This window comes from Leptodactylus fuscus, chromosome 5, assembly GCF_031893055.1.
Source record: "Leptodactylus fuscus isolate aLepFus1 chromosome 5, aLepFus1.hap2, whole genome shotgun sequence".
In the NCBI taxonomy this organism is placed as follows: Eukaryota; Metazoa; Chordata; class Amphibia; order Anura; family Leptodactylidae; genus Leptodactylus; species Leptodactylus fuscus.
The window spans coordinates 213,937,987-214,010,075 of NC_134269.1; the positions used below are offsets into that span (position 1 = coordinate 213,937,987).

Genomic DNA, 72,089 nt, shown 5'->3' on the forward strand with positions numbered 1-72,089 from the left:
CCATAATCTGTGCTAAAATCTGCATCAAAACTGTTATTTTTTTACTTTGGAAAAAATTATTTAGTAGGGGGTCCCTAAACCTGAAAACGTTGGGAAACACTGGGCTAGAGGCGGCGACCGGACATAATACTCTGCTGCCTGAGGCCATTGTGATAAATTATACAATTCTGTCTGTGGCCACCACTAGGGGGAGCTGCGGAGTATGCTGTATACTCATTGAGTTCAATAATAACACAATATACAGTAAGCTCCTGTGCGCCCCCTACTGGTGACTGCAGAGCAATGTTATCTGGTAACCTTATGTCTACTTAGGAGATTTGCAGCCCTGTATTATTATTAAACATGGAGCATTTACTAAAAAAAAACAAAAAACTACAGAATTATCGACCTATTCACCATGGAGGGGGGCGCTGTAGCAAATCTTCCTAATCCCATACCAGTGTAAGAATGTAGTGATACATGAGTGTGTATGATGTCATCTGGTGTATAGTGATGATGTCAGTGACATAGACTGGAGCAGCGCCCTCCTGAGGATAAAACTGCATATAACAGGCCTTATACAGGCTTTTATACTAAGTAACAAAAATCTCATTTTCTTCTCTAACTCTCGGCCAAGTGACTTCATATAAGAATAAGGAAAGAAGATGATTATTTTACATATCTTATTGCTTACAGAATCCATGTATATACGATGTGTATCATCTCCCAATGTATAAACCATATTATGTCACATTGTGAACTCCTGAACTTTATTAATAAACTTCATCATGAAAATCTATTGTTTGTATCCTGTATAATAATCGTCTCCATCCTGCTGTGAAACTACAACTCCCAGCATGCACAATTGTAGTTCTACAACAACCAACGAGGAACAAATTTATAGTCATATCAGAAAGGAAGAAAAGAAACACCAAAGCCAATGCCTGCATTCTCCTAAAGTGCCACAGGAGGGAGACAGAGTACAGTCTACATAAGGGCTGTAGATAGTGATGGCCGCTGATCAGAATACCGGGGGCAGCGAGATGAGATTATGTGAGGACTGGAGTAAATCTACAGCTCATGTCCTACATTCTGTGCTGGGTAAACTCCATTTACCAATACACAGCTCCACATCCCCGGCATAGAGATATAGATACATTCTGCCTACAGCCACCACTAGGGGGAGCTCATCTGTATAACTCCATGCAAGAAGCTCCTGAGCTCCCCCTAGAGGTGACTGTAGGTAAAAGAATTTTATCATATACCTCTATTTTGCACAATATCACGCTAACACGGGGTCATAAAAACTGATGTGACAAAGTGATCCCCTCTTCACTTTTGGGACCCCCCACTGATCACAAGAGCAGGATTCCCTCGTACCCTGCCATGTACTGCAGCTGTAGTCACTTTTATGGGACTGTTGGAGGTCGGTGAGTCCAGCGCTCAGCTATATCCAGGAGCCCCATAGAAATGAATGGAGCGGCCACTCATCGATATGATGATATAAAGACTGCAAGTGCACAGGGCAATAGGGTAATGGGAGGAGATGAAAGTAGACAAGTGGGAGGGGACAGAATTACTCTAAGAGCTGAGTCTAGCAGCAGCACAGAGGATTACAGCAGATAAGTGTGCTGATTTTGTTGGGGGCAGTGACTTCTCTCAGTGATGATGGCGAGGACAAGGCTGTATAACAATGTCATCATGATGTTTGAAGGTGTGACGTCATTGATAAGAGCACAGAGTATTTCAGGAGAGGATTGGCTACCTTATTGGTGGTCATCAGGTCACTCGTGTACAGGGTCCATGTCCTAAAATCTTACATATCAGTTATCTAAAGGAATATTTTCTATATGGGCGGAGTGACGCTATATGGCGGCTTATCAGTTCTCCTGTATGGACATACCGCAGCAATAAACTACACTGCACCTTGACCCCATTATATCCTAGCTGAGGGTAAATAACCCTTAATAGCACCACAGTGCACTGATTTTCATAATTTACTTTATTAACCCCTTGCCACACCATGCCATACCTATATGTCGCTACGATAAGTGCACAAGTGCGATCAGCACCGGCTGAGATCAGAGAAATCTTCTTATAATACTTTAGATGCCATGGTCAATAATTCACCATACAATATATATATACTGTATGTATATATATAAATGTCCCTGGTACCACCGTCATCGTAAAGACTCGCAGAATAACGCTAACATCAGGGGAAACAGAAGAAAAGGAAAAACACAAATATTATATATGGCAGTAGTAACATGGCCCTGTAAGCTGCTAATAAGTGGGCTACATGTGACAGTATTCATTTGACACTATATGGCCGGGTTCACACGGAGTATTTTGGCTTGTGATTTGGTACGTAGACGCCGCGGGAGCTTTTGCGGGCCGTATACGTGAACCAGGCCTATAGTAGATTTATGCTGGCACTGTATAGTAGTACTGTGTGACATTATATTACAGTATTATTACATGGTGGTGTTATTTGGTCTATATGTGATAGTACTAAGACACCCCCGGAGACATCAGCAGTTTCCTCTTTGTGCAGTAGTTGTGTATATTTATACAGACTGGTTCAGTTTTAGGAGTATATATCTGTGTATATTCCGCTTTAGGAGTATATGGTGCCTAGTGTATTACTGTAGGGGGAGGAGTTAGAAATAGATGTCACTTCCTGTCTCCTCCATCTTCATCCTCTTTCTCATCACAAGACCTGGAGGGAACATGTCTGCTGTATGAGGGAGTATAAGACTGGGGTCTATCACCTCACACAGCACTGGTGTCACCACATTACACAGCACTACTAGAGTAGTATCACCAACTATACTGTATATACTGCTGTATTACCTCAGGATATATACAGTCACAGGGTACTCTCATGTATTTACCTCACAAATGGTTGATATATCATATATACATCAGTATTACCTCAGGATATATACAGTCACATAGTCCCCTCATGTATTTACCACAGACATGGCTGATATATCATATATACTGCAGTATTACCTCAGGATATATACAGTCACAGAGTCCTTTCATGTATTTACCTCACACATGGCTGATATATATACTGCAGTGTTACCTCAGGATATATACAGTCACATAGTCCCCTCATGTATTTACCACAGACATGCCTGATATATCATATATACTGCAGTATTACCTCAGGATATATACAGTCACATAGTCCCCTCATGTATTTACCACAGACATGGCTGATATATCATATATACTGCAGTATTACCTCAGGATATATACAGTCACATAGTCCCCTCATGTATTTACCACAGACATGCCTGATATATCATATATACTGCAGTATTACCTCAGGATATATACAGTCACAGAGTCCCCTCATGTATTTACCACAGACATGGCTGATATATCATATATACTGCAGTATTACCTCAGGATATATACAGTCACATAGTCCCCTCATGTATTTACCACAGACATGGCTGATATATCATATATACTGCAGTATTACCTCAGGATATATACAGTCACATAGTCCCCTCATGTATTTACCACAGACATGGCTGATATATCATATATACTGCAGTATTACCTCAGGATATATACAGTCACATAGTCCCCTCATGTATTTACCACAGACAGGGCTGATATATCATATATACTGCAGTATTACCTCAGGATATATACAGTCACAGAGTCCCCTCATGTATTTACCACAGACATTACAGACATAATGCAGGTTGTTCCTGGGGACTGAGGGTCTCTATGGTGGAGCTGGGAGGTGACATGTAATGGAGACTCTGTGGTGAGAGGCACAGCCTGGTATCAAATATACAGTGTGGTGATGGTAATGGCGGCCTTACTGATAATCCCTGTATATGTCTCCAGCTCTGATAACACTGATGATACTGGGGATAAGTTAAAGTTGATAAGTCAATATTTCCTGTAGTTTGGGTGGATTTAGGAAGGAGTGAGGGACATCCCATATCCAAAAGTCATGCTGTCACTATATGTTGGAATTATGTGACAGTATAGGACAGTATTATTTTGGCACTATATGGTGATATTATTTGAGCTGAATACTTGTATATATCTATTCACATAGGCAGCGCTTTTTATTCTCTGCACAGTTTGCACTGTAGTTTATTAGTGTTGTCTTAATATATATACAGTGGCGTAACTAGAAATGGCGGGGCCCCCTGGCAGACTTTTGACATGACCCCCCCCCCCCTTCCTGACCGACACCAAAGACCTTGATCAACCGACCCCTCGCCACATTCCTTCATGCTTTATTATGCCCCATAGTGGCCCCTGCACACAGTATTATGCCCCATATTGGCCCCTGCACACAGTATTATGCCCCATAGTGGCCCCTGCACACAGTATTATGCCCGACGGATGATGTGTTCAGGGGGAATGTGGTTGATCCCTGGGGACACAAGCTGGGACACCGACCCGGGGACACCCCCCCCCCCCAACCCGCTGCACTGACCTGTTATGTGGTGTGTCGGGTGCAACAGCCTCCTCTTTAGCCGTCCGCAAAGTGAGTGTGTCGGCGGTGTGGAATAGCGGCACCGGGATCTTGTGGGCTGCTGCCATCTTCCTCACTGTGTCCCTGCTCAATCAGCACGCCCACATGCATCCCCCAGCGTATGGTGCCGCAGCCCTGGCTCCATAGCTCACCCAGCCATGCACCAATAGGAGGTGCGTGGACAGACCAGCGCTGGCGGAATGCCAGCTGCTACAGCCAAGCCGGAGGGTTCTTTGGAGGGTGACGGTGGCGATTTGGGGTGAGTGACCCACATTTAAAGTAGCCTAATACCTTTTCCTGGGCAATATGTGTGTGTGTGTGTGTGTGTGTGAAATTTCAACAAAATCCATTCAGCCATTTGAATGTGATTGAGGAACAAACATCCAAACACACAAACCCACAAACATCCAAATTCACAAACTTTCACCTTTATAATATTAATAGGATTAATAGGATATGAAATTTGGTTTAAAGGTTATGTCCACCATTAAACCCAATAAATTTAAAATATATATAAGAACATACCTTATATACAATGTGATAGCAGCCTCAGAATAATCTGCATAGACGGTGCAGTCACTGTGTACATACATTACATTACTTATCCTGTATTATACTCCAGAGCTGCGCTCACTATTCTGCTGGTGCAGTCACTGTGTACATACATTACATTACTTATCCTGTATTATACTCCAGAGCTGCGCTCACTATTCTGCTGGTGCAGTCACTGTGTACATACATTACATTACTTATCCTGTATTATATTCCAGAGCTGCGCTCACTATTCTGCTGGTACAGTCACTGTGTACATACATTACATTACTTATCCTGTATTATATTCCAGAGCTGCGCTCACTATTCTGCCGGTGCAGTCACTGTGTACATACATTACATTACTTATCCTGTATTATACTCCAGAGCTGCGCTCACTATTCTGCTGGTACAGTCACTGTCTACATACATTACATTACTTATCCTGTATTATACTCCAGAGCTGCGCTCACTATTCTGCTGGTACAGTCACTGTCTACATACATTACTTATCCTGTATTATATTCCAGAGCTGCGCTCACTATTCTGCCGGTGCAGTCACTGTCTACATACATTACATTACTTATCCTGTATTATACTCCAGAGCTGCGCTCACTATTCTGCTGTACAGTCACTGTCTACATACATTACATTACTTATCCTGTATTATACTCCAGAGCTGCGCTCACTATTCTGCCGGTGCAGTCACTGTGTACATACATTACATTACTTATCCTGTATTATACTCCAGAGCTGCGCTCACTATTCTGCCGGTGCAGTCACTGTGTACATACATTACATTACTTATCCTGTATTATACTCCAGAGCTGCGCTCACTATTCTGCCGGTGCAGTCACTGTGTACATACATTACATTACTTATCCTGTATTATACTCCAGAGCTGCGCTCACTATTCTGCCGGTGCAGTCACTGTGTACATACATTACATTACTTATCCTGTATTATACTCCAGAGCTGCGCTCACTATTCTGCTGGTGCAGTCATTGTGTACATACATTATATTACTTATCCTGTATTATACTCAGGGCCGCCGATAGGCCAGTATTACTGCTACTGGCATCAGGGGCCCGGCTAAATTGAAAAATTGGGGGGGGCCCGGTTTTGGCCCGCCACCATGTGCCAGCCCCCTGGCGCCCACAGCAGTCCAAGGGCTGGATCGGGATGTGGTTAGGGCTGGGGACTGATCGGGGCCCTGACATTTCAATCGGGCCCCTGCTGCCCAGGTCAGAGGAGGTTTAGGTGGCTTGGCTACGTAGCGCTACATAAAAATGGCCGGCTGCCGGCGTAGCACAGCGGCGGGAGAATGTCCCTGCTATTTGGGCCCGCCCCCTGTAGCCTAGCAACGGATTGGCCAATCCAGTTGCAGCTCTTTTCCTCATGCGTCATTGATGCCCTGACGCTGAGCGCGGCGGCTGGATTCTAGCAGCGGAGGCCAGACCTGCAGACAGTGAGAAGGTAAGTACCAATTTTACAATACAAACACAAAAAAACTGCTTTGTTGTCCCCTATTTTGCCCCCAAATCTTTCAATTAATACAACTCCCAGCAGCTGCAGATGTAGTCCACTCACCCCATAGATAATGCCCCACTCTATTGTTATGCTGGTGCCCTTTTCTAGAGCTCCAGCATAACAATATCCAAGTTGCAGAAACCACTGAGGACTTATCTGCCTTTCACTTTGAAAATGGCTGACACCTGGCGGACTTCATTATGCTGGGGATTGGGGTGGTCGCAGGCTGGTATTATAAGGCTGGGAAGGGCCAAAAACCATGGCCCTTACCACCCTTGTAATGTCAGGCTGCTGCTGCTTGTTATATCTGCCTGGTAATAAAAAATTGGGGGGACCCTATGTAATTTTTTTTCTAATTATGAAGCAACATAGGTTCCCCCCAATATTTCTGAGCCAGACAGATATAACAAGCAGTATCCTGACACTACAAGGGTGGAAATGGCATGGTTTTTGGCCCTTCTCAGCCTTATAATACCAGCCTGTTGTTTTCAGTCTTTTCCAGCCTAAGGGTCCGATGTTTTTGAGGTGGAGGTGACATGAACGTGCGAGTGATTCAATATGAGGGGTGAAGGAAAGGTCTGCGTCAAACATGACCCCGAGGCAGCGGGCCTGCTGCCTAGGAGTTAAAGTAAGGCCTGAGACTGCAATGGATATATCAGGGACAGATCTATTAGATGGTGGAAACAGTAGCAGTTCAGTCTTAGATTTAGTTTCAGATAGAGCGAGGACGTTATATTAGAGACAGCAGAGAGACAGTCACTGGTGTTCTGTATGAGTGCAGGGGTGATGTCCCAGGAAGATGTGTATAATTGGGTGTCATCAGCATAAAGATGGTACCTGAAGCCAAATCTGGCGATGGGTTGTCTAATGGGGGCTGTGTAGAGAGAAAAGAGCAGGGGGACTAGGACCGAGCCCTGAGGAACCCCAACAGCAAGGGAAAGAGGGGAGGAAACAGAGCCCGCAAATGATACACTGAAAGTGCGGTCTGAGAGATAAGAGGAGAACCAGGAGAGCGCAGTGTCATTGAGGCCGACTGAGCGGAGCATAGTGAGGAGAAGTTGATGGTCAACAGTGTCAAAATTGCAGAGAGGTCCAGAAGAATAAGAAGAGAGAAGTCACCATTGGATTTAGCTATTAGATCATTCGAGACTTTTGTGAGAGCCGTTTCAGTAGAGTGCAGAGTGCGGAAACCAGATTGTAAGGGGTCAAGAAGAAAGTTAGCAGAGAAATAGTGGATTAAACGAGAATAGACCAGGCGTTCCAAAAGTTTTGAGATGAAGGGGAGGTTAGAGACTGGTTGATAGTTAGCAGCACAGGACGGATCCAGGGAGGGTTTTTTCAATAGCGGAGATATAACAGCATGCTTGAAGGAGGATGGGAAGATTCCAGAAGAGAGAGAGAGAGGTTAAATATTTTAGTAAGGTAAGTCGTGACAGCAGGCGACAGAGACTGGAGAAGGTGTGAGGGGAAGGGGTCACTACTGCAGGTTGTAGGGAGAGATGAAGAAAGTAGCTGAGAGACTTCCTCTTCTGTAACAGGTTCAAAAGATGAGAATAGACAGTCTGAAGTGCGGTTGGTGAGGGGATCATTGCTATGGTATGTGATGGGATCAATGCCACCTGCGGCTTGGGCAGTTATTTCCTGACGGATCTTATCAATTTTATCATGGAAATAAGTGGCCAGGTCATCAGCACTAAGGTCTGTGAATGGCGTCTGCACCTTGGGTGTGAGTAAGGAGTGAAAAGTTTTAGGTTTGCTGGAGAGAGAAGAGATGAGGGCGGTGAAGTAGTCTTGTTTGGCGAGGTGAAGGGCAGAACTATATGTTTTAAGCATAAATTTGAAGTGGAGGAAATCTGCAGGTGAACGTGATTTTCTCCATAGATGTTCAGCACACCTAGAGCACCGCTGAAGAAATCGTGTCTGTGGCGTGTGCCAGGGTTGCTGCCTCTTATGTGGGACTTTATGAGTGGAGGGGGGAGCCACCTCATCCAATGCATTTTTAAGGGTTTCATTATAGTGATTGGTGGCCAGATAGGGACAGGAGATCGAAGAGATGGGGGGCAGAGAGGACTGCAGAGTATCTGAGAGGTGCTGGGTGTCGATAGCACGCAAGTTCCTATATGTGTGTTGGGTAGGTGTATCTTGTGAAGTGGAGAGGGCACTGATGGTGAGAGACAAAAGTATTATATGGTGATATAAAAGCTTCAAGTGCAAGGGGCAGTGACCTAATATAATATAAGAATAGTGTAAAGTGGGATGTAACAGCAGCACAGAGGATTAGAGAAGTTGAATGTGCTGATTTTGTTGGGACCAGTTGCCTGTTCACTTATCCTACTAATATTATAAATGTGAGAGTTTGTGAAAGATTTTCAACTACTCAACTCAGTGGCCAAAAGTCACAGAAAGTCGTGTCCCAGTGCCGGTTGTGTTGGATATGACGCTCAGTGTGACGTGAGACGGCCTACGGCGCTAGTGTAGCCAGGATATTTGAGCAGTCTGATGCAGACAGGTGTCTCGTGAACATGGCAGCACGTTGTGAGTTAAGTGACTTTGAACGTGGGAAGATAATCGGTGCAAGATGTATGTGACACAGCATTTTGGAGATTACCCGGGAATTTGGGTCTCCCAGGTCAACAGTGTCTCAGGTGGACCTGCAATATTGCAAAGACAACGTTCACAACCGCGTAAACTGGCACACTGGTTGACCACGAGTGTTCGATGAACAGACGTCACGTCACTTCCGCAGAGTCATACGGGGCTCTTGATGGTCTACTGTACGGTCAAATCGCAACTCATTTCAATGTGGGGCGCCAGGACCCCATTTCCACCAGGACTGTATGACAAGAACTGCATCGCATAGGCTTCAACAGTCGATGCCCAACCCATGTCCCTTTGTTGACGCCGCAATACAGAGCTCGAAGACTGGCACGGGCCCGCAACCATAGTCATTGGACCATGGAACAGTGGCTGTGTGTGGCATGGTCTGATGAATCGCAGTTCCAATTGTACAGAGCCGATGGGTGTGTGAGAGTGTTGTGTATGCCCCATGAAGTCATGGATCCTGCATCAACAGGGAGGTGTCCAGATGAGAGGTGGCTCCGTCATGGTCTGGTCGCAATTGGGCCCCATTATTCGGGTGCAGGGATCAATGACCAGTGCTTGATACGTGCAACTTATGGCAGACCATCTGCACTTCTCTCTGGTGTTGGAATTCCCAAATGGGAATGCTGTGTATCAACAGGACAATGCAACATGTCATCGCTCGTTGGTGGCACGGGACTGGTTAATGAACACATCAGTGACCTCATGACCCTCGATTGTCCTGCCCGCTCGCCCGACCTCAACCCCATAGAGAATTTATAGAATGCTGTGGATACCAGTGTCCTCTCCATGGACCCGGCGCCAACTACACAGGACCAATTGTGGGCTGCAGTGCAGACTGCGTGGATCGGTATCCCTCCAGAAGTCTTCCAACACTTTGTGCAGTCCAGGCCTCATCGTCTTGCAGCAGTTATCAGGGCTCGTAGAGGGGTGACCCGCTATTAACGGCGCAACCGGTACCGTAACATGACTTTTGGCCACTCAGATGCTGCAGATGCAGAAGGATATGAGGCCTCTTGGAGTCGTTGTTGTGCAGACAGATGACATAGTTCATAGTTTATACTTCTCTTATACTTGTCTTTTTATGGATCCCCCATAGATTACAGTGTTTGGAGGGATCCATGAAAATAGACAAAAATAGGACATTACCTATGTTTTGATGATCCAATACAACAGTCATGTGACTAGTCCCTGTCTGTGATGTCTGTCATATGACTATAGCTTTACTCTATATTCAGCCTCCTAGGTGAGACATTTTGATAAATTTGGTGCAATCTAAAACTATCTCACACCAGTGAATAGACGTCCATGGAGAATTACACCATTGTACAAGAGTAGTGACGCTCATCTAGTCATCTCTATATGGAGAAAATACAGATAAATACACACATTTATATATTACAATATTGCACAATGAGGAGAGCGGGAGGCTGAGAGAGATATGGCCCTGATCACAGGAGCTGACACTCTAATGGTGGCCAAGTATAAACATAAACCTCAGTGTACACATTAAACTTACCTTCTCCTCGCTCCCCCACCGCTCTCTCCGCGCCTCTCTCTCGCTCTCACACAGTTGCATGCACGATGTGACGTCATTACATCACGTCTACACAGCGACTAGCCGGAATGCAGTGGCAAAGCAAGGAGCTGAACTGTGACAGCTCCTTGCTTTAGTCACTTCTGTATTCAACTCAGATTTGCGTCCTCCAGACGCAGATCTGAGTTGTGTGCGTGGGCATTAATTCTGGCTGAGCATTAATTTTGGCTGGGCATTAATTCTGGCATTAATTCAGCCTGCAAAAGAAATGATGATTTTTTTGCAATGCATTGCAATGCATTAGCATTGTAATGCATTGCATTAGTAATCAGACCCCTAGGGGGTCTAATATATGCAAAAAAAAAATTAAAAAAAAATATTAAAAAATATAAAAAGTATTAAAATTTCAAATCACCCCCTTTCCCTAAAACACATATAAAAGTAGTTAAATACTGTGAAACACATACATGTTAGGTATCCCCATGTCCGAAATCGCCCACTCTACAAAATCTATAAAATATTTTTCCTGTACGGTAAATGCCGTAGCGAGAAAAATAGTCAAAAGTGCCAAACCGACGTTTTTTCACTGTTTTGATTCTGATAAAATTTTAATAAAAAGTGATCAAAGCAATAACATTTCCCGAAAATGGTAGAACTAAAAAGTACGCCCGGCCCCGCAAAAAAAGACGCCCTATGCATCCCCGTACACGGATGTATAAAAAAAGTTACGGCTGTCAGAATATGGCGACTTTTAGAAAAAAAAAAATTGGGAAAACCTGATGCGGCCCAGCCTCACCCAGACTCTACCTCCAGCAGCCCCCGGGTAAATTGAGTTTGAGACCCCTGGTCTATGGAGTCCATGTGTTTCAGTGCTCACCGCTTGTCGATGTGTTCAGTATTCCGTTTGGGGGGTTCCCATGCGGACTCTCCAAACGGAATACCGAACGCAGATGTGAACCCGGCCTTACTCTATAATCTGCTAGATGGGATCAGAGGTCATGTCTCTGTCACTTGTTGGTTTAATAGTCCCAGGGCAGGTTGTGTAATGTCATATGTGCTGGAAAACGCCCTGTAAGATACACCTTAGTTTCATTTCTTGTAAATCCGGAAGCCATGGCGTCTGCTGATGTTAGAGACGAGCTGCTCTGCTCCAACTGTCTGACCATTTATACCGATCCTGTAACCCTGAGATGTGGACACAACTTCTGCCGGGTCTGTATTGATCAGGTCTTGAATACACAGGACGAGTCTGGAGTTTATTCCTGTCTTGAATGTAGAGCAAGGTTTAGGAACCGGCCTGTACTGCAGAGGAACATAACTCTACGTAATGTAGTAGAACGTGTCCTGTCTACTGAGCCCCATCAGGAGAAGATCACCGGGATCTGCTGCACTTACTGTATTCACTCTCCTGTACCTGCTGTGAAGTCCTGTCTGATGTGTGAAGCTTCTCTGTGTGATAACCATCTGAGAGTCCACAGCAAGTCACCAGAACACGTCCTAACTGATCCCAGCACCAACCTGGAGAAGAGGAAATGTTCTGTCCATAAGAAGGTCCTGGAATATTACTGTACTGAGGACGCTGCTTGTATCTGTGTGTCCTGTAGTTTGGCCGGAGAACATCGGGGACACCAGGTGGAGATACTGGATGAGGCCTCTGAGAAGAAGAAGAAGAAACTGAAAAATGTTCTCCAGAAACTCACCACAAAGAGGAAGAAGACTGAGAAAAGAGTCCGGAGTCTGGAGGAGCGGAGGAGAAAAGCTCAAGGGAAAGCATCTGGTGAAACCGAGAGAGTCACTGCCCTGTTTATAGCCATCAGGAGACGACTGGACAACCTGGAGAAGAAGGTCCTGAGTGAGATCTCCAGGCAGGAGGAGCAGCGGTCACTGTCACTATCTGATGTGATCCAGAAGCTGGAAATAAAGAAGGCCGAGCTGTCCATGAAGATGCGGCACATTGAGGAGCTGTGTAACATGACTGATCCACTGACTGTCTTACAGGATCCAGACACAGGTGACTTGTGTGATCCTGAGGAGGGGGGAGGTGATGAGGACACAGGGGGACATGATAAGACACATGATGTAGATGTGGATGGAATTACAGGGATGTTACATGCAGGTCTCTCTGATATAATGACATATCTACAGACCATCTCACCCCCAAAACCAGAAGAAATGAGGCCACAACCCCCCAGCGCCCAATCTATCTATGGGCAGGGTCCTGCAGACATATTACTGGATGTAAACACGGCTGCTTATAATATCCAAATATCAGACAACCTGAAAACTGCAACATGGACAGGAATACCACAGGATCATCCAGAAACAGCCGAGAGATTCCAGGATTGATCTCAGGTGATAAGTATCAGGAGATTTACCTCAGGGCGACATTACTGGGATTTGGAGATCAGGGGATTATGGGAGTGGAAGGTGGGGATGTGTTATCCCAGTATAGACAGGAGGGGGCAGCAGTCAGTCATTGGAGGAAATGACAAGTCCTGGGGTTTATATGGAGGGCAGTGGTGTAATAATCAGTATTCAGTGAGACATGACAGTAAAGAGGTCCGGTTACCTCATGAGATCTCCAGTAATAGATTGAGGATCTGTCTGGATTATGAGGCCGGGCAGTTGTCCTTCTATGAGCTGTGTGACCCCATCAGACACTTACACACCTTCACTGCCACCTTCACCGAGCCCCTTCATGCTGTGTTATGTCTATGGGGAGGTTCTATAAAGATATTGGGGCGGGGGCTGTGAGGGTCCATCATAGACACAGAGTGTAATTCACCTCCTCGTACTTACAGATATGACCACATTCACACTTAATGGATTCATGAAATGATGAAGATAATAATGAAAATGGTGATTGGTGACTAATAAATGGTCATTTCTGTAACAATTGTCCTCTAGTAATGAAGGTTTTATTGTAGGAAATTTCTTGTATTAGTAGATAAAATATTCCGGGAGGTTTTTGTGGTTTCTCTCCGAGGATTCAGGACGTCTTACGGCTCGTTCACATCAGCGTTGTGAACTCCGTACTTGAGGTTTCCGTTTCCTGCCTAAAACAGAGGAAGGATACGGAAACCTGCAGGAGTCTCTCTCACTCATTCATTTGAATGGGTGAGAAAGCTGTCCGGCTGTGAGCGGTGGTGAGCGTTTTAGGCTCTCCGCCGCGAAACCGGGTTTTATAATCCGGATACAGAGTCGGACATGCAGTACTCTCTGTCCGGATAAAAAAAATCCGGTTTCGCGGCGGAGAGCCTAAAACGCTCACCGCCGCTCACGGCCGGACCCGGTCTGTGGTTTCCGTCTTCTGGCATGCAGAAGACGGAAACCACAGAACGGACAGGAGAACGCTAGTGTGAACCTAGCATTAGGGGGAGTTCACACGGAGTTACGTGCCGCGAGATTTGGCACGTAGACGCCGCGGGACTCTTTGCGTGCCGTACACGCTCCCATTCATTTCAATGGGAGCAGGGAGCATATGCGCCGCGCTAGTTTGCGGCCGTGAATAAATGCACGACCGCAAACTAGCGCAGCGCATACGCTCCCCGCTCCCATTGAAATGAATGGGAGCGTGTACGGCACGCAAAGAGTCCCGCGGCGTCTACATGCCAAATCTCGCGGCACGTAACTCCGTGTGAACTCCCCATTAGATGGAGAGGTCACAGATCTTATTATTGGTCTCCACCTAGGTTAATTTGCTGTATCGGGGGACGGTAGAAGGTGACATTTGCTGTGTCCTGGGTGGGCTGTACAGGGGGCTGCAGATATAAGGTCACTTTCACACAGTGCAGTGTGATTTTGGTGAAGTTTTCTATTTTTACTAATAAAATAAAAAAATTTGATAGATGTCACCTGTAAATCCATAATCTGTGCTAAAATCTGCATCAAAAATGTTATTTTTTTTCTTTGGAAACAATTATTTGGTAGGGGGGCCCTAAGCTGGAAACCGATGGTAAACACTGGGCTAGAGGTGGCGACCGGACATAATACTCTGCTGCATGAGAACATTGTGATAAATGATAAAATTCTGTCTGTGGCCACCACTAGGGCGAGCTGCGGAGTATGCTGTATACTCATTGAGTTCAATAATAACACAGTATACAGTAAGCTCCTGAGCTCCCCCTAGTGGTGACTGTAGAGCAATGTTATCTGGTAACCTTATGTCTACTTAGACGATTTGCAGCCCTGTATTAGAAAACATGGAGCTGAGACTCAAAAAAACAACACAGAATTATCGACCTATTCACCCTGGAGGGGGGCACTGTAGCAGATCTTCCTAATCCCATACCAGTGTAAGAATGTAGTGATACATGAGTGTGTATGATGTCATCTGGTGTATAGTGATGATGTCAGTGACGTAGACTGGAGCAGCGCCCTCCTGAGGATAAAACTGCATATAACAGATCTTGTTTTTATTTCAAAGTGGAAAAAAACTCATTTTCTTCTCTAACTCTCGGCCAAGTGACTTCATATAAGAATAAGGAAAGAAGATGATTATTTTACATATCTTATTGCTTCCAGAATCCATGTATATACCATGTGTATCATCTCCCAATGTATAAACCATATTATGTCACATTGTGAATTCCTGAACTTTATTAATGAACTTCATCATGAAAAATCTATTGTTTGTATCCTGTATAATAATCGTCTCCATCCTGCTGTGAGACTACAACTCCCAGCATGCACAATTGTAGTTTTACAACAACTGATGAGGAACAAATTTATAGTCATATCAGAAAGGAAGAAAAGAAACACCAAAGCCAATGCCTGCATTCTCCTAAAGTGCCACAGGAGGGAGACAGAGTACAGTCTACATAAGGGCTGTAGATAGTGATGGCCGCTGATCAGAATACCGGGGGCAGCGAGATGAGATTATGTGAGGACTGGAGTAAATCTACAGCTCATGTCCTACATTCTGTGCTGGGTAAACTCCATTTACCAATACACAACTCCAAAAACCCGGCATAGAGATAAAGATACATTCTGCCTACAGCCACCACTAGGGGGAGCTCATCTGTATAATGCCATGCAGGAAGCTCCTGAGCTCCCCCTAGAGGTGACTTTAGGTAAAAGAATTTTATCATGTACCTCTATTTTGCACAATATCATAAAAACTGATGTGACAAAGTGATCCCCTCTTCACTTTTGGGACCCCCCCCCCCCAATGATCACAAGAACAGGATTCCCTCGTACCCTGCCACGTACTGCAGCTGTATTCAGTTTTATGGGACTATTGGAGATCGGCGAGTCCAGCGCTCAGCTATGCCCAGGAGCTCCATAGAAATGAATGGAGCGGCCGCTCATCAGTAACAATGGCATCATGATCTTTGAAGGTGTGACGTCATTGATAAGAGCACAGAGTATTTCAGGAGATGCTTGGCTACCTTATTGGTGGTCATCAGGTCACTTGTATACAGGGTCCATGTCCTAAAATGTTACATATCAGTTATCTAAAGGAATATTTTCTATATGGGCGGAGTGACGCTATATGGCGGCTTATCAGTTCTCCTATATGGACATACCGCAGCAATAAACTACACTGCACCTTGACCCCATTGCGTCCTAGATGAGGATTATTAACACTTAATAGCACCGTATAGCACTGGTTTTCTTCTCACAATTTACTCTATTAACCCCTTGCCACACCATGCCCTACGAGACCTAGGATCTATTTGTCTTTTAAATGATAAACTTATGCCTTTACTATATAAAATAGATTCTTAATAAATCTTGGTTATTTTTTGTTTGTATTTTTATTACCTGTGTCCGTAAATATAAGACACCATTCCCATTGGGTGCGTTTTGTTGGCGTTTTTATATGTTATAATAAAGATGAAGCTGCGTTGAATCTCTGTCTGATCAGTGGCAGGCATCTTCTTGTATATTGACTATGACATTTCTCTATAGTCTCATGTTTTGTATCACATACTGTAGATGACATCAGTTTATTAACTGTTTAACATACAGAATATATGGTTTTCTGTTTAATTCTACATAATATATAAATAATCCAAGCACAACAGCTTCCCACTTTCTAGGTGCCCAGAGTTCAGTTCTTTTAGGCAGAATGAATCATAAATTGGGGATTATTTTAAATTTCATTCATTTCCATATTCGTCCCATGTTTTACTCTATGACCGGTAATGCATGGAATACTCTGAATTTCATCGGTTCAAGTGTCTATCACGTATTTATGTCCTTATGAATGAATCTCTGTGTTACTCTCTTCAGGTCATGTGACATTAATCCACCAATGAAATTCTAGCTAATCTGTTTGCTTAACCAATCCCAACAGACCATAGTAGGACAGATGTATATCAATGAGCAGGAGCGGCTCTGCTATCCTTCCTGACCTTACTGACCTTCACACTCATACATTGCTTAATTCCCTCATTTAACCTATGGAATACATCTGTTGGGAAAGAAATACTCCTAATATCAACCCACAGATACGCTATAGTCATCAGCTACTTATATAGAAAACCAACTGCTGGTAACACAATGTTAAGAGCCGACAGCTGCCACCCCCCGCACATATCTATTTTTCACGTTCCATTCCGTTTCTTGTCTTGTCTTATGTTTTCCCCTTAATATCTACTTATTTGAGAATTAATGTAACTTAATGACTGCTTGTTTCTTAATCTATGATTGTTGTACTATAAAAAATGTAAATAATTCCTTAATAAAAATTATTGAAACATTACCGTATAGACTCGAGTATAAGCCTAGTTTTTCAGCACAGTTTTTGTGCTGAAAAAGCCCCCCTCGGCTTATACTCGAGTCAAGCAAAAGAAAAACCATTATTTATTTATTTTTTGGGGCGAGGGGTCTATGACCAGCCGCAATAGTAATGTATAGAATCTACCATAAAATAGTGAAAAAAAAAAAAAAAGCTTTAAAAAAATATAATAAAAAAATTAAAGTTCCAAATCCCTCCTTTCCCTAGAATACATATAAAAGTAGAAAATTATTGTGAAACACATAACATTAGGTATCCCTGTTTCTGAAAGTGCCCGGTCTACTGAATATAGGGGATCTGCAGTGCTCCTGTTCCGTCGGGAAAGGGTTAATAGGAGCACTGCAGATCCCCTATATCCAGCCAGACTGAATTCCAAGTGGGGAACAAAAAACCCAGTCCTCAAGCTCAGGGAAGGGGCAGACAGACAACCAAAACACCCCAACTACTGTACCCAAAAACTACGACCATTTTAATTTTTGAAATTTTCCAATAGCTGCTGCATTAACCCCCCTCGGCTTATACTCGAGGCAATAGGTTTTCCCACATTTTTGTGGTAAAATTAGGGGCCTCGGCTTATATTCAGGTCAGTTTATACTCGAGTATAGGTACTTATCCTGTACTGATCCTGAGTTATAGCCTGTATTATACTCCAGAGCTGCGCTCACTATTCTGCTGGTACAGTCACTGTGTACATACATTACATTACTTATCCTGTATTATACTCCAGAGCTGCGCTCAATATTCTGCTGGTGCGGTCACTGTGTACATACATTACATTACTTATCCTGTATTATACTCCAGAGCTGCACTCACTATTCTGCTGGTGCAGTCAATGTGTACATACATTACATTACTTATCCTGTATTATACTCCAGAGCTGCGCTCACTATTCTGCTGGTACAGTCACTGTGTACATACATTACATTACTTATCCTGTATTATACTCCATAGCTGCGCTCACTATTCTGCTGGTACAGTCACTGTGTACATACATTACATTACTTATCCTGTATTATACTCCAGAGCTGCACTCACTATTCTGCTGGTGCAGTCAATGTGTACATACATTACATTACTTATCCTGTATTATACTCCAGAGCTGCGCTCACTATTCTGCTGGTACAGTCACTGTGTACATACATTACATTACTTATCCTGTATTATACTCCAGAGCTGCGCTCACTATTCTGCTGGTGCAGTCACTGTGTACATACATTACATTACTTATCCTGTATTATACTCCAGAGCTGCGCTCACTATTCTGCTGGTTCAGTCACTGTGTACATACATTACATTACTTATCCTGATTTATACTCCAGAGCTGCGCTCACTATTCTGCTGGTACAGTCACTGTGTACATACATTACATTACTTATCCTGTATTATACTCCAGAGCTGCGCTCACTATTCTGCTGGTACAGTCACTGTGTACATACATTACATTACTTATCCTGTATTACACTCCAGAGCTGCACTCACTATTCTGCTGGTACAGTCACTGTGTACATACATTACATTACTTATCCTGTATTATACTCCAGAGCTGCGCTCACTATTCTGCTGGTACAGTCACTGTGTACATACATTACTTATCCTGTATTATACTCCAGAGCTGCGCTCACTATTCTGCTGGTGCAGTCACTCTGTACATACATTACATTACTTATCCTGTATTATACTCCAGAGCTGCGCTCACTATTCTGCTGGTGCAGTCACTGTGTACATACATTACATTACTTATCCTGTATTATACTCCAGAGCTGCGCTCACTATTCTGCTGGTGCAGTCACTGTGTACATACATTACATTACTTATCCTGTATTATACTCCAGAGCTGCACTCACTATTCTGCTGGTGCAGTCAATGTGTACATACATTACATTACTTATCCTGTATTATACTCCAGAGCTGCGCTCACTATTCTGCTGGTGCAGTCACTCTGTACATACATTACATTACTTATCCTGATTTATACTCCAGAGCTGCACTCACTATTCTGCTGGTACAGTCACTGTGTGCATACATTACATTACTTATCCTGTATTATACTCCAGAGCTGCGCTCACTATTCTGCTGGTACAGTCACTGTGTACATACATTACATTACTTATCCTGTATTATACTCCAGAGCTGCGCTCACTATTCTGCTGGTACAGTCACTGTGTACATACATTACATTACTTATCCTGTATTATACTCCAGAGCTGCGCTCACTATTCTGCTGGTGCAGTCACTGTGTACATACATTACATTACTTATCCTGTATTATACTCCAGAGCTGCACTCACTATCCTGCTGGTGCAGTCAATGTGTACATACATTACATTACTTATCCTGTATTATACTCCAGAGCTGCGCTCACTATTCTGCTGGTGCAGTCACTCTGTACATACATTACATTACTTATCCTGATTTATACTCCAGAGCTGCACTCACTATTCTGCTGGTACAGTCACTGTGTGCATACATTACATTACTTATCCTGTATTATACTCCAGAGCTGCGCTCACTATTCTGCTGGTACAGTCACTGTGTATATACATTACATTACTTATCCTGTATTATACTCCAGAGCTGCACTCACTATTCTGCTGGTACAGTCACTGTGTACATACATTACATTACTTATCCTGTATTATACTCCAGAGCTGCACTCACTATTCTGCTGGTACAGTCACTGTGTACATACATTACATTACTTAGCCTGTATTATACTCCAGAGCTGCGCTCACTATTCTGCTGGTACAGTCACTGTGTACATACATTACATTACTTATCCTGTATTATACTCCAGAGCTGCGGTCACTATTCTGCTGGTGCAGTCACTGTGTACATACATTACATTACTTATCCTGTATTATACTCCAGAGCTGCGCTCACTATTCTGCTGGTACAGTCACTGTGTACATACATTACTTATCCTGTATTATACTCCAGAGCTGCGCTCACTATTCTGCTGGTGCAGTCACTGTGTACATACATTACATTACTTATCCTGTATTATACTCCAGAGCTGCGCTCACTATTCTGCTGGTGCAGTCACTGTGTACATACATTACATTACTTATCCTGTATTATACTCCAGAGCTGCGCTCACTATTCTGCTGGTGCAGTCACTGTGTACATACATTACATTACTTATCCTGTATTATACTCCAGAGCTGCGCTCACTATTCTGCTGGTACAGTCACTGTGTACATACATTACTTATCCTGTATTATACTCCAGAGCTGCGCTCACTATTCTGCTGGTACAGTCACTGTGTACATACATTACATTACTTATCCTGTATTATACTCCAGAGCTGCGCTCACTATTCTGCTGGTACAGTCACTGTGTACATACATTTTCATAAATTTGATGCAATCTAAAATTATCTCACACCAGTGAATAGACGTCCATGGAGAATTACACCATTGTACAAGAGTAGTGACGCTCATCTAGTCGTCTTTATATGGATAAAATACAGATAAATAGACACATTGATATATTACAATATTGCACAATGAGGAGAGCGGGAGGCTGAGAGAGAGAATGCTCTGATCACAGGAGCTGACACTCTAATGGGAGCCAAGTATAAACCTGGAGAATCCAACTTCTTAAATGACACGACCTCTGATCCCATCTAGCAGATTATAGAGTAAGGCGCAGTTCACATCTGTGTTCAGCATTACGTTCAGGGAATCCACATGGGGATCCCCCGAACGGAATACCGAACGCATTGACAAGCAGTGAGTAGTGAAAGCACACAGACTCCACAGACTATAATGGGGTCCGTGTGTTTTCCGTGCAGTGTCCGCATGAGTTATGCGGAGAGAAAAATATTTCATGAACTACTTTCCTCTCCGAATGACTCGTGTGGACACCGCGTGGAAAACACATGGACCCCATTATAGTCTGTGGAGTCCGTGTGCTTTCACTACTCACTGCTTGTCAATGCGTTCAGAATTCCGTTCAGGGAATGCAGATGTGAACCAGGCCTTAATAGTCATCTCTCACTGCAGGTTGTGTAATGTCATATGTGCTGGAACACGCCCTGTAAGATACTTTCAGGTTCGTTTCTTGTAAATCCTGAAGCCATGGCATCTGCTGATGTGAGAGACGAGCTGCTCTGCTCCATCTGCCTGACCATTTATACTGATCCTGTAACCCTGAGATGTGGACACAACTTCTGCCGGGTCTGTATTGATCAGGTCTTGAATACACAGGACGAGTCTGGAGTTTATTCCTGTCTTGAATGTAGAGCAAGGTTTAGGAACCGGCCTGTACTGCAGAGGAACATAACTCTACGTAATGTAGTAGAACGTGTCCGGTCTACTGAGCGCCATCAGGAGGAGATCACCGGGATCTGCTGCACTTACTGTATTCACTCTCCTGTACCTGCTGTGAAGTCCTGTCTACTCTGTGAAGCTTCTCTGTGTGATAAACATCTGAGAGTCCACAGCAAGTCACCAGAACACGTCTTATGTGATCCCAGCACCAACCTGGAGAAGAGGAAATGTTCTGTCCATAAGAAGGTCCTGGAATATTACTGTACTGAGGACGCTGCTTGTATCTGTGTGTCTTGTAGTTTGGCCGGAGAACATCGAGGACATCGGGTGGAGATACTGGATGAGGCCTCTGAGAAGAAGAAGAAGAAACTGAGAAATGTTCTCCAGAAACTGATCACAAAGAGGAAGAAGACTGAGGAAAGAGTCCAGAGTCTGAAGGAGAGCAGGAGAAAAGCTCAAGGGAAAGCATCTGGAGAAGCCGAGAGAGTCACTGCCCTGTTTATAGACATCAGGAGACGACTGGACGACCTGGAGAAGAAGGTCCTGAGTGAGATCTCCAGGCAGGAGGAGCAGCGGTCACTGTCACTGTCTGCTCTGATCCAGAAGCTGGAGATAAAGAAGGCCGAGCTGTCCATGAAGATGCGGCACATTGAGGAGCTGTGTAACATGACTGATCCACTGACTGTCTTACAGGATCCAGACACAGGTGACTTGTGTGATCCTGAGGAGGGGGGAGGTGATGAGGACACAGGGGGACATGATAAGACACATGATGTAGATGTGGATGGAATTACAGGGATGTTACATGCAGGTCTCTCTGATATAATGATATATGTACACACCATCTCACCCCCAAAACCAGAAGAAATGAGGCCACAACCCCCCAGCGCCCGATCTCTGCCCAGTCACACCCAAGATTTACCTGTGTCAGGTACAGAATATGGGGGTGATGGTGTAATAGTCAGGACTGGGGGTGTTGGGGGGGAGGTAACGGCTGCAGGAGAGGGAGGGATCTATGGGCAGGGCCCTGCAGACATATTACTGGATGTAAACACGGCTGGTAATAATATCCGAATATCAGACGACCTGAAAACTGCAACATGGACAGAAATAACACAGGATCGTACAGAAACAGCCGAGAGATTCCAGGATTATCCTCAGGTGATAAGTATCAGGAGATTTACCTCAGGGCGACATTACTGGGATGTGGAGATCAGGGAATCATGGCTGTGGAGAGTGGGGATGTGTTATCCCAGTATAGCCAGGAGGGGGCAGCAGTCAGTCATTGGAAGTAATAACAAGTCCTGGGGTTTATATGGAGGGCAGTGGTGTAATAATCAGTATTCAGTGATACATGACAGTAAAGACATCCCGTTACCTCACCAGATCTCCAGTAATAGATTCAGGATCTGTCTGGATTATGAGGCCGGGCAGTTGTCCTTCTATGAGCTGTGTGACCCCATCAGACACTTACACACCTTCACTGACACCTTCACTGAGTCCCTTCATGCTGCACTATATGTATATAATGATTCTATAAAGATATTGGGGCGGGGGCTGTGAGGGTCCATCATAGACACAGAGTGTAATTCACCTCCTCGTACTTACAGATATGACCACATTCACACTTAATGGATTCATGAAATGATGAAGATAATAATGAAAATGGTGATTGGTGACTAATAAATGGTCATTTCTGTAACAATTGTCCTCTAGTAATGAAGGTTTTATTGTAGGAAATTTCTTGTATTATTAGATAAAATATTCCGGGAGGTTTTTGTGGTTTCTCTCCCAGGATTCAGGACGTCTTAGATGGAGAGGTCACAGATCTTATTATTGGTCTCCACCTAGGTTAATTTGCTGTATCGGGGGATGGTAGAAGGTGACATTTGCTGTGTCCTGGGTGGGCTGTACAGGGGGCTGCAGGTATAAGGTCACTTTCACACAGTGCAGTTTGATTTTGGTGAACTTTTCTATTTTTACAAGTAAAACAAATATATTTGAAAGATGTCACCTGTAAATCCATAATCTGGGCTAAAATCTGCATCAAAACTGTTATTTTTCTTCTTTTTGAAACAATTATTTGGTAGGGGGGGGCCTAAGCCGGAAAACGTTGGTAAACACTGGGCTAGAGGTGGCGACCGGACATAATACTCTGCTGCATGAGAACATTGTGATAAATGATAAAATTCTGTCTGTGGCCACCACTAGGGGGAGCTGCGGAGTATGCTGTATACTCATTGAGTTCAATAATAACACAGTATACAGTAAGCTCCTGAGCTCCCCCTACTGGTGACTGCAGAGCAATGTTATCTGGTAACCTTATGTCTACTTAGACGATTTGCAGCCCTGTATTAGAAAACATGGAGCTGAGACTCAAAAAAACAACACAGAATTATCGACCTATTCACCATGGAGGGGGGCGCTGTAGCAGATCTTCCTAATCCCATACCAGTGTAAGAATGTAGTGATACATGAGTGTGTATGATGTCATCTGGTGTATAGTGATGATAACAGCGACATAGACTGGAGCAGCGCCCTCCTGAGGATAAAACTGCATATAACAGGCTTTATACAGGCTTTTATACTAAGTAACAAACATCTCATTTTCTTCTCTAACTCTCGGCCAAGTGACTTCATATAAGAATAAGGAAAGAAGATGATTATTTTACATATCTTATTGCTTCCAGAATCCATGTATATACCATGTGTATCATCTCCCAATGTATAAACCATATTATGTCACATTGTGAACTCCTGAACTTTATTAATAAACTTCATCATGAAAAATCTATTGTTTGTATCCTGTATAATAATCGTCTCCATCCTGCTGTGAAACTACAACTCCCAGCATGCACAATTGTAGTTCTACAACAACCAACGAGGAACAAATTTATAGTCATATCAGAAAGGAAGAAAAGAAACACCAAAGCCAATGCCTGCATTCTCCTAAAGTGCCACAGGAGGGAGACAGAGTACAGTCTACATAAGGGCTGTAGATAGTGATGGCCGCTGATCAGAATATCGGGGGCAGCGAGATGAGATTATGTGAGGACTGGAGTAAATCTACAGCTCATGTCCTACATTCTGTGCTGGGTAAACTCCATTTACCAATACACAGCTCCACATCCCCGGCATAGAGCTAAAAATACATTCTGCCCACAGCCACCACTAGGGGGAGCTCATCTGTATAACTCCATGCAAGAAGCTCCTGAGCTCCCCCTAGAGGTTACTGTAGGTAAAGAATTTTATCTTGTACCTCTATTTTGCACAATATCACGCTAACACAGGGGGTCATAAAAACTGATGTGACAAAGTGATCCCCTCTTCACTTCTGGGATCCCCCACTGATCACAAGAACAGGATTCCCTCGTACCCTGCCATGTACTGCAGCTGTAGTCACTTTTATGGGACTGTTGGAGGTTGGTTGAGTCCAGCGCTAAGCTATGTCCAGTAGCCCCATAGAAATGAATGCAAGTGCACAGGGCAATAGTGTAATAGGAGGAGATGAATGTAGACAAGTGGGAGGGGGCAGAATGACTCTTAAGAGCTGAGTCAAGCAGCAGCACAGAGGATTACAGCAGATAAGTGTGCTGATTTTGTTGGGGGCAGTGACTTCTCTCAGTGATGATGGCGAGGACAAGGCTGTATAACAATGGCATCATGATCTTTGAAGGTGTGACGTCATTGATAAGAGCACAGAGTATTTCAGGAGAGGCTTGGCTACCTTATTGGTGGTCATCAGGTCACTCGTGTACAGAGTCCATGTCCTAAAATCTTACATATCAGTTATCTAAAGGAATATTTTCTATATGGGCGGAGTGATGCTATATGGCGGCTTATCAGTTCTCCTGTATGGACATACCGCAGCAATAAACTACACTGCACCTTGACCCCATGGTGTCCGAGCTAAGGATTATTAACCCTTAATAGCACCGTATAGCACTGGTTTTCTTCTCACAATTTACTCTATTAACCCCTTGCCACACTATGCCATACATATATGTCACTACGATAAGTGCACAAGTGCAATCAGCACCGGCTGAGATCAGAGGTTTCTCTTCTGTCCCTCACCGTGGCCTCCCATACAAGAACCTCACGCCCTCCAACTATAGGAAGAGCCCATTATATAACCCGCATAGTGTGCTCCACCCTCATATACACTGCTCTATACACTCCCATACACTGCTCTCTATCCTCTCAGACTCTGTTCTCCAGGCGTCAGACATGGCCTCAATCCTAATGAATGATGGGAACCGAATCCCAGTTATTGGGTTTGGAACGTATGCGCCTGAATACGTGAGTACTACAGATAAGTATATAGGATTGTACAGCGTAGCAGGACTGTAGTGATCTATGGCTGGCACTAGATGGTGATAAAGTTCATAAGAATTTTGTAATCTTATTGTTAACATGAAATTTGGTGTAAAGGTTATGTCCACCATTAACCCCGATATATATAGAATATATCTAAGAACATACCGTATATACAATGTGACAGCAGCGCCAGAATAATCTGCATAGATGGTGCAGTCACTGTGTACATACATTACATTACTTATCCTGTATTATACTCCAGAGCTGCGCTCACTATTCTGCTGGTGAAATCACTGTGTACATACATTACCTTACTTATCCTGTATTATACTCCAGAGCTGCACTCACTATTCTGCTGGTGCAGTCACTGTGTACATACATTACATTACTTATCCTGTATTATACTCCAGAGCTGAACTCACTATTCTGCTGGTGCAGTCACTGTGTACATACATTACATTACATTACTTATCCTGTATTATACTCCAGAGCTGCACTCACTATTCTGCTGGTGCAGTCACTGTGTACATACATTACATTACTTATCCTGTATTATACTCCAGAGCTGTGCTCACTATTCTGCTGGTGCAGTCACTGTGTACATACATTACATTACTTATCCTGTACTATACTCCAGAGCTGAACTCACTATTCTGCTGGTGCAGTCACTGTGTACATACATTACATTACATTACTTATCCTGTATTATACTCCAGAGCTGCACTCACTATTCTGCTGGTGCAGTCACTGTGTACATACATTACATTACTTATCCTGTATTATACTCCAGAGCTGTGCTCACTATTCTGCTGGTGCAGTCACTGTGTACATACATTACATTACTTATCCTGTATTATACTCCAGAGCTGCACTCACTATTCTGCTGGTACAGTCACTGTGTATATACATTACATTACTTATCCTGTATTATACTCCAGAGCTGCGCTCACTATTCTGCTGGTGCAGTCACTGTGTACATACATTACATTACTCATCCTGTATTATACTCCAGAGCTGTGCTCACTATTCTGCTGGTATAGTCACTGTGTACATACATTACATTACTTATCCTGTATTATACTCCAGAGCTGCGCTCACTATTCTGCTGGTACAGTCACTGTGTACATACATTTCATTACTTATCCTGTATTATACTCCAGAGCTGTGCTCACTATTCTGCTGGTACAGTCACTGTGTACATACATTACATTACTTATCCTGTATTATACTCCAGAGCTGCGCTCACTATTCTGCTGGTACAGTCACTGTGTACATACATTACATTACTTATCCTGTATTATACTCCAGAGCTGCGCTCACTATTCTGCTGGTACAGTCACTGTGTATATACATTACATTACTTATCCTGTATTATACTCCAGAGCTGAACTCACTATTCTGCTGGTGCAGTCACTGTGTACATACATTACATTACTTATCCTGTATTATACTCCAGAGCTGCACTCACTATTCTCACATTACTTATTCTGTATTATACTCCAGAGCTGCACTCACTATTCTGCTGGTGCAGTCACTGTGTACATACATTACATTACTTATCCTGTATTATACTCCAGAGCTGTGCTCACTATTCTGCTGGTGCAGTCACTGTGTACATACATTACATTACATTACTTATGCTGTATTATACTCCAGAGCTGCACTCACTATTCTCACATTACTTATTCTGTATTATACTCCAGAGCTGCACTCACTATGCTGGTGCAGTCACTGTGTACATACATTACATTACTTATCCTGTATTATACTCCAGAGCTGCGCTCACTATTCTGCTGGTACAGTCACTGTGTACATACATTACATTACTTATCCTGTATTATACTCCAGAGCTGCGCTCACTATTCTGCCGGTACAGTCACTGTGTACATACATTACATTACTTATCCTGTATTATACCCCAGAGCTGCGCTCACTATTCTGCTGGTGCAGTCACTGTGTACATACATTACATTACTTATCCTGTATTATACTCCAGAGCTGCGCTCACTATTCTGCTGGTACAGTCACTGTGTACATACATTACATTACTTATCCTGTATTATACTCCAGAGCTGCACTCACTATTCTGCTGGTACAGTCACTGTGTATATACATTACATTACTTATCCTGTATTATACTCCAGAGCTGCGCTCACTATTCTGCTGGTGCAGTCACTGTGTACATACATTACATTACTCATCCTGTATTATACTCCAGAGCTGTGCTCACTATTCTGCTGGTATAGTCACTGTGTACATACATTACATTACTTATCCTGTATTATACTCCAGAGCTGCGCTCACTATTCTGCTGGTACAGTCACTGTGTACATACATTTCATTACTTATCCTGTATTATACTCCAGAGCTGTGCTCACTATTCTGCTGGTACAGTCACTGTGTACATACATTACATTACTTATCCTGTATTATACTCCAGAGCTGCGCTCACTATTCTGCTGGTACAGTCACTGTGTACATACATTACATTACTTATCCTGTATTATACTCCAGAGCTGCGCTCACTATTCTGCTGGTACAGTCACTGTGTATATACATTACATTACTTATCCTGTATTATACTCCAGAGCTGAACTCACTATTCTGCTGGTGCAGTCACTGTGTACATACATTACATTACTTATCCTGTATTATACTCCAGAGCTGCACTCACTATTCTCACATTACTTATTCTGTATTATACTCCAGAGCTGCACTCACTATTCTGCTGGTGCAGTCACTGTGTACATACATTACATTACTTATCCTGTATTATACTCCAGAGCTGTGCTCACTATTCTGCTGGTGCAGTCACTGTGTACATACATTACATTACATTACTTATGCTGTATTATACTCCAGAGCTGCACTCACTATTCTCACATTACTTATTCTGTATTATACTCCAGAGCTGCACTCACTATTCTGCTGGTGCAGTCACTGTGTACATACATTACATTACTTATCCTGTATTATACTCCAGAGCTGCGCTCACTATTCTGCTGGTACAGTCACTGTGTACATACATTACATTACTTATCCTGTATTATACTCCAGAGCTGCGCTCACTATTCTGCCGGTACAGTCACTGTGTACATACATTACATTACTTATCCTGTATTATACCCCAGAGCTGCGCTCACTATTCTGCCGGTGCAGTCACTGTGTACATACATTACATTACTTATCCTGTATTATACTCCAGAGCTGCGCTCACTATTCTGCTGGTACAGTCACTGTGTACATACATTACATTACTTATCCTGTATTATACTCCAGAGCTGCGCTCACTATTCTGCTGGTACAGTCACTGTGTACATACATTACATTACTTATCCTGTATTATACTCCAGAGCTGCGCTCACTATTCTGCTGGTACAGTCACTGTGTACATACATTACATTACTTATCCTGTATTATACTCCAGAGCTGCGCTCACTATTCTGCTGCTACAGTCACTGTGTACATACATTACATTACTTATCCTGTATTATACTCCAGAGCTGCGCTCACTATTCTGCTGGTACAGTCACTGTGTACATACATTACATTACTTATCCTGTATTATACTCCAGAGCTGCGCTCACTATTCTGCTGGTACAGTCACTGTGTACATACATTACATTACTTATCCTGTATTATACTCCAGAGCTGCGCTCACTATTCTGCTGGTACAGTCACTGTGTACATACATTACATTACTTATCCTGTATTATACTCCAGAGCTGCGCTCACATTACATTACTTATCTTGTACTTAGGATCCCATCTCTGATAGTGAGCCGGCCACTGAAGTCGCTATTGATGTTGGTTTCCGTCATATTGATGGGGCTCATATGTACCAAAATGAAAAAGAAGTTGGTCGGGCGATTCAGAAGAAGATCGCAGATGGGACTGTAAAACGCGAGGACTTGTTCTACACCGGGAAGGTGAGGACTCGGGATTATATGAAGGAGGAGTTTAGTATGACACTATGAAACTGTTCATGCTGATCCTCCTGATTCATGACTGATATATAGCAGGAGGGCCGCGGTATGTAACTAGTGCATACTCACCGCCATAATGCCGCCTTAATAGTCAAGATTCCTGAATATCGTCACATTTCCCGTATAACAGCAGTGTCATAGTCTCATTGACCCCATGACAACCCTTATGGACTTATGACATCCACAATGGATCATAAGACCCCCACCCCATGGCAGTCACACGGCTATAACATCCCACAATTCTCCGCACCCAGCTTTTCCAGGGTAAGATATAATTCCTATAAGAGGACGCCCCTTTGTCTTCTATTTCCTGGGACTTTCTCGCCTCTCCGGAGTTTCCCCTTTTCTGGTGGCCTCTTCTCTCCCCGGCCACTCAGTCCAGCAGTAAATCTGTTTTTGGCCGCAGGGACCGGCACATGTGGTTGGATTACGACGTCTGTTCCTTAAGGAATGGAACTTTCTTGCTGTTAGAAGTGAAGGCGAGCCAGCGCGGACTCCAGGCCGGGGTCAGATATCGGAATGTAACACGTATTACTGACTCCATGCCCTAACATGTGCTGCTGGCCGGGCGAGCAGTTTGTGGTTTCCTCCGTGGCCAAACATCTGCAGGTTAATGGCGTTGTGTCAGCAGATAGACCCGTCAGATCATGGGACGTATAACAAATGCCCTAATACCCACCCAAGTGGCACAACTCCCACCCCACCCCCACCCCCCCAGGCTGCGGAGGGATCAAGGATTTGTGGATGGAGCCCTGATGTCCCCTATAAATTCTAAGCCTTGTGTTCCTTACATACATGTATAGTGCAGCCCCTCCTCCTGTGCGGCTGACTACCAGATACATACATGTAGTCCGGTGTACGGAGGTAGTCACAGGAAGTTACTGCGCGGTGCGAAGAAGAGAACATTCCTCTATTATCCTCAGGTCTTTCCATTCATAGAATCCGTGATTTGTTTTTCAGCTTTGGTCGACATTTCACAAACCAGAACTTGTGGAACCAAATGTGAGACAATCCTTGGAGACTCTTCAGCTGGACTACATGGACCTCTTCCTCATACACTGGCCGTTTTCTCTCAAGGTGGTGTCTTATCAGTCTATCTATCTATCTATCTCCTATCTATCTATCTATCTATCTATCTCCTATCTATCTATCTATCTATCTCCGATCTCCTATCTATCTATCTATCTATCTATCTATCTATCTATCTATCTATCTATCTATCTATCTATCTATCTATCTCCTATCTATCTATCTATCTATCTATCTATCTATCTATCTCCGATCTCCTATCTATCTATCTATCTATCTATCTATCTATCTATCTTCTATCTATCTATCTATCTATCTATCTATCTATCTATCTATCTATCTCCGATCTCCGATCTCCTATCTATCTATCTATCTATCTATCTATCTCCGATCTCCGATCTCCTATCTATCTATCTATCTATCTATCTATCTATCTATCTATCTCCTATCTATCTATCTATCTATCTATCTATCTATCTCCTATCTATCTATCTATCTATCTATCTATCTATCTATCTATCTCTCTCTCTCTCTCTATCTATCTATCTATCTATCTATCTATCTATCTATCTCCTATCTCCGATCTCCTATCTATCTATCTATCTATCTATCTCCTATCTATCTCTCTATCTATCTATCTATCTATCTATCTATCTACAGTATCTATCTACAGTATCTATCTATCTATCTATCTATCTATCTATCTATCTATCTACAGTATCTATCTACAGTATCTATCTATCTATCTATCTTTCTATCTATCTATCTATCTTTCTATCTCCTATCCTATCCTATGATCAAAGCTCGGGATGTGATTTTATAACCTAGCCCTGACCTGTCTGATGGGTTCCTTGGTCTTTATGATGCAGTTTGTTCACTAGTGTTCTCTAACAAACCACTGAGGCCTTCTCAGAACAGCAATTGTGATTGATAACCAGATATAATTTTCTTTCCATTTCACAATTATCGGCCGCTTTGTGTTGGCTATCACTGAAAATCTCAACAAAACACATGTACGTTTGTGGGTCTAAGGTGACAAAATATGTACAAGTTCAACGGGTATGAAAACTTTTGCAAAACCACTCTATCTATCTCATATTCTGTCTGTGGTTCTCGATCTCTCTATTATCAGTTATCTCTATAAGTGGATAAAGATGTCAGCTGTATGCTCAGGCCGGGCGGGCGCCCATGGGAATATTTCACTACGGTTCCAAGTCCAGCACTTAGTAAAAGGTGTTTCACATTATTATGCACAAGGACATTGCAGTTGCTCTCTCTCGATATATATCTACCCTGTGTGATGTGTCCGTGCTGCAATGTCAAACACATTTTACTGAGTGTGAGATTTGGAGTTTTTATCTAAAAGACAAAAATCAGGCAGAACTCCAAGAACAAAGTGAAATAAGTGAGTGCGATATTCTCCTGTATGTGACCTTACAGATATCTATCTATCTCCTATCTATCTATCTATCTATCTATCTATCTATCTATCTATCTATCTATCAATCATCTATCTATCTCCTATCTATCTATCTATCTATCTATCTATCTCCTATCTATCTATCTATCTATCTATCTATCTATCTATCTATTATCTATCTATCTATCTATCTATCTATCTATCTATCTCATATCTATCTATCTATCTATCTATCTCCTATCTATCTATCTATCTATCTATCTATCTATCTATCTATCTATCTATCATCTATCTATCTCCTATCTATCTATCTATCTATCTATCTATCTATCTCCTATCTATCTATCTATCTATCTATCTATCTATCTATCTATCTATCATCTATCTATCTCCTATCTATCTATCTATCTATCTATCTATCTATCATCTATCTATCTCCTATCTATCTATCTATCTATCTATCTATCTATCTATCTATCTCCTATCTATCTATCTATCTATCTATCTATCTATCTATCTCTATCTATCTATCTATCTATCTATCTATCTATGTCTCTCTCTCCCTCGTATCTATCTTGTGACCCAGTAATATTACTTAATGTAACCTTATAATACAAGCTTGAGCCCCAATGACTCGGGTTGGGCCTCTGCCACCTGGATTTAGCGCTCAGATTATCGGCCAGTACTCTCTGTACACTCCATTTGGCACGGGATTGATTAATCGCTCTTATTTCCTAGGCTGGCGGAGATTTTATCCCTATGGATGAAAACGGGAAATATCTCCTTGACACAAGTACAGACCTGTGTGCAATTTGGGAGGTGAGAGATGGGGTTTGATAGAAATATTGGGCTGGGTAGGTCATGTCCTTCATCAGGTCCATGTCCTTTGTTCTGTGGAGCAATAGAGCAAGGACAAAGTGGGGCCCAGTGAAGGAACTAGAGTCACAAGAATGCCAAGGATCTTGGAAACTGATGGTTTAACAGATCCAAATTTTCTTCTATCTGACACCAAACATAACTAGACTGACCATGGATTTGATTCCTTTCAATTTTACTTTAACATTCTTGATAAAATTCTACTTCCCTGCAGTCACCACTAGGGGGAGCTTTAGAGTTTATTGCATACTGTGTTATAATTGAGTCCAGTGTATAAATAGTATGCGCTAAGCTCCTGAGCTCCCTCTAGTGGTACCTGCAGGCATACAGAATGATATCTGATAGACACTAGATAGATAGATAGATAGATAGATAGATAGATAGATAGATAGATTTATTTATATTTAGTAGTATCTCATGTCATAAGAGAGTGTCTTTTATTCACAGGCCATGGAGAAATGTAAAGATGCCGGACTGTTAAAATCTATCGGAGTGTCTAATTTTAACCGTCGTCAACTGGAAATGATTCTTAACAAGCCCAGCCTGAAGTATAAACCAGTCTTGAACCAGGTTGGCAAAAAAAAATTAAATAGATCCCAAATTTGTGTTTGTGAACTTAATAAATCTTTATTGGGGTCAGAGCTCCTTTTCCTGAAGCAGAGCTCCAAATCCCCGACTTAGTTATAGATTTACATGATAAAATTCAGACTTCCTGGGGACACCGCTAGGGGGAGCTTAAGAGCTTGCTGCATATTGACTTATTATTGAGTTCAATGTACAATCTGTATGCAGTAAGCTCCAGAGCTCCCCCTAGTGGTGCCTGCAGGCAGAAATTATGGTAAGTTTGGTGTTTTGCAGGTGGAATGTCACCCATATCTGAACCAGAGCAAACTGTTAGAATACTGCAAATCTAAGGATATCCTGCTTGCGGGATATAGCGTGCTGGGGTCACAGAGACACAAGAACTGGTATGTGCTGCTCAATCTTTATCAATATTTTTTCATGGAGAGGCAACTGGGATCCTTATATCTTTCTATAAGGAGTGGTTTTCAGTTGACTGCCACTCCATTTCAAGGTTGGTGTCAATTGATCATGAAGTCAGTAGCGCCCTAGACAGCTGCCTCTCATGTCTAGCCCATGTTGGCTTGTGACAAAACCTATATAACTAACCCTTTCAGTCCAGGAACTTGCTTGGACTTGAACAATGTGACAAAAACAATGGAAAGTAATAAAAAACCCAAAAATTTATAGTCCCTTTTCCGATCCTCAGGTCAGATCAAAGCGCCCCTGTCCTACTGGAAGATCCTGTACTAGCGGAAAATGGAAAGAAATACGGTAAAACCCCGGCACATGTTGCCATCCGTTATCAAATCCAGCGTGGAGTAGTGCCCGTAGCCAAGAGTTATAATCCGGCCCGAATCAGGGAAAACTTCAAGGTAAAAGATGAGTCAGATATTTGGTCAATTTTTGAATCGGACACAGTTGGAATTTTTACCTCTAGCCCCGGCTGGTCTTGATGCAGTGGTTACAATTAATTGAATTTTTTCTCTAGCCCCCACCATTCCTGAGCAATCCCTGCTATTAGATTCAGCACTTATATACTAAGTAGCCTCTCTACTCTCATGCAGGTGGTCTGATATCTGCTACAGGACCCAATCACCTGACAGTAGAGAACCTAATTAGCATATTGGGTGCTGAAACTAACAGAAATGATTACTCAGGAATGGTGGGGGCTAGACAACAAATTCCAAATGTAGCGGAGTCTATTGAAGGATGTACAGAATTGGTGGTGATGGAGGCGGTCCCTTTTATATTAATTTACATATGCTCCACCCTAATATCTGCATTGAGTTGGGCCAAAACTTACCATGTGTCACTGTCAGGAGGAGTGGCTTGAACCTTCTGGTTGACAACATTTAGAAAAATTGTGACTGCCAGCAGCCACCACTAGGGGGAGCTCACCACCAAACTCACTAATACTTCTGTGTAAACTGAATAAATGACCAGGTTCTCTCTATAGGTTTTCGACTTTGAGCTGACACCAGAGGACATGAAAACCATTGATGGAATCAACAGGAACCTGCGCTACGTGAATCTACCAATGTACGTTCTATGTTCATATAAAGGGATTTAGTAACTTAGGGTGTAGTAAAACAAAAATGGTGAGAAACTAAAGCATATTAGGAGGTGTACAGATTAAACAGGTTGTCTCATGATGATGTACATGGCTATATAGGGGTATTGTGGCATTTATATGCATAGGTGTCCATATTCTGTATGGTAGGGGGTATTTACATAGTTATAACTGCACACTTGCCTATGCAGGGGTTTTTGTTTTTTTATAATGCCCAGGTAAGTGTTGAGCTAACCCTGAGAGCAGTATGGTAGCATCTCTCAAAATCTAGCTTTGCTGGGTTGAACCTTTCAGACTTGTTCTACCTGATCATAGGGAGAACTATGTAGCAGTACATTACATTAGAGCTGCACAGTTCTCTCTATTGTCTATCTGCATCCATCTCTATGATCAGTGCGGGAAGCAAACAGAACGCTAGGCCATTGATGTTCAGTTTCCTGGTACATCCTGGATGTCCTTCAGTCAGGAGAGGTGAGTAACCACTAGACCCTGGATATACAGCATTAACTCTTCTACCGCCCTGGGCCAAGGATCATCAACTCAACCACTTAACTGCCTTATATCACAAGGGATAAGAGATGGGGTAACATTGCAGAACATATATATATTTGAGGTTCATCCTCCTACTTCATTTTGGTTCGAGTCGGAGGTTCTATTACTATACTATACGTTCTCCTCAGACCCCAGGGTATAATAATGGGAGACCCAGGGGAGGGGCCGAAACATAATAGACACTAATATTTACCTTTCCTCGTGGTCATCTTCTACCTTCATGTGGGGCGCACGAATGTCATGACACTTACGTCTTAGCTTATTGATGTTGGCACACTCCATGTGACCACACTTGCCCAATCATAGGCCTCAGCAGTGCCTGGCACCCCATGATGTCACCCAAGCAAAGAGTAGCACAAGGGAGCCCAGGAGAGGGGAGGGAAGGTGAGTATTGATGGCTTACATTTCCATAACCCTCTGGGCTTCTACTCAAGGTACAATAGTGATTCTCGGGTAGCAAAAAATTTTTGAAATTTTTTGGAAATTCATAACGAACCTGGTTTGTTCCATACCGATACCAGGGATCTTTATCTTTACACTTTAACCACTTTCTGGGAAAACGGGAGACGGCGAGTGACACATCATGACCCTGTCGTTGACCATCGGCCTCACCAGCAAAAGTTCTCACTTGCCACAGCGCCATCTTGGCTATATTATATTATAATGACCCCTTTTCCCACTTGAAAACAACCTGTGTATACCCCTGTTGAATGGACCTATTGGGTTCTTCCTACCTCATAGAAGAGAGTCCGGAGTAAACTAGGAGTCCTATAACATGGCCGCCATGATGGGTCACACAAGTGGTGGCACGGTCACATTCCCTTTGGTGCTGTAAGCTTCCACGAGACTATATTATACGGTAGAAGTAACCTCATAAACTGAACATTCATTTGTAATTTTTTTTGTCCAATACATATTGAGAATTTTTTTAACATTTTTGAACCCCCCGGATCCCTTTAGGTTTCGCCGCGAACATAAATCTGCACAAATTAAACATTCATTTCCTTCTTGGCCAGAGGAGAAACAGATTCGTGGAGCGATCACATCCCAGATATAAACAATTTATGTGCCGCGTCCATTACAAGCGAGGTGTACGGGGAACCGGCCGGGGTGAAGTTGCCAGGAATAGTTTTTGGCAAGGAAAACAGAAACCCCAAGCCTGGGAGTAAAGAGGAATGTTATCCATAGTGTAACATACAGAGAACAATGAGGCTTTGTGCAATCGGCTCTCCCGCTCCGTACAACCTCTTTGCCAAAATCCGAATCTAGAACATTTTCTTATTTTTGTAAACAGGTTATTAGATTATATTTACTGAAATATCCGCTGACTATTGCAACACCGTAATATGATCCAGAGCCCGGGGCGGACAATAATAAGATGAATTAATAAACACGTCGGAATCATTATGCCTAATATGTATCAAATAAATATTTGATATTTATTTGAGATATATATATATATATATATATATATATATATATATATATATATATATATATATATATGTTATATATATCACGTTTTAAAATTGTACTTTTATTGTACATATATGTAAAATCAAATTATATTTTAAAAAAAATTTATATTAGGTCTTCACATAAGAATATCTAGGTCCAATATTAATAATAAAATAGAAATTTAAATTCTAAATTTAAATTCTAAATCAAAATTTTGCTCCAGAAAATTGACAATTGTCTCTCTAGGGCCACCTATAGGTGACTAAGTTAGTGCGATAGATGACACTAATAAAAAGCATCACCTAAAGATCAGCATTAAAAAGTGACAATTTTGAGAGATTTCTAGTTACTATTAGGCTTGATTTCAGAATAATCAAAATTTTCAAAATTCTGATTTAATATTTGCAGATTTAGAGCCCAGAATTCTGAATGAGAATTTTAAGAAACGCCAAATTAACATGTTTTTACAAGACTTTAATAATAATGACCTATACTTAGATCATTGATATCAGATTGATGTGGGGCTGACCCCGGGGACCCCTACTGATCAGCTGTGCAGTGAGGGTGCCAGGATTCAGAACCTCACCGATCTGATTTAAAAGACCTAAGAATACATCATTACAAAAGTGCTAGAAAAGATGAGTAAAATAGTCTCTTTTTTAATTATAAAGAAACAGCGCCACTCTTGTCTATAGGCTGTGTCTGGTATTGCAACTCAGTCCCATTCAAGTGAAAAATTCAGATAAATCATTCTGCTACTGAAAAAATGTCCTTCAGCATATAAGAAGAGGTCTCACTATACTTTCTGTATTTTTGCAGTTTTGCAAGTCACCCGGAGTACCCCTTTAACGAAGAATACTAAAGAAAACAACTAAAAGAGTCTAATATCTATTATTTTATATTTTCAAGCACAATTTTTGATAGTTCGTTTTGTATTTTGTGATATTTGAAATAAAATGGAATAAATTTCAACTATTAAAGTTGCATGAAGGCGCTTGCCGTACAGATGTGGAGAGAGGATTTCGTGTTGCGAAGACATAAGTCTCGGCTCTCCCGTATGTAAACATTTCTATAGCTGTGTTGCCATCTGGTGGCCGGGACTGTTATTGCATTGTATTGTTGTGCCGAAGGACCTTTAGGTCACATGACCTCTAGGTACTGAGCCCCAAAGCAAAATCTGTGCCATATGCAACATTGTAAAATGGGGACTGTCTGTATGTCGTCTGTCTGTAGGCTGTGCAGACAAATATTGTGCATCGTTAACCCTACTGTTGCTGCAAGAGTTTGCATCTTGTCACTACACTACACAAGTAAAGGTCAGTAGCAAGGGAGGAGAGGGAGACTTCCAACCTACAGGGGTGACGTCAAATCTATGTATACCTTGTGATGTGCACATCCTAGTGTATTATTTAGCTTTTAGTATTAGTATTTAAGCTCCAAATACTGTTCTATCGAAAATTTACATAAAGATAATTATATACGTAGGCATTGTAATAATAATAGCTATCTGTATTTAGAGATTGGCCCCATCGTTGTAGGGCCCCATAGCAGCTACTCCTATCCCTGCTTCTCTGGACGTTACCCCCATGCCTAGATGAAAGTTTATAGTCTTGTCCTGGAATGAAACGCATAGAGTCCAGTTTCATGACCTAGCCATGATTTTTGGTCATTTTACAACAATCAGACCCCAACGTGGCCCTTCCCCCGCATGATGTTCTACTGAACCGAACATAACGCAACATGGAGCTACTACTAGTAATTCTCGCACTGCAAGATGTGTATTCCCTCAGGGTTAGAAGTTGTTTGGACGGATTCCATTGACTATTACACAATGGAACCTGCTCTATTTTTTTGCATGTTGTCATGTACTGAAATTATGAATCTAATCCCAGCAGTGTGCACTGACAACATAACAAGTGTTTTCGATCAGCTCATCTGGACATGTGTGAAAGCCAAATGTGGTGGTCTCGGTACTCCTGGGGGTGCTCATGCACATCTCATTTCAGGCTCAAGAGAAATCAATGGACTCTGGGCTAGTACAACCTATAGAAGTGTCCAACAGCAACCACAGGTAGCTGGAGAGGATCCTGAAAAAGCTGGGTAGCAGCACAATTCAGTGGACAAGACGATATACAGTATGTATGGCCTTTTGGTTTGACTTCAATGTCAAAAACATTTGACCAGTGGAGACTCCACCTATCTCAAAAAATGGATGGTTCTCAAGTTCCTTCCACCAAAATGAATGGAGGTTCAATTGTCTGATAACCATTTTAGCCATTAAGGCCTTAAAAAGTTCAAGGGCCAATAATCATGTTTGCCGAAGCTCATTGGATCATCCTGTGCCCTGGATTTTTTGGGAATTTGGGAGATCGGGTCTCTGTTGAGTAGACCTCTTGACGAGAAGATCCAGTTGACTCATTGTTAGAGCCCAGTGGCCCTTGAGGGCTGTTCTATCTGAGATCTTGGGGTTGGCGTGAGACTTCTGAATTCCAGTAGGATTCCCTTGACGTTTTGGCATTTGTCTTGGCGCTGCTTCGATGGGAAACCGTGTAAGAAGGACAACCTCTGAAGAAAGGTGTGGTCCTCAGGAGAGATGTGTTGGCATACCGGAAAAATTGAGCAATTCCTGTTTCGTTGGCCCTTTAAAACAGAGGTGGGTAGAGTGGGCCTCTTGTAAGGGCCTATGGAGAACTGGATGGTTGGGATGTTTGCACTTCATCCCTAGTTAGCCTAGTCGTTCGGTACTACATGTGGAATACACGGTGCTTAATATCGACATGGTGGAAAACCCTCAGTCAATGGGTGGTGAGGAACATACTCGATGATCTGCTGAAGGGTTAATTAATCCACGTGTGTTAAAAACTTCTCACCACCCGAGATACTTCAGAACAATAAGATGGTTCTGGACCATCACTGACCATTATTACACTCTGTGGTCTCTCCATGCCCAAGAGAATATAATCGAAGGCCTTGGAGGGTGTGTAAACTTACTAGTCTAGACTTACCATCCCTGGACTTCCTCCATCCTCTTTGGTCTCCAAGTCTTCTTCTCTGGTCCTCCTCAGTGAGTCCCGCCTCTTCTCGTGACGTCATAGGTTCCAGGTCGTGGTGAGTTACAGGGGGAGGGTTGACGCCATGACATTTTGATGCCGTATATGATGATGTCAACTTTCTCCTGAGAGCGGGCCTCAGCAGTGATGTGGAAGAAACCAGCCAGGCCCAGAGAAGAAGACTGGAGAAAGTGAGTCTAACAGTTGTATGGCGCAACCTCCATGGCCTCTGATATTTATACTCTGGGGCCTGAAGAGAGTCTACAACACGGTGGCGCATCCACGAATCTGCCTGGGCAGAATCACGAATATTCGTGAAGTCCACCATCACTAGTGGTGAGCCGTAGCTCTGTTTTTGATGTTCTCAGGATCCTGTTCCCCTTCACAGGTTTATCGAGAATCACATTGGGGAATAATAAACACAAACAAGGTGTAATAGTAAAGATGGAGGTGTCCAGGCCCGAAGAGTAAACATTACTTTTCACCATTTTTGGGAATCGGTTACCTCATGTGCTAAGGTTTCTTACATTCAAGGTTTTATAGGTCCTGCTATGTGTTATGATGAGATAGAAAGTCGCGGGAGCAGCTGCATCAAAAGACCTTGAGAAAGCACTGTCTGAGCCTGTGAACCGCTTGTACAACAAGATACGTCCTCTCCGCAGACACAAGCGCTCGTTATCGACGTAAATAAAGATATCCAAAGGAAGAGTCAGTCTGCAGAACAAGTATGTGAACTGAGCCCTAATGTAGAGCAGAGAACCACAGAGAGACCGAGGAGTGAGAGCGCAGGAGTGGGAGAGTGTTCACGTACGTGGCCGGTCAGAGGTTTGTTTTCTATATGTGTAATATCGAATCTGTACAGGATAATGTAATGTATGTACACAGTGACTGCACCAGCAGAATAGTGAGTGCAGCTCTGGAGTATAATACAGGATAAGTAATGTAATGTACGTACACAGTGACTGTACCAGCAGAATAGTGAGCGCAGCTCTGGAGTATAATACAGGATAAGTAATGTAATGTACGTACACAGTGACTGTACCAGCAGAATAGTGAGCGCAGCTCTGGAGTATAATACAGGATAGGTAATGTAATGTATGTACACAGTGACTGCACCAGCAGAATAGTGAGCGCAGCTCTGGAGTATAATACAGGATAAGTAATGTAATGTATGTACACAGTGACTGTACCAGCAGAATAGTGAGCGCAGCTCTGGAGTATAATACAGGATAAGTAATGTAATGTATGTACACAGTGACTGCACCAGCAGAATAGTGAGCGCAGCTCTGGAGTATAATACAGGATAAGTAATGTAATGTACGTACACAGTGACTGTACCAGCAGAATAGTGAGCGCAGCTCTGGAGTATAATACAGGATAAGTAATGTAATGTATGTACACAGTGACTGCATCAGCAGAATAGTGAGCGCAGCTCTGGAGTATAATACAGGATAAGTAATGTAATGTATGTACACAGTGACTGCACCAGCAGAATAGTGAGCGCAGCTCTGGAGTATAATACAGGATAAGTAATGTAATGTATGTACACAGTGACTGCACCAGCAGAATAGTGAGCGCAGCTCTGGAGTATAATACAGGATAAGTAATGTAATGTATGTACACAGTGACTGCACCAGCAGAATAGTGAGCGCAGCTCTGGAGTATAATACAGGATAAGTAATGTAATGTACGTACACAGTGACTGCATCAGCAGAATAGTGAGCGCAGCTCTGGAGTATAATACAGGATAAGTAATGTAATGTATGTACACAGTGACTGCACCAGCAGAATAGTGAGCGCAGCTCTGGAGTATAATACAGGATAAGTAATGTAATGTATGTACACAGTGACTGTACCAGCTAACTGACTCATTATTATATCTTGCCCGCGGCACCGTTTACCACTCCTTTTTGCTGGCCCGTGTGACTTACGCAAGAAAAATGATAAGTGTCAATTAAGTCTTAGTCAGTTGGCACTGGATTGGGAGGAGGACTGGTAGATTGTGCTCCGGGCCAGTGATTCTGCACCATCAGTGTCCTACAACCGTAGTTTGCATATAATATGAGATTGTCAGGACTGCGGGGTGAGTTTTCTAGGCTTGGTGTATTCACGTATATTTCTGTATAATTTCCCTATCTGTGCTTTCTGTATAGTGATTTGGGAGCTGATATACTCTATTTATGTGATTCACAGATCTATACTGTTCATGCTCCAGGGCGAGATACTGCAAGTAACATTGTCATACCAGTTGTCATTCTACCCATAGTATAAACTGAATACCTATATCGCACGGTGGCCCTTCTTGGTTTCTTTCCAAAAAAACGATTATATTCTAAATTAAAAATTGACATTTCTGATCATCAGTTTATACGCTCTGCTGGTTCACACCTCCCGCCCCTGTCACACCCCGGCTTCCAATCTGTAATTTTCACACACACTAGATTAATCTCCAGAGAATCAGAATCACTCAACATGTCTGCAGCAGCGGAGCCACGCGGAGCCGGACAACTCCACAAAAACTCCCGTATTCTCCTCAATGATGGAAACGAGATGCCGGTGATAGCACTTGGTACCTTCAGCCCTGAAATAGTACGTATCCACTTGGATAGAGGTTATACTATGTGGGAACCTGATATAGTTTGGGGGCCACAAGGGGGTAATTATACACTGCAATACCACACACAGCCACTATACAATGTACAGCGCTGTGCTCAGTAAGTAATGAGGAGGCTGCAAAGAGCTGATCAGTAGGGGTCCTGGGTACAGACCTAAATCAGCGATTTTGCTCTGAAATTAAAATAACTAGTCAGGTGTAGTGTTCAGGAATGTAGGAAAGCTGGGTGAATCTTCCTATTAAGTCAATGAACCATAATCAGGTCACTGAAAAGTAAAAAACAAGATCAGACTACATTCCACCCAACCGGTTATTCATCTCTTCAGCTTGCAAATGAAGTCGCGAGATCGCCCCTGACGGTCTCCAGTGTGAAAGATACAGACAAGTTAGACCAGGTAAGTGGTGAGATAACACAACTACTGTAGATTCCCTGCTTAACGCTAAAATAATGGTTTCCTGAAGCCACCACTAGGGGGAGCTGTATAAGTGCCAAAGCAGTGCGATCCCCCTGGTGGTTGCAGCCATGTTCCCCCATATATTGAATCAACTTGACCTTTCATAGACCATCCTAAATTGTGTAGAAGAAGCCACCAAGACTGCGCTGGATATTGGTTACCGCCATGTGGACTCTGCCTATATTTATCTGATAGAAGAAAGCCTTGGAAAAGCCTTTCAGGAGAAGTTCTTGGATGGGACCTTAAAAAGAGAAGACCTTTTCTATACATCTAAGGTTGGTGACTTTTGTAGGTTCCGGGTGTTTCGGACGACCTTTTACCACCAGTTCCTTTAATATTTCAGCTCTGGAACACTTTCCACCAGCCCCATCTTGTCCGCCCGGCTCTGGAAAGATCTCTTCAACTGGACTATGTTGACCTGTATCTCATTCATCATCCTATAACCTATAAGGTAAATTATAGAATTTATAGGTGGGGTAAGGGCTACCGTATACCATCCCTTGTCATGGCTATAGGGGGTGGAGTCACCTTCAGGCCCTGGCACCTCCCCTGCTTAAAACACAAAAAAATAACATATATAGAAAAACTGTATGTATCCCTTTAAGATCACAGTAATATGAATGTCAAGTGACCTGAGAGGGTGGGGGCTTCGGGGCAGATTTGGATTGGGGCCCTGTTAAATCAGACCACCCCACTGTCACCACCTGACCCCATAGCTTTACAGTATTCACTATTAAATATACTATTAATACACTTCCATTAAAGGGGACAACCCCTGCAAAGTATGGGGTCACTACTTTCAGATCTTCAGGGGTATGTAAACTTACACACAGAAATTAAATAGAAATTATTTTTTTAAAAAGCTAGAAAAACACTATAGATGCTTCTAGAACTGATCCTCAGGGGAGGGGCTTGTGGGTGGGGTCAGTGAGAGGGGGAGGGGTTACGATCTTATTGCTTTAGTCACTAGCTCTTCAGTCGTGTTGGTTCTGTTTTGCCTCCGCAGCAAGGAGAGGACCTCAGCCCAGTCGATGAGAATGGATCACTTATTTTTGACTTTGTTGATCTCTGCCAGACCTGGGAGGTGAGACGTTATCAGTTTTTATGGCTTAGGTTTCTTGGGGCTATGTTTTTTTTCTAAAGAATGGCAGTCCTTATTTGGTGGCACTCCATGACCACTATGGTCATCATTATTATAGAGGCACTGTGCCAGACCAGCAGTGTTATAGGCTCTACATGTCACACCAGTTTTAGTGGTATTTAGCCAATGTAGTTGTACAGGTCACTTAAGCCATCCCTAAATATTACTGCCATACAGTGCAAAAATAAAACCAACATACAGGACATAAATATTACTGCCATACAGAGCATAAATAAAACCAACATATAGGTCAAAAATATTACCGCCATACAAAGCATAAAAAAACCAACATACAGGACATAAATATTACCGCCATACAGAGCATAAATAAAACCAACATACAGGACATAAATATTACTGCCATACAGAGCATAAATAAAACCAACATACAGGACATAAATATTACTGCCATACAAAGCATAAATAAAACTAACATACAGGACATAAATATTATGGCCATACAGAGCATAAATAAAACCAACATGCAGGACATAAATATTACTGCCATACAAAGCATAAATAAAACTAACATACAGGACATAAATATTATGGCCATACAGAGCATAAATAAAACCAACATGCAGGACATAAATATTACTGCCATACAGAGCATAAATAAAACTAACATACAGGACATAAATATTACGGCCATACAGAGCATAAATAAAACCAACATACAAGACATAAATATTACTAGCATGCAGTGCATAAACAATACTGCCATACAGTGCATAAATAGTACCAATATACAGGATATAAATATTACTACCATATAGCACATAAACAATTCCGCCATACAGTGCATAAATAATAGCAACATATATTACATAAATCCCACTATACAATACATCATACCAACACACAGTGTATAAATAATACCAGCATACAGCATATAAATAATACACGTCAAGTGTCTGATCACTTTGGGTCCAGTTGTTGAGACCCCCATCTCCTCATAAAAACAGAAGTCCCATGATGGCCAAGAATATGCACCGCCATATCATTCAACTTCCATAGGACTGCTGAAGCCAGCTGAACACTGTTATTAGGACATATATAATATACACAATACACAATGTAATGATGGCGGGTGTATATTACAGTCTGTTTGGCGGCACCAGCATTATTTTGGCATCATGACACGAATCCTGATTTACACATATGTTACAATAGCCTACAAGGATTTCTTGGCCAATATCCCAGGGAATATTACACAATCTCATCCATTTGGCCGATGCCTCCGTGTTTATAAGTTCTAATTGTACCTAAAATAAGAATCTAATCCCAGCAGTGTGCACTGACAGGACATCGTGTGTTTTCAATTAGTCCATCTGATTTCATGGACACGGGTGAGATCCAAATGTGGTTTCCTAATTATTCCTGGGGGGGGGCTCGTGTTCTTCTCCTTCCAGGCTCTGGAGCAGTGTAAGGATGCCGGGCTGGTGAAATCCATTGGAGTGTCCAACTTCAGCCGCAAGCAGCTGGAGATGATCCTGAAGAAGCCGGGGCTGAAATATAAACCCGTCTGTAATCAGGTTACAGTGATTAGTGCGACTCCTGGTGGGTGGAGAGGGAATAGCCATCAGCCAATCGTCTGATGACCCTGCCTATGGTTCATACTAACACATCACGTGATTGGTCGGCTCATTCACCTAGTATGGGGGTCATGGTTTATCGTATAGCATGCATGGGCACCAGGATTATCATTTTTCTCGCTTACAGGTTGAATGTCACCCGTACCTGAACCAGAGCAGGCTGCTGGAGTTCTGCAAATCGGAGGACATTGTTTTGACGGCTTATGGGGTGCTGGGATCCCCCGGCGCTGGAGAATGGTGGGTAAATCTGGTAATGGTCACATGCTCACTGTCAGTTCTTGATAACCGTAACATTTTGGGGTCTTTACTTCTGTAGGGGGTTCATTAGACTTGAGTGAACCTGGCTTAATACAAAGTTCTGTGAAATTTTTAGGGGTCACCATCTCTGAATCATTATTATTATTAGGGTTGAGCAATCGGGAAAGATCAGATCCCAATTGGAGAGCGAACAAATTTCACGATTGGGATTGGCTGGAAATTGATCGGAAAATGGATTATGAAATCTCTAGATCGGCTCAACCCTAAAAGTGACTTTTCCCATAGAGGAGCATTGACTAGGGCTGAGCGATCGGCGATCGAGCAAATTTTACGATCAGCTGGAAAATGATCGGAAATCGGATTTTAAAATTCGAACCTGAAATCTCAAGATCAGCTCAACCCTAATCATTATAGTCTGAGGGGTCTTCAGTCCCCAAAGTATAGGTCCAAGGGAGGTGCGGAAACCTCTCCTGGGCTCCCTCATGGTACACTTTGGGTATCTTCGGACTTCCTGAATAATATCACAAGCCCCGGGGAACGGTGATTGTATCAAAGTGTCCAATCAAAGATTGGAGGCTATATGTCACCCAGTAGGGCAGTGATGGCGAACCTATGAAACGCATATCAAAGGTGACACGTCAAGACATTTTGGGTGCCCAAACCAAGTGGCAACCACAGGCGCGCACCTCCTATGAGGTGATGGCTTCATGAATAGAGATGAGCGAGTAGTACTCAATCAAGTAGGTATTCGATGGAATACTATGGTATTCGAAATACTCGTACTCGATCGAGTACCACTCGCTGTTCGAATGTAAAAGTTCGATGCAGAACCAGCATTGATTGGCCGAATGCTATACAGTCGGCCAATCAACGCTGGTTCTTCTACCTTTAGAAGTCTTCTCCGTGCAGCTTCCCTGCGGCGTCTTCCGGCTCTGAATTCACTCTGCCAGGCATCTGGCCTGGGCAGAGCCGACTGCGCATGTCCGCTTGTAGTGCGGGCATGCGCAGTCGGCTCTGCCCAGGCCCGATGCCTGGCAGAGTGAATTCAGAGCTGGAAGATGCCGCGGGGACGCTGCACGGAGAAGACTTCTCAGAGGATCCAGCCCGACCCTCACTCGTGGACTTGGTAAGTATAATTTGATCGAACGTTGCCTACCCCTGAAACGAGCATTTCCCCCCCATAGACTATAATAGGGTTCGATATTCGATTGGAGTAGTCGACTATTGAGGGGCTACTAGAAATGAATATCGAACCTCGAACATTTTACTGTTCACTCATCTCTATTCATGAAATAAAATGGGGACGCAGCATTTTTTAAAAAAATATTAGACTAGTTATTCATTGCAACAAGCAGCTGACGATAATTTTACGTACCTCTCCCCACTCCTATCCTGGCCAATCGCCGGTGCCTCCTCTTGGCGGTGTTACAATTACATCAGGAGGCTACATATAACATCCCGCTGTCCACTATAGCACCCCCTGGAGGTCCTAGCGGAGAATGGTCAGGACTGTCACAGACAGGTGACTAAAAGTTATCGTCCACTACTCTATGTCTCAAGTTTGTTCTAAGACGAAACAGGCTTTCAAACCTTTGCCCATCTCTTGCGCCCACACTGTCCACCTTTGCTACCAAAAGGGTAGGAAATTAATATTTTTGTTAACTGGTACAGCACCTACGAAAACCATGTCGAGCCTAAAGATCGTAGATTTGTTTCCATGGATTACCCGTAAGACAATTCTCGTTTTGTGCCTACAGGACGGATCACAGCGTGCCGACACTTCTGGAAAATCCAGTCCTGATATCTATAGGCGAAAAGCATCAAAAAAGTCCGGCCCAGGTCTCGATCCGATACGCCATGCAGCGGGGAGTTGTCCCAATTGTAAAAAGCTTCAGCCCCGAGAGAATGAAGCAGAACTTCCAGGTAAAAAGCTGAAATCTCAAGTTCGTGGTCACCAAATACAGGACGCCATAGTTTTCAAGATGGCGGACAGACTCCAACTTCCTGGAGCATATCCTGAATTTTGTTTTTACCTCCATAACCAGGTTTTTGACTTCCATATCAGTCCAGAAGACATGAAAGCCATCGACGGCCTCAACCAAAACATGCGATACTGGAAATTTGAAATGTAAGTAAATCCGAGGACATGAAGTTTAGGCTGCGAGTCCGCCAAAGAGTCAGAAATATTTTCAAAAATGAGGACCCAGGAGTCTTGTGGAAGAAGGAGACCAAGTGGGACAAAAATAAGTCACATCGAAGGTAACAGGTTGACCATACAGGGGTGAAGGGGGTAGTTCAGATTGCTTAAAGGGGCAGTCCACCTCGACCTTAAAACCTGGCCAAGTCTCAGCAGATCAGAAGTTAGCCAAAATGTGATAATTCTATTTAATGTAAATTTTAAAATTGTATCAATTTCAAAAGATATTTCCATCTTTCTATCCAATGGCAGCCATTTTGTTTTTTTAGTAGATTTCTACGAACCGAAACACAAGGGAATAGCAGCCTAAAGTCGTCGTAGCCACATGTATATGGTCACAATTCTTCTAAAGTGAGAATTTTAAGGATACAGAATTTTTATTTTTAATCCTGAAACAACCCTTTAAGACTACAATGAGACCTTTAAAGGGGCCGTCTTAGTGGGACAGTTCTTTACATAACAGACTCTCTCACAATCCCCAATGAATATTTCTTCGCTATGTGTCCCCTACTCCCTTTCAGCCCTGGTACGTGTCCTGATGGAGTTTTGGACTCAAGTATCCACTAGGGGGCAGCAGAATTTTCAAATACAATATCGCATGGAGAAAAGAAGACGATAGCTATGCTATTGTCATGTAGCGCCATCAAATTGTGACCAGGTTAGATGAAGGGTTAAAAAAAAAAAAAAAATTCAAAGAATTATCTGCTTCTGGGTTCTGTGACACACTCCCTATAAAGCAGTCATAAAATAGATTTCACCTTATTTTTTTGATCTTCTAAAATCTCCTTTGATGTACCCATTGTGCTGGCTCTGGGGTTGCCATAGTAGACTTAGAGAAGGTCACATGACAGGAAGTCCGTAAATAACTAGTCTATTGAGGTTATCAGGGCAACCCTAGAGCAAGCAGCACAGTCAAAAGTGACTAATGTTAAGGAGCCAGACACCAATAACACACATGGAGACATAAAAGCTTGTATAAAAAAGTGTGTAGTAAAGTTTATTCAGATAATACCATTGTGAACTGGAGGGGGTAAAAATATAGTGACAGGAGTGACAAGGAACAAAGCTGCAGATGTTCTCCTTTGAGGTGTGGTTGGTACAGGTGAGATTGTTTTGCTGCATCGGTATTGATTCTCGATATCTGACGCAGGTGGGAGGGTCATCCTCAATATCATCATTACCATGATTTCGACTAGCGGACGAAGGCGCCTGCTCGTGTCTCCACTCAGTACTCATCTTTGAAAGGATATTCTGGATGGTCGCTCCACCTAAAAGACACGACATGGTGATTACCCCCTACTGTTACACTATGGCTACAGTTCTACTCATTTACTGCCTATAACTTTCTAATACCCACAAGGTAATAAAGGGAAACTATGATAGCGGTTGTGAAAGTCTCCTTCCTTAACAACCCCCAACTCCACCACCCTTCCCACCAGAGATAAAGCCCCTAAATATCTTCAGAGGTCTCTCTTTAAGACTCCTCTTGGCTGGACATGACCAGATATGTGCGTGACAAGATGATCAGCCTTTCAAAACAACACAATTATGTGATATTGCGTCACATAATGATATGCTGCATGTGTCTAGTCATGGCAGCTAGAGAGGAGCATAATGAACCAGGCTTGTCACAAGTGTTCCAAAAATTTGAGGTTTGGTGAAACAAATTTTTGGGGGTTGCTACCAACGAATCAATTAAAGTTGATTATTATACATTGTGTTCTCTTCAGGCAAAGACTACAGATGGGTGAACCTCGTACAATTCGTTTTAGAAATATTGATAGCGGCTTATCTGCCAGATTCGTTTTGGTTCCAGACTAGAACTTTTATTTATTATACTCCAGGTTCTCTTCATACCCGAGTGTATAAGAAGCGGAGACCCTCACCATTCCACGGCTCTCTCACAGTGTTCAGTGCTCCATCTCAGTAGTCTTCTGTCTTCCAGGGTGATGTCATGGTCCCGAGGAACTACTAAGGCCTCAACAGTCACATTGGGTGAGCCAATTTGATTCAAGGACCTGTGACATCAACTAGAAGGCCAGAAAATGACCACGAAAGGTTTCCAGAAGACATAAGGATGCCCAGGAGTGGTGATGGAAGCGGAATATCAGTATTTATTATTTTTCTGCATCCCTGGGCCTCCAATTATTTTACTGTAGAGAGTGAAAAGACCCCCGAAGTAAAAAGGATAATGAAGGGTGGCAAAATTCAGAAGTCTTGCCTATCCAAGAAATCTGGCCTATCCAAGAAATCTGGCCAAACCCAAGATTTTTGGAAAATTTGTAACGAATTCTTTACAAACCAGTTCACTCATGACAGTCTTCACCCATTCGACACCTGAGTTCCAATCACAGGCCTCAGCAGTAATAGGGGGACAATGAGGTCTTGGAGAAGGCTGGAAGACACCAGAAGAGACTCCATAGTAGAATAAGACCTCTTCTGGTCCAACTAGTCCGCCAGCCAAACCTCAAAAAATGAATCTCATGAGGTTCACCCATCACGCGTGGCAACTCACTGGTTGTGTTGTCAATTGCAGTCTATAAAGCACTTGGCTACAACTGTGTTGAAATGGTTTAATATGAAGTGAAATTGGAGTCCTCAACCAAAATTAAGGTAAGGTAAGAGTGGACGCATCCGTATAGCCAACTCACATTAACAGCTCCACGTAACGAATGTTTTTGTTCAGAGCTTCAACCTCCTTCATTTCCTGGTCAGTCAGCGAGAAGTCAAATATCTGCGAATTTAAAGAGAAAAAAAAAACTAAAAATAAGAACAGAAAAAAAAAAAAATTCCCGTAAAGAAAAACTTGCAGTCAGATTTCTACAGATATGAAGGTTCGCAGTTATCTGGTGCATAAACATTCATAACAATAGGCATGAAGTTGATAGACATTGTCCTTACCCTCATGGTAAAGTGAGCAGTGCGTGTAAATAATGCTGCCATAATGTATCTCTATAAGAAGCTCCATCCGGGCCAATCTTGTGCCCCCTATTCCTTTTAAGTGACACACCTTAAAACATTCCCTTTAACTCAGCAACTTTCTAGACTCTTTTCAATGATCAGGTAGAGCGCTTCTGAATTGCTCTGCCTGATCATAGAGAGAACTGAGCAGCCAGCTGCACAGTACTCTCTGCCTCCTCTCTGGTTTAACTTACTTCATAAGGCAAAATCCTCAGCTTTCCTTTCCAGAGAGCTAAATGGTAAGTTTCTGCTTGACACCACCAGGGGGCACTCAATGAATACTTATTTATAAAGTTCCCGTAGTAGCGGCAGAAGTGTCTCTTACCTGGAAGTTCTCTCTGATCCTCTCTGGATTAAAGCTTTTTGGAATGACCACCACACCTCTCTGAGCATTGAATCGTAGAGCAACTTGAGCAGAGGTCTTCCCGTACTTTTGGCCAATGCGAATTAAGGTCGGATCCTCCAGAAGAGGCGGCGAGGACACATTTACCCTACAATGATAGAAGTGGTAGAATCCTATTCATCCCTAGGCATATCACAATCTATATTCAACACAAGATAAGTAAGGTAATGTATGTACACAGTGACTGCAGCAGCAGAATAGTGAGCGCAGCTCTGGAGTATAATACAGGATAAGTAATGTAATGTATGTACACAGTGACTGCACCAGCAGAATAGTGAGTGCAGCTCTGGAGTATAATACAGGATAAGTAATATAATGTATGTACACAGTGACTGCACCAGCAGAATAGTGAGCGCAGCTCTGGAGTATAATACAGGATAAGTAATGTAATGTATGTACACAGTGACTGTACCAGCAGAATAGTGAGCGCAGCTCTGGAGTATAATACAGGATAAGTAATGTATGTACATAGTGACTGCACCAGCAGAATAGTGAGCGCAGCTCTGGAGTATAATACAGGATGTAACTCAGGATCAGTACAGGATAAGTAATGTGAACACAATAATTTGGCAAAGAATAAGTGCTGACACCTGATAGTCTACAGGAAGTCCAAGGGCAGGGAAAAACGGTCAAACAAAGCAAGGAATCTCATGAGGTGAGAACATAGGAAAACGATTCAGGAAGAAACTTCTTTGGCGTAACGAAAAGCTTAGGAGAAAGAGCTACTGCTTGGAACACAGGACTTCCAAGTGGATTACTCTCCTTATTGCAGTATGTCCTCTGGAGCTCCTTGGGGTAGGTCTGTCAAAATCTCTCTTCGTTAATTTTTAAGGGCAAAGCAAACAAAGAAACTTATTGTTGGAAATCCATCCTATAGCTTGGCCACCAAAAGAGACCAAAATGTCCAGCCAACTACAAATCACAAACTAACTTCAGAACATCAAGTTGTGCTGTTTTTGGTACGTGCAACAGATGAAGTTGCATCCAGAATCCATCTTTGAAGAGGAAATCAAAATTCCTTGAAGGATGATTGAGCAATGAGTCATTTCTATATCCATCCTTAAGACTCAAAAACTCGGTTCAATGTGTAGCCCCTACAAAGTTCTTACCATATACAATTGTAATGTCACATTTGGGGTTCTGTTTGGACTCTCAGAACTTCCTGGGCAAGGTTTCATCTTTATCATTTATCCGATGCTACTCAATGGTCTATTCTTCTTGGCTCAGGTCAAACCATCCCACCAGAATATCTCAGGAACCTCTGGTAGGCCGAGGCCCCAAAAGTCAAGTCCATTGGAGGTGACTTTGAAGTAACCACTTGAGACTTTTTTGAAATGGAACATTGACAAATACTATAGAGAATTAGATTTACTAATGGCATGTCCCACATGGACATGCCAAGTCCTGCATCAATGGAGAGTGGCTACTCAGAATAACCATAACTGGTGGACTCATGGTTCTCCAGTTTGACATTGTCCTGGCTCCTCTTGACATGGAAATATAACCAGTCAGCCTGGCTAACGGAATTGGTTAGGGTAAAGATCCTAACCAGTGAAGTAACATTAGCGTGCTTATAATACCTTACTCTACCTACCATGATGCGTCACGGCATGTCCCAATTGGACTGTAGCCCACAATGACAATGTCATGTTGTCGGCAGAACTCCAGTAACTTTGGCTGGGTGAAGTAAGGATGGCATTCCACCTGTACCAATACAAATAGTAAGAGTACGCATTGTAGCCATATGAAAATTTATCCCCAAAACTACTCCCCATAACCTCTTCTGTTCTTGCAGTCTCACCTGGTTGGTAGTGGGCTTGTGCTTCAATCCCGGCTTATTGAGAATCAGTTCTAACTGTCTTCGGTTAAAATTGGAGACACCCAAGGATTTGACAAGGCCAGCATCTTTACACTCTTCTAAGGCCTGTCAAGAAAAGAAGAGTCTAATATTACAAAAGTTGCAAAATGTTATAATCGTCTTATTTAAAGCTAAATTTTTAACATAATTGGACAATTTAAGCCAGGCCCCTTTTAACGCCCCCAAGTAACACAACGATCCCTTTTTCCAGTGTGTATGTATGATGTTAAGTGACGTTCTACAAGAGCTCCCGAGCATGCTCCTGCCACATAGCACGTAGGTTGCTCCCGCTCTCATGAATGGTCCTGCAGACCACCACAGCATACATGGTCTTACCTCCCAAGTAGCGCACAGATCCGTCTTGTGATACAGGAACTTTCCATTTTCATCTCTTGGATAAATTGCATCACCAGGCTGCAAAAGACAAAGTATTGACTGCGGTCAGCATTTGAGAGGGGTCAAGTAAAGCCAAACTTCTTGGGAGAAGGAATTCCTGTGACTCCTATTCTAGTTTCGATAAGGACTAGAAGTATAATAGTAATGATGGTGCCGCTACTTACCTTGAAGGCCATTGGCAGCTCAACTATATACAAATCCACATAATCCAAACCTAATGTTTTTAATGTCCTTTCCAAAGTTGGGCGGACAAGCTCTGGAGGGTGACAAGTATTCCAAAGCTAAAACAATAAAAGTAGAAAAAAAAAAAAGAAAATTATGAAGCACAAGTCAAATTTGCTTAAGGGGGGGGGGGGGGGGGGAATTGAGGGATTGAAAAAGTCCTACTTACCTCTTCCAGCTTCTCCATTGTACATTCCCGGTCCCCTTTCACCACAATGCTGGAAACAGACTCATATGACCGCTGAGACCAATCAGTGACCACAGCATTCAATGGAGAAGGATTGATGATGACATCACCGGTTCCTTACCAGTATCCGTTAAGGCCACCGATTGGTATCTTTGGTCAAGCGAGGCTTCCCGCTTCCATTGTGGCATGGGAGGGAAAGGGGAATAGGTTTGTACAAAATACTTCCGGGGATAGGAAAGTATGACTTTTTATGTTGTACACCCACCATGGATACCCCCTAGGACAACCCCTTTAATCTCAAAGAACATCTTTACAATATGGATGTACCACAAAAAGTTTCTTATGGCCACCACTAAGGAAATACAGATGTTGAATCGGTTTATGGGTTGTTTTTAAGGATAACCTTAAAAGGGTATTTCCCAGAATTATCTCTTATGACCCCATGGATCACGAGAAGGTGGCTGCCAATCTTTTCAAAGACTATGGGACTGATGAAGACAACCTAACACTGTATCTCCATTAGTTTTGTACAGTTTGGAGCTCAATTGCACAACCTTCACACCATTGAGATGACAATTCATAATCTGTAGGGTTCCAGCATTGGGACCCCACAGCCATCACATTGCCTATAGGTCGTAAGCTAGGATTCTTTAAAATCCCTTTAATGTAGGGTTAGGGCAAATATCTAGATTTTAAGAGTTGGTTGCATCACGAGAAGATGCAGAATGAAAAATAGAAGACTGCACAAAATATTAGTGCAAAAAAATCTCAAAAAAACAAAGCTTCTGGTGGATTTTGTTGAGATGTGAGAAACTTATTGTGAGGTTCTTGTGCAGGAACATATTTCAATGGTGGAAAAGAAACATGTCTAATGTTCTGTAAGAAAAAGCCTTCAAAACCATACAGCTATTTATGTCTATGGACAGAAGCCATAAGTTGGAGCCAAGAGTTGTCTGGTGGGCATTAGAATTCCTGGAAAATAAAGAGAACCTGAAATGGCCTTGTAGGACCAGGAGTTCTTCCAAGGAGAAAACCAATGACATGCCCTCTCTTTAATCTTGGAAGAGGTCATGACGGCCACTCATTGGCAGAAGACTTGCTTTGAGGAGTCATCTGCCAGGAGAATATTCAATTACTCATCCATTTACTGAAAGTAACAAGAGTCGCTCCTGAGAAAGAAGATGGGTTTTCTTGGCCAAAGCTAAAACTACACCACCAGTGACTTGGACAAGGTTTGATTTTCACCGCAAAAAAAAGTATTAGGAATATTTTCGACTTCTACAGATTCTGTAATGCTGATTATCGGTAGGCCACCTACCTTTCCACAGTAGAAGATGTCTTCTCTCTTCAACTTTCCTTCAGCTATTTTTGTTCTGATCGCCTCTCCAACCTCGTGCTCATTGTAATACACATAAGCCCCATCAATGTGACGATAGCCAATGTCTATGGCCAATTTGACAGATTCCAAGCAGGTTCCTTTGGGGGTCTGTAAGAGTCAAAGTCATCATTATTGAAAAAGTCCAAATTTCTCCTACACAATCTCGAGAAGTTATGTCAGAACTGTTCCTCATGGTCTGAGTGTATTGGGTTTCTGTCCTGGATCAGCCAGATGACCATGTATGGTGGTAGACTGGGGTGAAGTCACCACTGACTCTGGAGCAGTTTCTTGAGCAGAAACCTTTTATTCCACTATCAAGTCAGCAATTTGGTGACTGTTTAGTCATGACAATGTTTCGGGAACACGATGATGCCACTTCTACTGGATTCCATTGGTTGGCGGTAGATGTGTCAATTTTTATCTGGAGACATTGCCTTTGATCTAATGATCATGGGGCCAAACGCCTTAATATTGAACACCATGGTTCTTCGAGTACATTTTGGTGTTGTGCCAGATGCCCACATGCTTTTTTGCTGAGAAATATCAGACTTGAACCCATGACCCTAGTCCTCCCAGCCCCCAGGACAACAACAATGCTCCAGAGTACATTCAGAAACATTTACGTTAAAAGGGCGACATGACCGATCTGAGGTTAAACCAACAAAACTATGCAAACCCTTGTATTTTTTTGCCCTGCGTTATCTAAGGACCAAAGACTCTTTGATGATGGAAGTACAAAACTTGCCGTAGGGTTCACTATAGATTCTATCAGACATTGTGAGATTGCTTAATTCATAGCTCAGTGTGAAGTCATGTGGAAGAAAGCCACCGGGTTCAAGAAGGTTTTACGCTCGAACATTATTGTAGGATTATAGAATACATTCATTGTATGCCATGGACTCAGCATCCCCTCGCTCCCACGGCTCCTTGGCTTGAAAAACAACTATTGACTAAATAGATTGTGTAAATTATTGTATTGGATAGGTTGTCCTACTTTATGGGGTCGTCTTATCCCAATAACAGTACCACCCTTGTCCATAGAAAGTGTCTGGCATTTCAGATTTGAGTTCCAGTGAATAGGTCTGAGCTGCAATACCAAGTGTCGTCCATTGATATAAGTGGCGCCGCTTCTTGTCATAAATAGAGATGGTTAAACCTCCTGCAATTGGTTTTGTGAATAGTCATCCGTTTGCTTCGTGAAATGCTCGAGTCTCTTAAGACCTCGGAGTATAATAAGTGGAGAGATGATGTGCGGAAACATAATAGAGATGAGTGAACAATAAAATGTTCGAGGTTCGATATTCGTTTCGAGTAGCCCCTCAGTATTCGACTACTTGAATCGAATATCGAACCCTATTATACTCTATGGGGGGGAAATGCTCGTTTCAAGGGTAGGCAACGTTCGATTAAATTATACTTACCAAGTCCACGAGTGAGGGTCGGGCTGGATCCTCCGAGAAGTCTTGCAGCGTCCCCGCGGCGTCTTCCGGCTCTGAATTCACTCTGCCAGGCATCGGGCCTGGGCAGAGCCGACTGCGCATGAATGCACTACAAGCGGACATGTGCAGTTGGCTCTGCCCAGGCCCGATGCCTGGCAGAGTGAATTCAGAGCCGGAAGACGCCGCGGGGAGGCTGCACGGAGAAGACTTCTAAAGGTAGGAGAAGAACCAGCGTTGATTGGCCGACTGTATAGCATTCGGCCAATCAATGCTGGTTCTGCATCGAACTTTTACATTCAAATAGCGAGTGGTACTCTAGTACGAGTATTTCGAATACCGTAGTATTCGATCAAATACCTACTCGATAGAGTACTACTCGCTCATCTCTAATAATAAATAATGATACTCACCTTCCCTCACCTCTCGGACATTTTGGTTGTCTTCTGGCCTCTTTGATGACATTGTAGGCCTGGAGGACTACTAAGGCCCGTGATTGGGTCTTGGATGTCATGTGGAACACTAATGACACACCCCATGTGAACACAGAGGCCCAATCACAGGCCTTGATGGTCGTTCTGGGTAGATGACGTCACCCAGTAAGATGGAAGAGGCTAGAACAGAAGAGGAGCACGAGAGAGCCCAGAAGAGGTGAGGGAAGGCATCAGTGTTTATGATGTTTCTCTGCTTTCTATACTGAACAGAACCTAAAATATAACAGAGGGAACCCAACGTCATATCAGAAACAGGGCCATTATCTCATCAGTCATCTATACGGGACAACTGGAGTGGAGCCATGTGTTCAACTTCGCAGCACCGTAAAATTGAGTAAAGTGGTGGTGTTCCTGCACAAATGTCGCTTCATTCAGATGGGGTACAAGAAACCCCATTCTTGTGATCAGTGTGAGTCCTGGTGCTTAGACCCTGACAGATGGGAGAATTGGAGATTTTTTTCAGATTTTCCTTGGTGTGTCTTTGGTTCAGGTTACTCAGATAAGTGATGGATCTCTTTTTGGTGATACAGAGGGGTTTAATTTTACGTCCTTTTTATTTTTGAATGTTTTTTCTTTTTAAATATCTGTTGAGGAAAACGTATTTTTTTTTATTAAATAGCTTCTACGTTAGATTACAGAGATTTTGTATGTAGAACTTGTAATGTTTGCTATTTTTTTTTTTTTTATATATATTATGTTAGTTACAACAGACCTATCGGGGACTTCTAGGAGCCCTCGAGGACCCAACAGCTCCTGCAGTTTCCAGACCCCATTGGATCCCATGACGGCTAGATCGGGGTAAAGCTTTGTCATGGCTCCCATAGCTATACACACAGAGCTCACTAAGTGCTGTGTATACAGCAAATCAGGAAGAGAGGGATGGTAATAAATATGTGTCTCTCTACTGATTCTGGCACAGTTGGAAATTTTCTCTAGCCCCCACCATTCCTGAGTAATCAGCAGTGTTAGTTTAAGCACCCAATATACTAATTAGGCTGTCTAAGGTCAGGTGGGCAGTCTAGATTAACCGCTCCAGTCAAGGATAGGGTTGAGCAATCGGGATTGGAAAAGATCGGATTCTGATCGAGTAAATTTCACAATCACGATCGGAATTCCGATTCCAGCGGGATTGAGATTGGAGGTTCTCAAGATCGGCTCAACCCTATTCATGTACATATCATTAATAGGGTTGAGCGATCGGGAAAGATCATATCCCGATTGAGCAAATTTCACAATCGGGATCGGCTAGAAAATGATCGGATTTTAAAGTCGACCCTGAAATCTCAATATCGGCTCAACCCTAGTCAAGTATCACCCACATGACAGTAGAGAGCCTAATTATCATATCATGCCACAAAAGTAACAGCACCGATTGCTCAGACATAGTAGTTGCCAGAATGAATGGAGCGCCACCTATGCAGAGAGTCGGAATTGGTGGTGGTGGTGGTGAAAGGTCCTCCTTATATATAAAATGGAGCCTTAAGAACGACAGATCCAGAAAGTGAAATCTACTAAAGAAACTGCTTTTCCTACGTTAATGATTACACAAGTAACGCAATACTGAAAAACGTGAACACAACTGCCACACGATGTGAACTATAAACCGTGACCACTGGACTGAACGCGGCGTGATGTGACAAGGCCCTTGACCCAGATAAGAAAAAACTAATAGCAATGAGAAAATCTGAGAACTAATGAATAATTCACAGAAGAGGAGGTCACGAAAGCTCAAGTCATAGTAAACAGAAGAGGTGAATGACCCAGCGAGTGCCGGGAGAGAAGAGGGCAAGTATTACCAAAAGAATATTATCCTGTACCCCAAGTGTCATCGAGTCATTGTCCTGTACCCCAAGTATCAGCCTGTCATTGTCCTGTACCCCGAGTATCAGCCTGTCATTATCCTGTACCCCAAGTGTCAGCCTGTCATTATCCTGTACCCCAAGTGTCAGCCTGTCATTATCCTGTACCCCAAGTGTCAGCCTGTCATTATCCTGTACCCCAAGTGTCAGCCTGTCATTATCCTGTACCCCAAGTATCAGCCTGTCACTATCCTGTACCCCAAGTATCAGCCTGTCACTATCCTGTACCCCAAGTGTCAGCCTGTCATTATCCTGTACCCCAAGTGTCAGCCTGTCATTATCCTGTACCCCAAGTGTCAGCCTGTCATTATCCTGTACCCCAAGTATCAGCCTGTCATTATCCTGTACCCCAAGTATCAGCCTGTCATTATCCTGTACCCCAAGTATCAGCCTGTCATTATCCTGTACCCCAAGTATCAGCCTGTCATTATCCTGTACCCCAAGTATCAGCCTGTCATTATCCTGTACCCCAAGTATCAGCCTGTCATTATCCTGTACCCCAAGTGTCAGCCTGTCATTATCCTGTACCCCAAGTATCAGCCTGTCATTATCCTGTACCCCAAATATCAGCCTGTCATTATCCTGTACCCCAAGTATCAGCCTGTCATTATCCTGTACCCCAAGTATCAGCCTGTCATTATCCTGTACCCCAAGTATCAGCCTGTCATTATCCTGTACCCCAAGTATCAGCCTGTCATTATCCTGTACCCCAAGTATCAGCCTGTCATTATCCTGTACCCCAAATATCAGCGTACCATTGTCCTGTACCCCAAGTGTCAGTATGTACGGTACGCCTGTATTATATAGAAGTCTATTATCGCACATTAAAATGTGTTTTATAACGATGTTGCCGTTGTTTTGGCATCCACAAGACTAATTACACCCCTGAGATCAGACTTGTATGGTATAATCCGCTCGTTATGGTAAAACCCCTCTAATAGGAACACTTTGGAAGCCATCCAGCATACGATACTTCCACATGGCGGTCACTGCCGATGAATAGGAATTCTTACACTGTATCAGCGTATCATTCACACCACCCGAAATGCACGTATGGCTTTTATGGTAATGTGATAGTTCCTCTATAATGACGGCCTGGTTCTGCTTGAGGTACAGATGAACTGTTGTTACCTCGGCTTAAGTGTCCCGGCCGCACAGTGCATCTGTTCAGGACTTTGAGGAATTCCTTCAACATGAAGGAAGCCATGCCAATTTCCATTAACATGAACACGAAAATAAATATGGGACTGTACATATTTCTGTTCCCTACCCATTATTATCGGAAGGCCTGGAGACGGTTCAGCATGTTCCTGGCATAATAAAACATACAGAATGTAAGATGACTCCTGACTCGCTCAATAATCTGACCTAAAGTACAGCCAGCGAGAATCCCTAAGCCTTCGAAATCCACATCGACACTAATGTGCTTAGAAGAACGCGGTTATGAGATTGGGGCCGCACACTCGCGATAATAAGTATTAGAGTATTAGTATTATATCGCCTTACAGATCTCACGGTCACCATCATCGCCCAGAAACATCTGACATGGCGAGGGCTTATAGTTGGAGAGACACATGAACCCATTTCCTATTAGAAGGTAAATCCTATCATGAGTAGGACACTTATCTGGCCTAAGGACCTGCACAGCTCTAGTCATGTGACCACAGGTCCTACTCACAAAACGCAGCAGATTCAATACAACAGGATAAAAAGTATATCAAACCACCATCACCCCTATAGAGTCCTGAACATGACCCAACAGGACAAACAATTAGCAATGTGTATACTATGGCTCTCTTAAAGGGATGGCAGCACACGTAGCAACAACATCTTTAAGGTTGGACTCCGCGATGGTTTTTTTGTTGCAGATTTTGAAATCCTCACCTGGTTTTTGGCCTGAAGACACTCCCTCCTCCGGACTAGGCCCATTCATTGGGCCTAGTCCGGAGCAAAGTACACAACTGGATGCCGGTGCAGTGCATCGGCTTTCAGTCGCGGCTACCTGTATTTTGGATTGGAACCTGAGGCAGCCTCCGTCTCAGGTTCCGGTCCAAAATACCCAGTGTGAACTTACCCTTAAGGTGTTTTCTGAGGAGGCTTTCAGCACTTACTTCCCTTGACTTCTACAGTGGATGACCCTGGGTTTTCTGGGTTCACTCCAACCCCAGGTCAAATGATTGAAGGGAGCTCCTTCACCCAAGGCATTCCACCTTCTCCCTCCTAGTTACTAGTACTATGGGCGCTGGCTTTACATGTATTCAGGGAACCCCCATAGAACAGGTACCTAGGAGTGAACACCAGGAGAGGGAGGAGATGGAGTGACTTGGGATTGGGTGCTGGTTCCCCCAGAAACCCTTAACCGCTTAAAGGGGCTCCATCATCAAAATTATGCCCTATGAGCCCCACATATGCCTTTTTCAAGGCTATTCAGGCACCGTTAATGGTATTTTAAAAACGGTTTCTCTAATGCCACCAGTAAGAAGCTAATTTCAAGCCAACGTCTCGTCAACAACGATCAGCAATTTTATCCAAGCCATAACTTAAATATTTTAGGAATTTTTTAACTTAATTTTTGATGTTTTATTTAATATAAATGATAATATCCTTCTTGTTTCAATATACCGTATTAGCTTTAACGGCATTTAAAAAAAATAAATAAATTTCCAATTTTTTCCTTATTGTCTGTTTTGAATTTTTTTTTTTTTTTCCATTTTCTGTAATTTTTTTCGTTCATTTTAATTTACTTCTACGCCTTAAAATTCTAAATCTTCTTAAAGGGGGTTAACAAAAAAAAAAAAAAAAAAAAAAAAAAAAAAAAAAACCTACTACTGTATTACCTGCGGTGTTTTTCCACTAAAAGTCTATTTGCCTGCAATGTTCAAAGGTGCGACCAGTCAGCAATTTTCTAGCGGACCAGGTGAGACTATGGAGAAAATATCTGATTAGTTTTTATGGCCCCGGTGGGACCTTTGCTCAATGTTACTATTACACTTTATTTATACGGCGCTGACATATGACTCAGCTTCATACAGAGACTTTATTCATTAACCAAGACCCTTCTTGTCGGGAGGTTCCAGTGGAGAACTGGCAACTACTGGGATGGGGAAAATAAAAATTAAAAAAAAAAAAAAAGTTGGCACACGGTAACCGCGGCCCGGCTTCATATTGACCACAATATATTAGGGCATGGAGAGTAGATGTGGTTAGTTATGTTGTGCAAGATAGTCCTGACTAGGACAAGCATTCAATTGTGCTCGGGGGACAGACTTTTAAGTAGGAGGAGGGTGTATTCATATAGGTTTATATGTATGTACGATGGTCACATGGACAAAGGGGAGGTGGGATGTTCAGGAGGACTTCCAAGGGTATAAGATTTCCTCCACCCAGTAGTACCTTGCCCATATCTTCCTGGCACTCACCACCAAGGCTACGCCCCCGAGGAACTGTTTCAATATCCCAGTACTTTATTTTCAGGCCAGGTATTAGTGTGGTTGCACGGGGTGTATCATTTGCCCTGAACAAAGGGGACACTCCATTATTACACTACGACTATATCAGAATGAAATGTTGTATTATCTTAAATGGCTCCTCCACAAGTCTACAAAGTGTGGTATATTATAATAAGGGACTACCATATGAGTGTCCACTTCTGACCACTATTGTGGTGTCCCCAAGGTTTATAATACTGAACAGCTTACTGTGGATGGGTCTGTGATGTCATAGTCTGGTGCTGGGAAAGCCAAACCTACATCACTACATATACACATAGTATAGCATCTGCCTGGATGCCAAGCAACTATGTTTGTTTGTGGATACAGATACAGCAAATCTGCAATACAACAGTATATTTGTTATCTTTATGATTCCTTATTTATAACCCCAAGAACACCTTTATACTATAGGAAAGTTGCCTCCTCTGGGTGCATATAATAGTTGCTCCTTAAGCCGTATCTTATACAGTGTTTTTATCATCTTGTAACTTCAATGTCATGGCCTTGAACATGATAATCTCCCCATAGTCACAAAACTGTATCTGAGGAGTGGAAGAGTACAGTACTGAGAAGGTTGTTCCACTGTCTTGGGCATGACAGAAGATTGAGAAGACCCTATGGCCAATCTCCCATCCTATACAGACATTGAATTCCAATATTAAATTAGCTTTTATTGCATTATAGTTACCAACCAATCAGAATCCATCTACTGTAAGCAAGGGAGGGACAAACCCTCAATGTGCCCATGGCAGAGGTTTTCGAGTTTGAGCACTCCTTTTGATACTTAACCAAAGATCCTCCGAGCAATCTGAGAATGAGATAACCCTTTATCTTGAATTTCTTTCCACCGAGTAGAAATTAGCTATTGTAAGCAGGGGTGGGGCCAACAGTCAAAGTTACTGAGGCAAGGGTATGATCACCTCCAATGGTCCATAACATATAATCTTTATCCTTCAAGCTCCATTATGACATCAGAACAATCTCAGAATAAGATATTCTATTTATCTTGAATTAAATTCCAGTGTGCTCTGGTTAGCACCCAATCAGATTTCATTACTGTAAGCAGGGGAGGGACAACCCTCAATGTGCCCATGGCAGAGGCTTTCAAGTTCTGGCACTTAACCCAGATCCTCCAGACTCTATTATTATACCAGGAATATCTGAGAAAGATGACCCTTTATCTTGAATTTCATTCCACTGTGTACAAATAAGCTACTGTAAGCAGGGGTGGGGCCAACACTCAAAGTTACCGAGGCAAAGGTTCAATCACCCCCAATGGTTTATAACATAATCTCGATCCTTCAAGCTCCACTATAACACCAGAAACTGTCAGAATTAGAGATTTAGAATCAGATGCCAGCGTGCTCTAGTTAACACCCAATCAGAATCTATCTACTGTAGGCGGGGGTGGGACAAATCCTCAAAGCATCCATGGCCAAGGTTTTTGAGTTCAATCACTCTTTTTGGTTCCGAACATTTAACTCTGATCTCCAGTATTACACCAATACTATCTGAGAATGAGAATACCCTTTATCTAGAATTAATGTATTAAAATACATTCTATTGCTCTCCAACCAGAACACAGCTACTGTAAGCAGGGGTGGGACAAATCCTCAAAGTGCCCGAGGCAGGATTTTTATAGATCATTCACTCCTTTGGTCCCTAACAATTAACCCTGGTCTTCCAAGCTTCATTATTACAGGAGGGCTCTCTCAGAAGAAGATGCCCTCTGTTTTGAATTAAATTCCACCGCGCTCTGGTTAGCCCCCAATCATAATCCAGTTACTGTAGACAGGGGTGTAATGAGTCTTCAAGGCACCCAAAACACTTTTGACCCTCTTCATGTATGGGTAAAGCTGAAAGTGGAGGTTGTGATGAAGTGCTGTTTCCCTATGATAACACTGAGCTGCCAAGGCACAGGGGAAGGAAGTGTCATGGGGACATATAAGGGTACCACTTTAGGATACAACTAGGGTTGAACGATCGGATTCCGATCGTCGATCGAGTAAATTTCACGATCGCATTCGGAATTCCGATCCCGATCTTCCAACGGGATCGAGGTCAGAGGTTATCTCAAGATCGGCTCAACCCTAAAAGTGATTTTTTCCCATACAGAAGCATTGAATAGGGTTGAGCGATCGGGATCGGAAGAGATCGGATTCTGATCGGCAATCGAGCAAATTTCACAATCAAGGTCGAGATCGGCTGGAAAATGATCGGAAATCAGATTTTAAAATCGATCTTGAAATCTCAAGATCGGCTCAACCCTAGATACAACTACATCAGTAAGAAAGCCCGAGCAGGTAAAGATCAAGAGGAAAAAAAAATTAAAAAAATCAATATGGAACTTCAGACTTCAGGTCACCCTCTGAGTAGTCAGATGGGGGAGGGGAAGTAATATCTAATGATAAATGTCAATGATATCGCAATGGCTCAAGCACTTAAGGGACATTTAAAGGGAGTGTGCCACCAAGAGCCAGCATACTAACCCAACTCCATTAGGGTTTTGTCAATATGCAAATGAGCTCTATGAAGCATCTATAATGCTCTAAAGACCTAATTTGCATATCAATAAAAACCAATATCTCAGCAAGAGAGTCAGCGATTCACAAAGGGTAGACACCAAGTGATCAGGTTGACCCTAACCTATCTATCTGCTGGGTGCAGGTGGCAGGCTCCCTATAAGTGGGCACCCCTATATTCATGGGGGCATCTTTGGTTGGCCCACATTGCCGTGTGCTACTTCTACCACAGATTTTTCATTTATAATGACCACCTCTCAATCCTCCCTTATATAAATCCTAGCCCAAACATCCAGAAGAGAAACTACTAAGACCAAGAGGAACCTAAAAAACTGCAAAAAAAAAAACAAAAAACGAAGTCTCTTTGACCAAATCCCATAGTAAATACTAGACCAAAGGCTATGGGGATGCCTACAACAAAAAAGCATCACATTCTATGCATAACCCTGCAACGTTACTTGTTTAGAAGAGTGTAGTACACAGGCCCAGCCACTAGGTGCTGCCGTTTCAATCACCCAGCTTTTCTAAAGTCATATAAAGCAGTACAAACCATATAAAGCAATGATAATAATCAGAAATATAAGATATATTCCCCCTAACTAAATACATTCTGGATCACGAGGTGCCAGACTAAAGGGTCTTGACCTCATCATAAGACGGACTGGTCTTGGATACAGATGTGAAGACTGGAGAGAGCTGGGACAAAAAACTGGAGCCGAGGGATGCAGAGAGTACAAGGCGCATACAACATCTGCAGGCGCACAGCTGCTGGGGGAGGGGGTGGGGGCGCACGGGGGGGGGGGGGGAGGGGGGCTTATGTGTGCTTTGGATTAATCCAACATAATTGGTATATGGGGGATACATATACTGGGGCAGACCATGAAAAACAGGTGGAAACTATTCTATTACAGGACATTGCCATACATTATATAATATTACCGCACATACGTTATATAATATTACATTACCGTGTATCACGTTATATACTGCAGTACATTACCGTATATTATAGATTATATTACCCTACATCACATTACATGATATATCCCCTAACACTTCAATATTACATTATGTAATACTTTACATTACTGTATCTTATATAATTTTATATTACATATATTATACACAACATATAATACATCCGATAGCTGTGATACAATGTACTAATACCCAAGCAATAAGGATATTATAAGTGTCATGGAGATAATACAGAAGTGCAACGAGAATGATCACAGTAGAAAGGATTGGATGATACAGGCAGAATAAATTGGGTTATATAATAGTATAGTGTCCAAGTATTACAGTTATTATATGGGGGGGATAGTTAGTACAAAGGTAATAGAGATATTACAGCACTAGTGGGGTTATTAGAGGGATATTACAGCACTAGTGGGGTTATTAGAGGGATATTACAGCACTAGTGGGGTTATTAGAGGGATATTACAGCACTAGTGGGGTTATTAGAGGGATATTACAGCACTAGTGGGGTTATTAGAGGGATATTACAGCACTAGTGGGGTTATTAGAGGGATATTACAGCACTAGTGGGGTTATTAGAGGGATATTACAGCACTAGTGGGGTTATTAGAGGGATATTACAGCACTAGTGGGGTTATTAGAGGGATATTACAGCACTAGTGGGGTTATTAGAGGGATATTACAGCACTAGTGGGGTTATTAGAGGGATATTACAGCACTAGTGGGGTTATTAGAGGGATATTACAGCACTAGTGGGGTTATTAGAGGGATATTACAGCACTAGTGGGGTTATTAGAGGGATATTACAGCACTAGTGGGGTTATTAGAGGGATATTACAGCACTAGTGGGGTTATTAGAGGGATATTACAGCACTAGTGGGGTTATTAGAGGGATATTACAGCACTAGTGGGGTTATTAGAGGGATATTACAGCACTAGTGGGGTTATTAGAGGGATATTACAGCACTAGTGGGGTTATTAGAGGGATATTACAGCACTAGTGGGGTTATTAGAGGGATATTACAGCACTAGTGGGGTTATTAGAGGGATATTACAGCACTAGTGGGGTTATTATAGGGATATTACAGCACTAGTGGGGTTATTATAGGGATATTACAGCACTAGTGGGGTTATTATAGGGATATTACAGCACTAGTGGGGTTATTATAGGGATATTACAGCACTAGTGGGGTTATTATAGGGATATTACAGCACTAGTGGGGTTATTATAGGGATATTACAGCACTAGTGGGGTTATTATAGGGATATTACAGCAGTCCCAGGGTAATATTTGAGTAATAAATCAGGAATTAAGAGATATCGCAGTATCAGTGAGGATATTATAGGAGTAGTAGATACACAACAGAAATAACATGTAATACAACAACTTAAAGTATCAAATACAAGAAGATAATAACAGAGCTGGGGAGAAGCAAAGTAGTAAGAGGAGGATTTTAGGAGCAACATGGTTTTTCCTAAATATTACCAGAATTAGTTTATAACAATAAAAATGGTGAGATAATGGTTATGATACATAAGTAATAGGGATATTATATAGTAAAGGGCAGAGGGGTAATATAAGGGACAGTTCACACACAGAGGAAACATTCCTAGCTGACAAATTCAGCTTCAGGATTTTGTGGCTGATTATTCCACTTGAGTAAAAACTGCATCTGACTCCCATTGAAGTTAATGGAGATTGGATTTAGGTGGAATTTGGAGCGGATTTACTGAAAATTCTGCTCCAGATTCCTCCATATGAAGGTAGCTAATATTATTGTATTGTTACAGCTACAATAGGCGTAGTATGGGTATTACAGAAGTATTGGGGTAGTTATAGGAGTAAAGGGATATTAATATGGTGGTAAGAAGTAAATGTAACAGTAATACCAGGAGTGATACTAATACACAATATAGAATATATAGATAGCTATAGAATATAGTAAAAGGGATATAATAGGTAGGTAGATGGATAGAGCAATATAATATAGTACAAGGGATATTATTGTAGTAACAGGGGGTAGAATAGTAAAACCAAGGGGTATTATAGTAGTAACAGCAGGGTATAATAGTAGTACTAAGAGTCTGATACAAGTACAAAGGATATAATAGATAAGTAGCTATAGATTTATAGTATAATACAAGGGATATAATAGGTAGGTAGATGGAGAGAGCGATATATAGTACAAGGGATATAATAGATAGAGCGATATAATATAGTACAAGAGATATTATTGTAGAAACAGGGGGTATAATAGTAAAACCAAGGGGTATTATAGTAGTAACAGCAGGGTATAAGGGTATAATAGTAGTACTAAGAGTCTGAAACAAGTACAAAGTAGCTATAGATATATAATATAGTACAAGGGATATAATACTTGCACCAGCAATATAATAGTAGTACCAAATGTAAAATAGCAATAACATGGGGTATAATAGGACAAGCAGGAGGTGTAATAGTAGTACCAGGAGTATAATAGTAGTAGCAAGGATGTAGCAGCTGTACTAGGTGTATTCTGTTACTATCAGGTGTGTGATACTAATAGGGGAGTATAATAGTAACAGCAGGGGATAGAATAGTAATAGATGGGGTAGAATAGCAGTACCCAGGGCTCAGCAGTAGCAGCAGTGATGTTACAGGGATCAGTCTTAGTCTAGGATCAGTCTAGTACTATCAATGATTCAATTACAGCTGAGTAGCAGCCGACTACCATATGACTGACCGTGGCCGGAGCGGAGTAGGTGCCCAGCCCCAGGACAGGGATGCTGTTGCCGTCGCTCAGGGGGATGCGGTGATTGCCGGCGCTCAGCTCCATGCTGGATCCAAAGTGAGAAGTCGCGTCGGGCAAGTCATAAGTGGCGCTGAGGAGGGGGCGGGCAGAGGAGGAGGAGAGACACCGGGGGAGGGGGGATACACACAGCACAGGCCATTCAGATTTCCCAGTCTGCGACAATTTGCTGTTTCCAGCATTTACGGGTGACCTGTAATAAAATGCACTGGATCACTGCCGCACCGTGTGTGCACACAGCGCTTGTTTGTAGTCACCTGCGGTTGCGACTTGCAGGTAATAGGGAATTTTATTTTTATGCATTAAAGGTAAATTCTTTGCACAGGTTGTCTTATGGCGAAGGTTTCCAACTTTTATACGGCTCTATGGGCATTTTTCATGTTTAGTGATATCACCACCGGAGTCATGACATCACAGTGTCAGCAAGGAGAGAGGAGGAGGAGGGGTAAAGTCAGGGTACAGATTGGGCTTTAGAGGGGGCACATTGTTCCTGCCCCATTGTACCAGCCAACACTAACTACCACTCCTAAATCCCATAGGAAAAGGATCGGGCATGTTGAAATCTGATGTATACACAGTATATGGTCGGCCAGTCCCGATTAAATCAGCGTGTTCGGTCAATAGTGATCTTGAAGGATGTCTGGGAATAAAAACTGGCCTGTAGTCAGGGGGGGAGGGCTATAACATAAATTTGCATTCACATTAATCTGCCGCCTCCTCCACCCTTTATGGGCCGGCCATTACATCCCCTACTCTGTTTGAATAGAGAGCTGCTGCAGCTGTGAGCCTCCGCCACCCTTTATGGGCCGGCCATTACTTCCCCTACTCCAGATAGAGGGATGCTGCAGCAGTGATGTGCGGAGGGGACTACTGCAGCCAAACACTTTTGTGGTGCAGCAGCAGTTCCATCCATGTGACGTCACCACTACAGCCTCTCTGTATACAAACAGAGCAGTGGAGATAGTGGCCGACCCAACATAAATAATGGATGCAGATCAGTATCTCTATCCACTTGGTTGCGACTAGTGGTTGGGATGGGGCTGCTGGGAGTTCCACTGATCATGTCAATGGGGGGGGGGCTCCTGATACAAGATACAAAGGGGCTTTATTAGCATAACCAAAGAAAAACATTTGGTATTGCCAAAGCAAAGAGTGGGTGGGCGGTTTGGGGGTTCGTGTATCCTTGGGGGTCTCGTCGTTCTTGTTTGGGATGTGTGGGTATGGGAGGCGTAAAATGGGTGGGCGGTTTAATAGTCTTTGGGGTCTCATTTTCCTCTTGTCTGGTGGCAACCAACTGGACACGTATTGGGCAGCGATCTCCACAGTGGTCTCCTCTTCTCCCAGTCGGATGTACAGTTTCCTCTTCTCGCCTGCAGATGTCAAGTCTGGGATGTGGGCAGAGAGTCTTTCAAAGTAGACGGCCCTCCCAGCTGAGTATTTGGTGCAGTGTAGCAGGAAGTGGGCCTCGTCTTTTAGGGCCCCTTGGTCGCAGTGTTGGCACAGTCTGATTTCCCGTGGCTTGTAGGACTGCTTGTGCCGCCCCATTTCAATCTCTAGATTGTGGGCGCTCAGTCTGTACCAGCTCAGGGTCTGTTTGTGTTTGGGGTGGGGTATTTTCTCCAGGTAGGTGGCCATGGTGTAGTTCCAGAGCATGGTATACGTTGAGTTTCTTGGAGTTATTTTGTTTCTCCATTCTTCGATGTATTGCTCTTTGTTTGCCTATGACCAACATTGTTGATTCCAACAATGGAGTGGCAGTCACACGTATCCTCAGTTCATTGCCGAGGGATTGGATGCCTGACAGCCCGGTATAAAGGGCAGTAGACGGTTATCATGCAGTGGATCCCATAGCAGCCAGTCTGTCTAAGTTGGCACTGACAACAATGAAGGGTACAATCATGTTGTCAGCAGTCAGATCAGGACATTCACCGTCTCAGATAGCATTATTTATCAAAATTTTTTTATTTAGCTGACTATGCCTTTAACAGACTGGATATCCTTGTCAGTTTGTATACAGTCACGTGCATTTACAGCAAGTCTCCAAGCAACTGCCATTTATTATAGATTATATATAGCAGTCCCCAAACATCAGGTCTGGTTTCCTCTAGATACATCAGAATTGTACGGCATCACGTCTACGAAACTGGCAAACTCTAGTCTACATCTAGTCTGCTTGGTGCATGTGTGCGGTCATGTGGTTCTCTCTACTTTAGCATAACAAGACCTTTGTCTTGTATATTAATCCAAGTATACAGATAATGTGGTGCCTTTGTGACTATGGGGGTTACATGTAGAAGACTAACCATCATGGTGGTGGAAGG

General features: G+C 42.7%; 4 protein-coding genes and 1 pseudogene across 5 annotated transcripts; 4 read left to right on the forward strand and 1 right to left on the reverse strand.

Moving 5' to 3' along the window:
- Positions 1-12,012: 12,012 nt before the first annotated feature.
- On the forward strand, positions 12,013-23,553 carry LOC142204097 (E3 ubiquitin/ISG15 ligase TRIM25-like). The gene is made up of 2 exons (XM_075275358.1): positions 12,013-12,367; positions 21,515-23,553. The coding sequence occupies exons 1-2, from the start codon at positions 12,132-12,134 to the stop codon at positions 23,274-23,276; spliced, it is 1,998 nt and encodes a 665-aa protein (XP_075131459.1). The 5' UTR covers positions 12,013-12,131; the 3' UTR covers positions 23,277-23,553.
- Positions 12,575-16,943, forward strand: LOC142203134 (tripartite motif-containing protein 14-like; annotated as a pseudogene).
- A 2,378-nt stretch (positions 23,554-25,931) lies between the features above and the next one.
- On the forward strand, positions 25,932-38,346 carry LOC142204129 (aldo-keto reductase family 1 member C1-like). 2 transcript variants are annotated; one of them, XM_075275392.1, is made up of 9 exons: positions 25,932-26,012; positions 29,791-29,958; positions 30,976-31,092; positions 33,203-33,283; positions 33,788-33,910; positions 34,199-34,308; positions 34,611-34,776; positions 35,361-35,443; positions 38,304-38,346. In XM_075275392.1, the coding sequence occupies exons 1-9, from the start codon at positions 25,941-25,943 to the stop codon at positions 38,344-38,346; spliced, it is 963 nt and encodes a 320-aa protein (XP_075131493.1). In that variant the 5' UTR covers positions 25,932-25,940. The 2 variants fall into 2 exon arrangements, with proteins under 2 accessions (XP_075131493.1, XP_075131492.1); XM_075275391.1 differs by having other exon boundaries at positions 25,956-26,029; positions 29,808-29,958.
- Positions 38,347-42,971: 4,625 nt separating this feature from the next.
- Positions 42,972-50,068, forward strand: LOC142204115 (prostaglandin F synthase 1-like). Its single transcript, XM_075275376.1, has 10 exons — positions 42,972-43,123; positions 43,475-43,543; positions 43,711-43,878; positions 43,947-44,054; positions 44,610-44,687; positions 46,157-46,279; positions 46,467-46,576; positions 48,355-48,520; positions 48,643-48,725; positions 49,945-50,068. Exons 1-10 carry the CDS (start codon positions 43,007-43,009, stop codon positions 49,988-49,990), a joined length of 1,068 nt encoding a protein of 355 aa, XP_075131477.1. The 5' UTR covers positions 42,972-43,006; the 3' UTR covers positions 49,991-50,068.
- On the reverse strand, positions 49,772-69,809 carry LOC142204117 (aldo-keto reductase family 1 member D1-like). Its single transcript, XM_075275378.1, has 9 exons — positions 69,703-69,809; positions 56,140-56,307; positions 54,577-54,693; positions 54,353-54,430; positions 53,960-54,082; positions 53,753-53,862; positions 52,081-52,246; positions 51,446-51,528; positions 49,772-50,062 (listed from the first exon to the last, which is right to left on the reverse strand). The coding sequence occupies exons 1-9, from the start codon at positions 69,793-69,795 to the stop codon at positions 50,020-50,022; spliced, it is 981 nt and encodes a 326-aa protein (XP_075131479.1). The 5' UTR covers positions 69,796-69,809; the 3' UTR covers positions 49,772-50,019.
- Between the last annotated feature and the right edge of the window lie 2,280 nt (positions 69,810-72,089).

Coding starts and splice junctions, on each gene's coding strand:
- LOC142204097 (XM_075275358.1), top strand. CDS start 12,132: ATGTGTGAAGCTTCTCTGTGTGATAACCATCTGAGAGTCCACAGCAAG. Junction 12,368..21,514: donor GCCTCTGAGAAGAAGAAGAA/GAAACTGAAAAA, acceptor TCTTGTAAATCC/TGAAGCCATGGCATCTGCTG.
- LOC142204129 (XM_075275392.1), top strand. CDS start 25,941: ATGGCCTCAATCCTAATGAATGATGGGAACCGAATCCCAGTTATTGGG. Junction 33,911..34,198: donor ATAAACCAGTCTTGAACCAG/GTTGGCAAAAAA, acceptor GGTGTTTTGCAG/GTGGAATGTCACCCATATCT. Junction 34,309..34,610: donor TCACAGAGACACAAGAACTG/GTATGTGCTGCT, acceptor TCCGATCCTCAG/GTCAGATCAAAGCGCCCCTG.
- LOC142204115 (XM_075275376.1), top strand. CDS start 43,007: ATGTCTGCAGCAGCGGAGCCACGCGGAGCCGGACAACTCCACAAAAAC. Junction 44,055..44,609: donor ATCATCCTATAACCTATAAG/GTAAATTATAGA, acceptor TTGCCTCCGCAG/CAAGGAGAGGACCTCAGCCC. Junction 48,521..48,642: donor GAATGAAGCAGAACTTCCAG/GTAAAAAGCTGA, acceptor CTCCATAACCAG/GTTTTTGACTTCCATATCAG.
- LOC142204117 (XM_075275378.1), bottom strand. CDS start 69,795: ATGGAGCTGAGCGCCGGCAATCACCGCATCCCCCTGAGCGACGGCAAC. Junction 54,431..54,576: donor AGCTGCCAATGGCCTTCAAG/GTAAGTAGCGGC, acceptor TGTCTTTTGCAG/CCTGGTGATGCAATTTATCC. Junction 52,247..53,752: donor ACATGCCGTGACGCATCATG/GTAGGTAGAGTA, acceptor CTATCATTGTAG/GGTAAATGTGTCCTCGCCGC.